The 72089-nt window shown below is 39.9% G+C and overlaps 1 protein-coding gene across 1 annotated transcript; it reads right to left on the reverse strand.

The window, feature by feature from the left end:
• Positions 1-3757: 3757 nt before the first annotated feature.
• Positions 3758-35512, reverse strand: LOC124791272 (probable tRNA (uracil-O(2)-)-methyltransferase). The gene is made up of 6 exons (XM_047257847.1): positions 35294-35512; positions 34328-34420; positions 19274-19875; positions 16828-17147; positions 13060-13311; positions 3758-5466 (listed from the first exon to the last, which is right to left on the reverse strand). Exons 3-6 carry the CDS (start codon positions 19710-19712, stop codon positions 4567-4569), a joined length of 1911 nt encoding a protein of 636 aa, XP_047113803.1. The 5' UTR covers positions 19713-19875; positions 34328-34420; positions 35294-35512; the 3' UTR covers positions 3758-4566.
• Between the last annotated feature and the right edge of the window lie 36577 nt (positions 35513-72089).

The following is a 72089-nucleotide window of genomic DNA, read 5'->3' on the forward strand; positions in this document are numbered from 1 at the left end:
GCCAATGATGGTCAATGGGCGAGAGAGTCCTGCTGGCAGCTGTGGGCCAACCACAGTGATGGTGGTGGTAGCAGGTGGAGACTCGTTGACACCTGTAGCTGATGTCAGTCCAGCCTGACATCTATGCAGTGACATGCACAGGTACAAAAGAGCTGGCAGTGAGTGGCGTGGGATGTGTCAGAGATGAAGGCATCTCTGCAGATGTCTGGGATGAAAATGGCGCAGCAACAGGTTGGCTGCTTAGAAACCGGTGGTGAGCAGTGTTGAGGATGCTGGAGGGGAATTTGCCCCCGCAGGTGCCTGGACTGATACCAGTGTATTGACAGGCAGCAGTACCTGTGTCATTGAATCTGGGGGTGACAGAGAAAGTGGAGGGTCCTGGAGAGAAGACCTGCAAAAGGCAGCATAGTAGGTTGCGAGCTGGTCCTGCAGGTGCACATACAAAACAAGAGAAAGGTTGACCCCAGGGTTAAAAATCTGAAGGATACTATATGCCAAAGCACCAGGCCAGAAGAGGAGAAATGCTCAGTGATGAAAGTCCACATTGATTGCAGATATCATTAAATACTGTACCAGCCACATGACAAAAGCTGACTGTGACTCCACAATGTCCCCAAAGGCTTATAAAGGCAGGCAATGGAGTGGCTATGTCCGCAACGGTATAGTGGCTGAGCAGATGAGCTGCTGCAAGAGAAAGTGGCTGCTGCAAGAGAAAGTGGATGCTGTACTGCATCGACTGCAACAGGAGCAACTACAAAACCAATGTGCATCAAAATTGATAACAAAGCAGTAACAATTGTTTATTACTGAAGTAAGAAACAGCATTAAAAATACTGTTTCCGGGGATAAATATCGATACCACTTAATTACAAACAGAGAAGTCAATCCCTGATGTTACCCGGTATGTACCTACAATGGCAAAGTCCGTAAAGATGTAGTACACAGCAGAGTAGAAGGGTGTTGCACATGATAGGCAACGGGATACCACAGGCAAGATAACTGTCCTCAAAGACTTCCAGGATGTCGACACAAGTGTAGGTCATTCAAAGATAGCTGCTGGGTAGGAATACAGTTTCTCCAGAATGTCAAGCGTTTGTGTTTGTCGGGGGTGTGGCTTTACGATGGTTGCTGCTGGTTGGACAACATGAGATGGTCTGGTAAAACGTGGCACTTCGGAATGGCTGATATAAGTCCAGAGCAGTGTCAATGGTAGATGCTCATGGTGAGTGTGAAAACAATTCCAATTGGTCGGCTGCATACATGGCTGGTGTGAAGCCTACAGTGTGCACTGTCACAGTACAGCCAGGTGGCAGTCTACATATGCTCCAGGGGAGGGATTTTAATGTGGCATTGAGTGGTGTTTGACCTTTCATAGGAAAGTGGTGATCACTGCAGTGCCGTTTATTGTGATAGGCACATCGATTGTCATACAAAGGCACACTGATTGCCTTTCAGTGATGTTGGTGTCATCCAACACTGTGGAGGCTGTGTGAGGCTACAAGGTAAAAAGCCTGTGTCGTGCAAAGCTGTGGCTGTTAGACTACAACACAGTGCCTCACTATTTTACAGTCACTTGGGCCTACAATTTTAAAATCATTTTTTGTAGTTATATGTAGTTATGAGTTTTGTCAGTAATTAGTGTTTATAAAAACTGTATTATGATGCTAGAACAACAACTAAGAACTAATTATGCAAAAGCTTTGTAGTAAACATGCTGGCAATGTCAGGGAAATTCTTATGTGAATGGAGTCCAAAGAATACCTTCCTTAAAAATAACACCATTGAGTGAGTGCACACAACCACAGTAGTTGAGGCAAAGTAGAGAGCTACAAATCATCTGTGGTTGGATAAAGATGTGAAGTGTTGGCACACTAATGACAAATGGAGATTGTTCTGGAGTTGGTTTTGTAATACACTCTAAGGGGGTGGGGGTGGGGGTGGAACGAATGGGGCGGAATTTGTAGATGTGATGCACAAGTGCAGACACTCAAATGATTACAATTTCAGAAAATATGGATGATTTGTTGAAGAGAAAGATCTTCATATTGAACAAGTGAGTAACGCACTGGTCCACCTCTGGCCCTTGTGCAAGCAGTTATTCAGGTTGGCAATGATCAACACAGTTGTTGGATACCCTCCTCATGTTGCAAAATTCTGTCCACTTGGCATATTAGATCATCAAAATCTCAAGCTTGTTGGAGGGCCCTGCCCCTAATGCTCTAAATGTTCTCAATTTGGGAGAGATCTGGTGATCAGGATGGCTTGCCACGAAGGGCAACAAAAAGGGTATGGAATATCATCGACATACCTCTGTACTGTAAGGGAGCTGCAGACGACAATCAAAGGGATCCTGCCATGAGATGAAGTGGCACCACAGACCATCATTCCTGGTTGCTGGGCTGTATGGCTGGTGACAGTAAGGTTGGTATCTCACCACTGTCTGGGGTTTCTCCAGATACATCTTTGCTGGTCATTGGGGTTCAGTTCAACGCAGAACTCACACTGAAGACAGTACTCCTCCAGTCAATGAGATTTCAGGCTGAATGTGCCCAACACCACTGAAAATGGGATTGTTGGTGAACACAGGTCAATAGTAGTCAGCACAGGGGACACTGTGGAGCCTGCAGTCTCCATTCTGTGGGCTGCCTATTAATGGTCCTTGTAGTCATTGAGGCACCAGTTGCATGTCAGATTGATGATAATGATGAATCCAGTGCTGCGAGTACCTCCTCTGATGATTGCTCGGTCCTCACCTTCTGTCACTGAACAAGGTCGAACACTTCCTTCTTGATGCTGTATTCAGCCCTGGTTCACCCCTATGTGCCAACATTGTCAAATGCTGCCATTGCTCGTATTCAAATAGGGGGTGATTCTTCAATTATTCCAACCAGTTCCTTTGAGTCCAGTTACATGTCCTCTCTTAGACATATGCATATATTGTTCGTACATATCTATGAGGCATGGTTACTGTCCAAATGACCACGAAATTTGCAAAGACTTTATGCCATGGAATCAACATATCCTGCTTACAGTCCTTGCCAGCTGCCCAGTGAAATTGCACTGTAGTGTCACACATCCATTTATCAGCCACCAAAGTATACAATTTTGCATTTTCTGTTGATACCTGTAAGAATATCAATTTCTGATCAATTTGCATAGCTTCTTCATTGTGTGTCATTTTTTTGTTTTAGAGTCCATGTGGCCAGGCAAAATATACAAATGTATGGGGACAGTACATGGTTGTTAGCAGATTTGGTAAATGAGGAAGATTACTGTATGGCACAAAGTTATTCAAGATGTCTGCTAACCAAGAAGAGCCTGCTGCCAATAATACCATAAAAAGAATTACACTGTAATGAAGGCAACTCGCCACAAAGTAAGGCCAAGCCATTTATTTTGTAGTTATGTACAAGGCTTGCCAGCACAGTAGTTAATTTTTTTTTGTTATAGTGCTGTTTAATCAAATCATAACTTAGTGAGAAGCTAATTGATCCCAGTCATTAACCATCACCAGGGTCCCGTCCTTTCACCAAACCTTGTGAGAAAGCCACAAGTGAAAGAAATAAGTACAATAAGATAAATCAAATTAAATTTACAGTTAACTTTCATTCAAATAATTACTGGAATCAGAAGTAGCAGTAATACTCAATATTGTGCAATAATGTGTGTGGGCTAAACATTCATAACTACTAACTGGATAAGCAAATGGGGTTATCATCTGGACCACAAAAAAATTTATGAAAATAACATTCGTAAATACAGTGAAAATAATCTGTATTTACCTGAAAATACGTCTGGCACAGACAATACATTCTTTTAATAATCATTATCTTCACAGCCTAGCATACTTTTACAAACCTCACATGACAGAAAGCTGGCATAAACAAGAGTGACATACAACATATAATAAAGGTTTCTTAACTTACATAGTCATTCGATAGGAAAATACAAAAAGAGAAGATTCTAGCAATCATTCAGTGTGAGTCAAGAAATATATGGAAAACAGTAGGAAATAAAAATAAAGATTTTGACAAAATGTAACGAAACTAGCTGACTGATCAAGAAACCAGCCCGCACCCTTAATTTTAGAATTCTATTCTTGGGTTACATTCTTCAGAATATCACATATATTATGAAGCAAAATGACAGATAGTATGTGAACAGATATGTTTTTGCTACATTCAGATTTGAATAATACATGCTATAATTATAGAACATGTATTTTCAAGTGACTTCTGGAATTAACACATTTTTTTTGTTGTTGAGTGAAATGACTCCTAGTAATCTGCCCTGCAAAGTAATTATTTATGATCACATGGAGTCCCCTTTAGCAGTTTTCTCAGGATTTAAATTTTCAGTGAAGTTAAACTTTGTCACCCTAATGCATATTCTCTACAGAGTTACTTCAAAACTCTTCTATTACAGTCTTTACACATATCTTTTCTCTTCATTTAGATTCATAGAGCTTTGCCTCCCATTTATTACCAAAAATGCAGATCCTGAATTCACTTACCACACTTCATTATTCAGTATGAATTTAAAGTCCGTGTTATTATGGAAACACAATTAGTGTTTAAAAGTACATATTTCATCTGGGAGGAAGCATCCATCAGGATGGTTCTCATGAAACCAACATGGCTTAATTTTATGCTTTAACACAGAAGATTCCTTTTTTCTTTTTCTGTGTTTATTTTTTGCAGTTTTGTTGTGCACATTTTCTGGTGTTCTAAATTGTACATTTCCATTGTGCACAAAGAATATATTATGACTGTTTTTTAGTAATGTTTGCAGTCCTCCACATTCATTCTTCAATTGTTGCAATAGACTGGTGGGTATAGCTGCAGCTATTTCACCAATGCTCATAACACCACCAGCATTCCACATCTTTTCTTCACCATTATCTGTCATGACCTTAAGTAAGCGGCGTTTGGCAAGCAGATGCTGTGTTACCATATTGACAATTTGGACTCGCAGTCCGCTGTCCAGCTGAGTACAGTTACGAACTCTCTCAATAGATTCACGTGCTTTAAATCCTGACATCCACTCAGAACTACCATTTTCACCTACATTTTTTCCTTTATCATTTTTACTTTCTAGAAGCTGAAGAATATTTGTGTGAATCATGTCACTTTCTGTTTCAATGTGAGTTCGTTTGGCCCCAATAAGGCAAATCCTTTTCGTGGATGGTATTTTCAGCCGATCTATCTGAATTTTAAAACCACAAACTTCACAAATATATTTTAGATATTCCAAGTAATCTGCATACTGGCTAAGTTCAGTGTTCTGTCTCTGGTATTTGTTGCCAGTGAAGTCATAAAAACAACATGGTAGTAAAAAGAAGCAGCATTTGTAAGAACTTCTGGCAGCTATTACAGGAATCCAGGGTGTTAGTTCATCAGAATGATTGCCAATAATCCAGTCAGTGTCAGGAAACAAGAAGTTATCTGAAGGTGTGATAGTGTCAACCTGCAAATACACACACATCATTAGGCTTGCCAACTAACTGCAAGTTATTTGATACTATAGGGTCAATTATGAAAGTATAAAATGAAAAGTATTACATTAAATGACAATGCTCACCAGACAAAGCAACAATTGTAGTAAGACTGAAGGGCAGGCATGTTAACAAAATACTACAGAATGGCAAATAAAAATCATATGGCACACTCACCAAAGGACAAAAGTAGTGCGTACGATTCAGTAGCAGAAATAATGTTGATAAAGTGTGAAACATGAGGATATATAAGAAAAGAATGATAATAGTATGCATATAGTGCAAAGGTGATATGAACCCAAGGAAATAGAAAGAAGGTGCAGTGTGATGAATGGGTTGAATGATGCAGGACAAAAAGAGGAAATTAGTGATGGAAGGGGTAGGGAATAGCAGTATTAAAAGTTAAAAGAATGACATCACATGTAAAAGGTGGTATAATGACAATACAGCTAGGAAAAGAAACTAAAATATATGATGGGAGGTAAACAAAGACTAGCAAAGAAGTTCAAGGGTTTTTTTGGTGAAGGGGGAGGGGGGAGGGAGAGGGGGTGAGGGGGAGATAGAGAGATAGATAGATAGATAGATAGAGATAGAGATAGAGATAGAGAGAGAGAGAGAGAGAGAGAGAGAGAGCAGAAAATGGGGGAATTATGGGTACCACATTGAAATGCATATGAGATGAATGGATTTCTGAAAACGGTAGTTGCTTCTCTCTATATAGCGGAGATGTTGAGCTGCAGAAAGGCACAACAAAGACTGTTCGAAAGTTAGCATTCGACCAACAAGGCCTTTGTCAAAAATAGATCTCACCCCCCCCCCCCCCCATTTCCCCACACGCGAGACCACCATCTCTGGCAGCTGGAGCCAGACTGTGAGCAACAGCACATTATGGGAGGGGCAATTGGGTGGGAGTAAGGAGGAGGCTTGGGCAGGGAGGGGAGGGATAGCAAGGTAGGCGTGAGGGCACTAGAGTGCTGCTGGAAGCATGCAGGGATGAGGTAGAGAGCAGAGCAGCTATGTTCAGTGGGGCAGTTGGATGGAGTGGGGGGGGGGGGCATTAGTGGAAAAGGAGAGAAGTATAAATACTGTGTGTGTTGGTGGAATAGAGGCTTATGTAGTGCTGGAATGGGAACAGGGAAGGCGTTAGATGGGTAAGGACTATGACTAATGAAGGTTGAGGCCAGGAGGGTTACAGAAATGCAGGATATATTGCAGGGAGAGTTCCCACCTATGAAACTCAGAGAAGCTGACATCAGTGGGACAGGCTGTGAAGCAATCACTGAAATGAAGAATGTCATGTTGGGGGGCATGTTCAACAACAGAGTGGTTCAGTTGTTTCTTGGTCACAGTTTGTTAATGGCCATTCATGTGGAAAGAGAGTTTGTTGGTTGTCAGGCCCATGTAGAATGCACACAGTGGTTGCAGCTTAGCTCGTAGATCACATAGCTGATTTCGCAGGTAACCCTGCCTTTGATGGGAGAGGTGATGTTTGTGAGCAGACTGAAGTAGATAGTGGTGGGACAATGAGTGGGACAGGTCTTGCCTCTAGATCTATTTCAAAGACATGATCCATGAGGCAAGAGGTTGGGAGCACGGATTGTGCAGGAAGGGACGAGGATATTGTGTAGGTTTGGTGGGTGGTGGAACACCACTGTGGGAGGGGTGGGAAGGATAATGAATAGGACATTTCTCATTTCAGGGCACAATGAGAGGTAGTCACATCCTTGGCAGAGAATGTAATTCAGTTGCTCTAGTCCTGGATGGTACTGAGTCATGAGGGGAATGCTCTTCTGAGTTTTTATGTTGTCTATTTTTGACAAAGGCCTCGTTGGCCGATAGCTAACTTTCTGACAGTATTTTTGTTATGCTTTTCTATGCCTCAGCATCTCCACTATATGCTGAGCTGCAACTAGCCCCTTCTTAATATTATGATAGGATTTATTTTACTTTTACTGGTATATTGTTTTTATACGATACCTGCCTGTGATTTACTTGTTAATTTTTGTAATTTTTTGACCATTCATTCGTTCACCTGTAATGTCCCCACAGAAAATACCCTCTACCACGCACCAATTAATCATTGTCAATCAAACCATCCACATTCATTCACTTTTGAAAAGTATCTGATCTGATTTTATCGTAACATATGCGGTGACAGCTCGACGACGCCAAAGTATTTTCTAGTGCGTTTATTCTTTGAAATAACAGAGATACATATATGCATTCTCCATGGTTGTTAGAGTGGTAACTAGGACAGCTTCTGGAGTATCTGTTGAAGGATTGACGTGTTTCTGAGAGATACATATTCTGCTTTTCTTCTCGCTAAAGCGAGCCAATTAACATTTGTGCCGCTAGCGGTTTGTTTGAAGAGAAAGAGACTGTAAACGGAAAATAATTAAGACGTGGAATCACCAGAGCTCTGGACATGTAATGGAGATGGATTTAATACACAATTTCCTTCATAAATAAGGTTTGTGACTTTTTTGTCCTGGAGTGAATGAACGAATGAGTTTTTTCTGAATCATTTGATGATCATGTTGGCCCTGTAATTAGTGGGGAAGTTTCAGCTGTGTCGAAGAGAGCCTGGAATCACTGAGTCTGTGTTAAATCGTCCAAAAAGGCTTCGTACACATCTGGAATTCGCAATATTTCGTAAAAGGAACAAATTGTCCACACGATTGATTCTCCCGACTGAATGCAGTGTTTAACAGTAATAAGAAATGTAAAGATCTCTTACAGCAAGCCAGCCGCTGATTACCAAGATGAAGGACTCCACCAAAGATTCTATTTGGCTGATTTCACGTAATGAAATATTATATTAAAAACTGTACATAGATAAAGGAGAGAAAGAGAGAGAGCGAATGAAAATAGAGATAATACTAATAATCCTCCATTAGCCTAACTTTTTGCCTGTCTTATCACGGATCAGCCAAGAAATGGGAGGCCCTTACTTTACTGTATAGATTTGTGTGTGAAGGTGAAGGGATCTTAAAGGCAACAGATACACGTCTATACAGACAAGACATTACACAGAGTTAGCAGCTAGCTGCATTCATCATCTATTCTTAGATGAAGAGACGGCAACTTGTTATCGTGAACAATTAAGAAAAATGTTAAACACCCTTACCTCCATTTTTTTCAGAGCCATATCACTATATGCAAATCTCTGACATACTGAAAGTCTTAAACAAGGTAAGGGAAGTTCTCATGAAATGTTTTGGATGGTAGTACTGAAACTGTAGTACTGCATTTGAGGCTGAGGCTGGTTTTGAGGCACAAGTTTAGGCAGCAGTTCCCAACATAAGTATGCCAGTCTTACCCTGTCAGTTGAGACAGTAACAGTTTTACCATTTAGTACAGTATTCAGAGTTTGTTCTCCTGTTTTGATTACCTGAGGCCTGTATAAGAAGTTTGCAGAGATGGTTTGAAAATGTCTGTAAGCAAATAACATGCGCATGTCTGCAGATCATGAAGCATGAAGGTAGTTGTTCCAGTCTTTAGGCTCAATGTGTGCAATATGGTTCCTCAGGCAACAAATGAAATCTAATGGGTCATGACCTGGTAGCTGTGCAGATCTTGGATTGATGAACTTTCTGGGCAGTCAAAGTGTTTCACCATATACGAGTATCTGGTTTGAAAGTAGGGTAAGGCCAAGTAAGATCCCAGGTAATTTAGTTGTCCAGCTGGTGGCATGAAACATTCACGGAGCCTTATTGCTTGCCTGGTAGTTACTGGTTGTCCAGTGATAGAGAGCACCATGGGATTTGCTGAACTAGTTCAATAACTCTGACTTGAATTGTCGGCACAGCACATAGTAATGTGCAGCAGACTACTGAAAAGAAAAACTGAGTTTGAAATTAAAATAAAGGCTAGCATCTCTGCCAATATGTTTTCAACTGATATAGCCTGCACCCAATGGATAAAATGATCAATGGCAGTTAATAGATGAAGTGGACCTATAATATCAATGTGCTCATGCTTGAAAGTGCAGTGTTACATTTGGAAATTCACCAATGGGTGCATGCACATGATGGACTATTTTACTGCACTGCCACTAGTGTACTCGTGACAGTTCTGCTGCAAACCAGGCAGTAAAACATTTCGACACCAGATGAGTCAACACTGTAACACCATGGTAGCATAGGTTGTTGAGGCTGTTGAAAGGATGTTTTGCGGAAAGCAGATGGCAGAAACGAGTGAGACCTTCCACTGGAAATGTCACGATACAGTTTGACGTCAAAACCAGGAACAGTGACAAGTTGTAATTGAAGACTGGACAATATGCAGTAGCTTCTGGAGTCCATCATCAGATTCCTGTGCCTTTGTGAGCTGTACAAAATCAATAAAATTTGTCACACTATTAATCTGCGACAGGCAGTAGGTGGCCATGTTGTTTACATCAGAAATGAGGCAAATATCAGTGCTGAGTAGAGAAATAAATGCCAGGTGGTTGTAGTACCATGGTGAACAGTTGTTGTTCCATCCGAAGACATAGATAAGCAGTTTCTGACCAGTAATTATTGTAAATTCTCTTACTTCCAACTGTGGTAGAAAGTACCAGGTTACTTTGTATAAAGACAGAAGCCCACAATCATATGCACCCCATTCCTGTTGAGACATGGAGAACTTGTGAGGAAAAGGCAAGTGGTTGCCAAGCACCACTGACTTGCTGCTGCAACACTGCACACTAGTCGTCTAATTGGTATCAAATGCTAATGCAAGAGGTGCATCCACTGTGGAATGTTGCAGAAGTGCACCATTTTCTAACTTTGCTTTGCTGCATTAAAAGCAGAGTTCATCTCAATTGTCCAGTGGATGGGTGAATTTCCCTTAGTCTTGGGTCCAGTAAATTTGCATTTAGTGTTCTTTCAAGTTGGTTGAGGGGGGGGGGTGGTAGGTGTCACCAATAAAAATTTAGCATCCATGACAAACAATGTAGCTCTTTGATGGTTTCAGGTTGTGGGCTCTTCATGACAGCTTCCACTTTCTCTGGAAGCAGTAATGACCCTGCATGCAAAATTAAATAATCAGAAGAGGTGATCTAAGGTTTACTGAAAACACACTTAACAGTGTTCAAACCCACACCATGCTATTCTAGGCATTTGAAAATCTTACTAGGTGTTGCTGATGTCATTCTGCTGTGACTGAAAATATGAGGATATCATCCAAGTTTGCAAAGCAGAATGACAGCCCCTGCAGCACAGAATCAATGACCCTCTGTCATGATTGAGCAGCATTTGGCAAACCAAATTTCATGTAAAGACTTTCAAATAAGCCGAATAGTGTGATTATAGTAGTCTCTGGAATGTCTCTGCCTGCCACAGGAATTTGCGTAAAGGTCCTTGCACTGTCTAGTATACTAAACACAGCTGCACCAGTGAGAGCACAATTGTATTCCCTTAATAGAGGCACTAAATATTTGCCTGGAATTGTCCTTGCATTCAATGCATGGAAGTCACAACATGGGCACCATGTGCCACCCGTTTTGGTTACCAGATGGAGGAATGAAGACAAAGGATTAGAGAAGGGTGAATAACATCTTCCCTGAGCATTGAGTTAAGCTCCACCTTTGTGATGGGGAGCTAAACATTTAAGATGGCATGGAACTGGTAGGCCACTGGTAATTTGGATAAAACACATAGTGTTATGATGTACCTCCCTCAACATGCCAGGTCACTGAGTTATGGTTGGAAACTGGTCAAGCAACTCAGCATATCTGCTTTCAGCCACCTGCACTACGAATCATGGTACTACGTCAGAAAGCAGCCATAGAAGTTCTGGTGACACTCTTGATGAGCTGTATAGTTGCTACATCAGGTAACAGATGGTAGTATGCCAGGAAATCAGCTCCAATTAGAGGCTATGGGATATCTGTGACACTAAATTCCAGATGGCGGTGTGACACAGCCCCAAGTCCACCTCAACATGTTCTGTTCTGTATGTGACTACTGATGAATGGTTATTGGCAGAAAGGCAGAACATAGATGGCAGCCAGCAATTATACAGAAAATCTGTGGAAACTGCACAAATCTGAGCCTGTTTCCAAAGGAATTTCTGTCCTATTTTTCGGTCACTAATATAGAGATGCTGAGAGACTGTCGAGCAATCAGATGCATGTATGTCTGGCTGCCACTAAGTTTGGGTAAACGTGCAGTTAGGTACAGTTGCACACCTGACCCTCAAATTTCAAGTGATACCAACATGTTGTAAGTGACTGCTCTGTGTCACTTAGAACCAGTGAGTTTGTTCTGGAATGACTGCATGATCTTCTGTGGTAATGACCTCTATCCTTGCTGTAATTGTATCAAGCCAGCAGTTCACTCCTTTGACTAACCATAGTGTCCACTTCATCTGACAGGTAACCATAATCCACGCACCTCACTGGTGATGATGAGTCAGTGTTGTATGCTGATGTTACTTTACTGACTGAAAGTGACATTGATGAATCCTGAATCCTGTCAGCCAGATCTGTGATGGCATCCCAGGGAATTTCTCTCTGAGATATTACAACAGCTTTAACTTTATCTGGAAGACGACTACCTGCAGCATATGCTGCATAATGAAAACTAGCTTTAATATGTACAAACCAGAGTGTCGTCAGACTGTGAGGCCAGAATGACGACAATCGCATAGCAAGTCATGACACTGTCAGGCACTCAGTGCCCTTGGAGTCTGGCATTTCAGTGTTTCGAAAATTCATTGGTCAGTCATGATACATTGTACTACTTCTTCTAGTATCTGTAGACTGATAATGTTGGGGTCACCAATGTCAGAGCAGTTGTGGCGATATCCGTCTTAACTTCATACACCTGTGTTCAGATGCCTCAGCTGTGATAACACGCAAATTGTTGAAATTATTGGCACTCATATAACTCTGAACAACAAAATTTTAACAGATAGATGTACAATATAAACTAAACCTTGAGACTTACAAACTTCAGTAAATTAATGCTAAGTATGGTTCAAATGGCTCTGAGCACTATGGGACTCAACATCTTAGGTCATAAGTCCACTAGAACTTAGAACTACTTAAACCTAACTAACCTAAGGACATCACACACATCCATGCCCGAGGCAGGATTTGAACCTGCGACCGTAGCAGTCCCGCGGTTCCGGACTGCAGCGCCAGAACTGCTAGACCACCGCGACTGGCCAAGAATGCTAAGTATGATATGTATCTATTACACAAGGATTCTCACTGCTTACTCCCATGGACCATTGCTAAATACAACAACCACCAATGTTGAAACAAGAATGGATCTGGTGGCTGGACAGTGAACTCACTGATGCCTATGAAACACAGTAGGTAAGTGTTTTATTTACTGTAAACACCTAGCTAAGGAAATGTATTACACTGCAATCTAGTGATTGCCCCCATGAATTACACTTGCAGGGAAGAAATTACCTTTGGAATGAACTGACAGCTCATGTGGTTAAGAGAAAAGAAAGTGTATTTAAATTAGCAGCTTTTCACCAGGCTGAACTTTTTTCAAAATTTTACATTTTGTTCATAAAGCCATAGTAACATTTAAACAGACTCTCTTCCTGTACAAATTTTAATTCACCTGGAGCTGTGTGGACTCAGGATAAACATCCCATATGGATCTTTTTCTAATGTCTAGGCCTTTACCCACATGGCCTTCACTACTTAATATATACACAAGCAATCCATTTCCACAGCCAAGATCAACAAAACTCTGCATCCATTGTGGTCTCCCAGCTTCCTCCCGTTGTTTTTGCCACAACAGCAATAAATAAGTTGCTATAGCCACATCTTCATAAACAAATTTCTGTGGATCTGTTCTTTCTGGCCAAATCTGAAAACAATAGAAACCACGTATTAAATTAGGAAATGGGCATACACTGTGGTACTTAAAAAGGAGCAGAAAAAAAGAGTTCTTCAAGTTTAATAAGAAGTTTTTATCAAATGTATCTAATGTAATTTTTTTCTAGGTATTGCCCACATTATGTGTTGAGACTACTGGTGTTTCAACTATTGTTGGAGGCAGCTTTCATCAAGATGCCTACTTGTTGCTTGTGCAGTTACTGCTTCATATATATTATCTGAATATGTCTGAGAGTCATCACATACGAATACCTGGGTATGGCACTTTGTAAGGATATTAAATGGAATAATCACATAGATTCAGTCATGGGTAAAGCAGGTGGGATGGACTTTGGTTTATTGGTAGAACTCTGGGGAAGTGTAATCAGCCTACAAAGCAGATTGCTTAAAAATCTAGAATATTGTTCATGTGTATTGGACTCATATCAGAAAGGACTAAAAGGGGATACTAAACGTAAACAGAGGAGGGCAGCACAAATGGTCACAGGTTTGCTTAGTCCATGAGAGGGTGTCACAGAGATACTGAAGGAACTGAACTGGAAGACTCTTGAAGATAGTTTACATCTATCCCGAGAAAGTCTGTTAACAGAGTTTCAAGATCCAGCTTTAAATGATTACTCTATGAATATACTACAACCACCTACATATCACTCACATAGGGATCCTGAAGATAAGATAATTACTGCATGCATAGAGGCATTCAAACAATCATTATTCCTGCACTCCATACATGAATGAAATGGGAAGAAACCCTAATAACTGATACAATGGGATGTACCCTCTGCTATGCACCTCACAGCAGTTTGCAGAGTACAGATGTGGATGTAGATGCAGGCTCTTGGCATATAACATTTCGGTTGGGTTACATGCTGAAGGAAGAAGGACATCACATCCTTATTGCTGGGGCTATTTTATGTTAATTTTTATTTGGTTATGATTAGTAAACCTGGTGGAAAGCTGCCATCATGACACAGTGTGCTTACAAATTAGCTGGTGGCACCTGGTGCCCACAGGGGGGGGGGGGGGTGTTTACGATGGGCAGTGGGGCAGCTCTACAAGAATGAAGGGCCCGCTATGCTGCAATAACTAGCAACCAATGTACCCCTTTTCGCAGTTCACATTTAACATTGCTTTGCTATCTTGATGGTTCCTCTGACATTGTTTTTCTTTTGTTTTGTTTTGCTTAGAGGCAAATGGTTGCCTAGCTAAAACAAGGGCTTGATTTGACTGCATGGATCTGCCACACTTTTCTTGATGTTCATCATCACCAATGTAGTATATTGACCATGCCATAGGTCTTGTAATCATGCCAGAGGTATCAATGGATCTATCAACATAATTACACACACATCCAATGAGGTCCAGCACAGAGGGATACACCTGCCAGCACCAAGCCATAGGGGTGAACACCTGCAGATTGATCCTACTTGTATGAGATTGCTGATGTGTACTGCTTACTCTCTGATGAGCTTATTTATGATGAACTTGCAATACTTGGCTATTTTCTAGATATTGTTCTGTTATTCCTCGATTCTGTTTTCTGGCTGTTGAAGTTTGGCTTGTAAGTGGACATGTCTATTTTCCTAATGCAGTGTAGTCTCTGTTCTCTGTCTGGCTGCATGTTGCGACTACTTTGAGTACATTGATGGCATGTGCATGCAAAAAGGGAGTGGTTTGTATTGGAATGCCTGACAAAGTTAGTGTTACACATCATTAACAGTTAAGTTATTCAGTAAAACTCCAGATTAAATGCCAGGCATATCCGCCTCTAGAAGTCTCTGTCTCTGTTTAGTTCAAGATGAGTTAAGATCTATTATTTTCTTTGACTGATTTGTATTTAATTGGTGTTCAATAAAAACTATGTTATTGAGGAAGAAGCAGACATTCAACAATATGTATCACTTGTGCTCCACAACATTTATGTTGATCGGACAACCTTTTCACCCATAAAGAACAAGTCATATATTCCTGATGTACGGCATACTTAGTGTAACCTAGGAAGTTGCTCGAGTAGACAGGTTTGATCCCCCTCGACACAGAATCTTAGCCATCATATCACTAACATCTTCAACATAAGGTATGAGGGCGATTTGCCATGGTGGTTCTCCCAGGGTACTCTTAATCTTGTACGTTATTGCCATGGGTGTTTTAATAGTGTCTTGTTATAGGAATTTGCCCTGAAAGTGGTTCATACTATGGTCCACTTTTGAGTCTGTAAGTATTGCTGATCTGGTGTGGCCTCATTGTTTATGTGTGCATCAACAGGTCCATACCATTAAACAAGCCGTTGTTTTTGCTAGTCTATCACTTGCCATTAAAAATCAGAGGGGCCATAAAGATAGCAAAGCAGCTGTGCAAAATGAACAGTGTGGGTGGTTACAGGCTCTTGTGTCATGATGACAGCTTCCACTGAATCCACAGATGTCGACAAATTAAAAAAAAAAAAAAAAAAAATATCAAATAGCCATAGGTAACCCTCCTCCTTGACATTATCACACAATCAAAACTATGGCAAAATAATCTATTTAAAAGAGTAACCACAAGAAGCTGCCCTAATAAAAGCTCCCTGCAACAGTAACTGAAATGCTATGATAGAGTCACAGACCCAAACAATTTCTGAAACAAACTTCAATCGTGAAAAAATATGCTCTTATAACTAAAATTAAATTATAAAAATTTAAGTTTTTCCTCTCAACTCCAATGTGGTGATTATTTTTAGGATACTTAGCATATCAGCATTACAAAAGAATTATTCTCCAAATAGTATATTTTGACAAACTGTAACATGTATTTTGTAAAATTTATTTTTATCAGTTGATATCTCTGGGGTGAGTAAAGTATAATCACCTACATTCTTATTTCATTTAATTTCTGCACTAGCTATAAAAGTGTACCAGGCAAGGAATCCTGCATGTGTAACAGTACTTAGCAACAAGTGTTGTTATCTGTGTGCAAATTACAGTTTACAGACACCTTATAGTCTGGTGTTTCATTATTTTTACATTACATTTATGTTGTAAAATTCAATTATGTTTCAGAAGATTTAAAAAATAAAGGGATACAGATTAAATTTTGACTCATTTAAAGGTGTCCTCCAGTAAGTATTAAAAAATAAAAGTTAATATTCACTTCCATACTATTCTCAACTAAAGTATTTTCTTGTTGAACACAATTTCTTAGGAAGAGTGTTTATGATTTACATTATCATTTTACATTAAGTAGAAGTCATGCTGTTGCACTAAAAAAAAGGCAGCAATATTACAACTATCTGGTTAACAATCTAAAAATAATGCAATATTAAATTTATTGTATTAAATTTTGTTTTTATTGGTTTCTCAAAAACCATCTTCATTAAGGAAATTCTTTAATGAGAAAGACTGTCAAATAGCAGGCACAGAAGTATTTTAAGCAAAATGAAATTCCCGATCTCTTTGAAAATCCAACATTTCAAATTGTTAATGCATGGATCAAGAGAGGGGAATATTACCTTAACCATATGAGATCCATATTTCTCCTTGAGAGTGTGATAAAGCTTAACATACTCTTCAATTCCAATCAATGAAAGAGATTTAACTGGTGTCTTTGAAGGTGGCAATGAATGGGCCCACTTTAACAGTTTTGTGAGCAGTGTGTTCTTAAGCCAATAGCTATCACATTCTTTATCATTTTCCACTTTCATCAGTCTTATACAGCAATCTTTATAGCAAATTTTGAACGGGAAAACAGACTGCACTTTTAATTTTGCAGTAGTGGTCTCTTGAGTTGGGCTTTCAAGAAGCACATACATGGCTTCATTATCTTTATGATCTGGAAAGAAGAAACTATTTATAGAACATCCGAGAAATAAAGTCATTAATTTTAATGATAAATGTATGAATGCCATCTTAACAAAACAATTGGCTGACAGGAGTTGTGTCATATTTCACTTGAAATTTCCAAATTTTGTCAAATATTGTATTTCTCCATGTGCATTATATAATCAAAAGCCTACCATCAGCAGGAGTAAATGAAGACCAAACACATAGGTGTCTTCCATGCTAATTTCTCATTTATGCATAATAGGATGGCTATACTTTGAAATAACACGTCATTTCTTTATTGACTGTTTACACAACTATGTACCTTTAGAAAATCAGCTGTTTATTTGAATACCCTACATAGGATCCAGCACAACTATAATACTAGATATTGCAATATATCTATAATCTTTCAATAAATTTGAAGACTATTACAAAAACAATTAGAAACAAAATAAAAAGTAGACAGATAAATGAAATAAAGGAAAATATATGCTGATAAAGCAAATGAGTTTGCGTAGTACCTGTCTGGAAACTGAGAATGGAATACAATAAGTATGTCAACATAGGTGATAACCCACCAAAAACAGGAAGCACTGCAGTTATTCACCATGTAGCAACACTACTCAGTTGCTGTTGGTCATTCTTTACATTTTTTCTGCACCTCTTAGGACATATTCTTAAGTCAATTATCATATTAAACTAATTTGGGATCTTTCTATCAAATGGGTACATAAAATTTGACTGAAAAAAACTTTTTTTTTTTTTAGTGAGAAACAAATCAACATTTTCTGTTGAGAATGAGCATCACATGAAATGTGTCAAGCAGTATTTGTTTGGCCTATTCCCCATCTAAACACTGAAGAAATTAAATTGCAAATATATTCTGAAAATGCAGACAATATGTTCCAAGATCCTTAGGTCACGCATTTAGTACATGTAAAACACAAGACTGCTGCTCCCCAAATACATGAACTACAGAGCAGCAGATAGGCGTGCAGTGCAGCGCCTTCTCCATTTTGGTGGGTAGCATCTACCCTACATACATATGTATTATATTCCATTCAGTTTCCTTTGGAACTGCAACTATGAGAGATAAATGTAATATTGTAGAACAAATTCTGACAACTGTGTTTAAAATACCATTTAATTAACAACCAATGTACATTAGCAAGGAGATCATTGGTGTTGTTACCTACTAAGAGACAGTTCACTGTGATACCATCTGGCAGAAAATATCATTCCACTTACATGCACTTTTTTTTTAGTATTAAAATGAAGTTTCTTCATTAGTAAGCTGATGACAATCAAAGTGTGCTTCAAAATATAGACCAGTGATTGTAGAAAAAGCTATTTAATAAAAGTGAGGAATTTGTCATATGATAATACAAATGAAATTATTTTAAATGAACACATAAGTGCCTTGCATACACTGGCTTTTTGAAACAACAAATCTGTTACAATAATCTACTCGGATCCCTAAAGTAAACAGAAAAAGTGAAAATTAATCATTCAAGAAGTGCTGTTAGTAGTGAGTGGAGGTTTCACTGAAATGCATGATCATTGTTTTCTAATATATTTTGTTTTATTTACAATGCATATAAAAAAGTAACTCCACGATCAGGCCCATAGGACCACGTGATGCTGGCCAGATATCTTGTAATCATTTGCCAAATGACGTAAAATGGGGGGGGGGGGGGGGGGGAGAGGATGCAATCAGCAGACTCCTCTCCCAGTCTCCCAGCTATGGTCAGCTTTTCAGAACTTAGAGTTGCTACTACTCATTCAAGTCGCTTTTCAGCTGACCTCATGAGGCTGAGTGCACTCTGTTCTGGACCTCAGACAAAGGAAAAATCTGTGGCACTACCAGGCATTGAATGCAGGTGTTTTGCAGGACAGTCGCTTACACAGGCCATTCAGCTACAGAGGTAGACTTGCTACATGTACAATTCAACAAAACTGTTTAAATAATTGTCAGCAGTGCATGAGAGAAATGGGGAAGGGGGGGGGGGGAGGCAGAGGGTAGAAACTATGTTGCATTATTGACAGTACCTTTCAAACTATTAGTTTTTCTATTGATTTGTTACTTTTGACGCATTTAATATAGAGAAAATATTATTTGTTGTTTATACTCACCTATAACAGCTAATACCCAAAGATTTGTAGAAACACCTTGAAGATTAAGAATTAACTTCTGCACTGTAACATAACAAACTTCTGCGACATAAATTTCAGTATCTTCTATCATTTCAATATCCATTCCACAGACCTTCAACTGTTCCAGAATATCAACAGCAGTTCCATTTTCTCCAAGATTAAATGATGCAAAACTTTTGAAATTAATAGCTTTTTTATTTAAGGGACTTAGTAACTTGCCAGAAAATGCAAGAACTGAACCAAAAACACGGGGCAGCACAATATGTAAGTTTTTGTTCAAAATTTCAATGGAAGACCAGAACTGATCAACACTCTCAAGCTCTGCAGTCTCTATGACTGTCCACTTCTGATTATTCTCTTCTGAATTGTCTTCAATTTCTTGCATAAGGTTATTGGCAGATGATGTCTCCATCTTCATTCTTTTCTTTACAAACAGCACCAACAGCAGTCTTTGTAAATCTATCTAACTTGTTTTAATACAAAAAGCAATACTGATATACTTATGTCATTGATTCTGTACTACCTCACTGTCAGTAATCAAGCAACATACATTAGCATTAATGCTTTCCTCCGCCAGTGTACTGAAATAAAGAAAATATAACAACTGAATTATCTCAATGAATATAACCACAAATTCATTTTAAATTGCCTTACTGCTCAGTGTTAAAATTTATAAGAAAATGTGAAGCTTTCATTGTCAAATATATGTTCCCTTGTAAATATTTAATCTGAGAGACATCCCAAAACTGCTATCATTGGTGAAAACGTGAAGAAAGTACACAATACTGTACTTGACAATTAGTGATTCACATGTATGAAATTGCAGATCCTTTAAGAACATCAGAAGAAAGAATACCATAAATTTTTATGTGAAGAATTAACCAAATGTACGTTTCACACAAGATGGACACCACATCTATTGAATGCTGTGTAAATGCAATTAAGCAAAATTAAATTCTCTGATATTGCATACAATTTGTTACTCTGAGTGACATATGGGTTCATCACTTCACACCTATATAAATAAAAATGTAAATGTTTGTTTATATAAAATCATAAATTTCCAATAGTTCTTCACTCATAATGAGATTTTCACTCTGCAGCGGAGCGTGCGCTGATATGAAACTTCCTGGAAGATTAAAACTGTGTGCACTGACCGAGACTCGAACTCGGGACCTTTGCCTTTCGCGGGCAAGTGCTCTACCTTCTGAGCTACCGAAGCATGACTCACGCCCGGCCCTCACAGCTTTACTTCTGCCAGTATCTCGTCTCCTACCTTCCAAACTTTACAGAAGCTCTCCTGCGAACCTTGCAGAACTAGCACTCTTGAAAGAAAGGATACTGCAGAGACATGGCTTAGCCACAGCCTGGGTGATGTTTCCAGAATGAGATTTTCACTCTGCAGCGGAGTGTGCACTGATATGAAACTTCCTGGCAGATTAAAACTGTGTGCACCGACTGAGACTCGAACTCGGGACCTTCGCCTTTCGCGGGCAAGTGCTATACCATCTGAGCTACCGAAGCACGACTGATGAAGCTGTGAGGGCCGGGCATGAGTCGTGCTTCGGTAGCTCAGATGGTAGAGCACTTGCCCGCGAAAGGCAAAGGTCTCGAGTTCGAGTCTCGGTCGGTGCGCACAGTTTTAATCTGTCAGGAAGTTTCATATCAGTGCACACTCCGCTGCAGAGTTAAAATCTCATTCTGGAAACATCCCCCAGGCTGTGGTTAAGCCATGTCTCCGCAGTATCCTTTCTTTCAGGAGTGCTAGTTCTGCAAGATTCGCAGGAGAGCTTCTGTCAAGTTTGGAAGGTAGGAGATGAGATACTGGCAGAAGTAAAGCTGTGAGGGCCGGGCGTGAGTCGTGCTTCGGTAGCTCAGATGGTAGAGCACTTGCCCGCGAAAGGCAAAGGTCCCGAGTTTGAGTCTTGGTCGGTGCACACAGTTTTAATCTGCCAGGAAGTTTCAGTTCTTCACCCATGCTTTGCAACACATTGTTGCATGTGAATATGCGTGCGTCTTCATATACCTTCTGGAATGCCATATGGCATAAAAATAATAAATAAAATATATGTATTTATATACCATATGGCTCTCTAGTGGGTCTACAAAAACATGCATATCTGAATGCAACATTGTGCCAAAATTTCAACAGACAGGAAAGGACATACAGGCAAGAGATACATTAATAAAACACTACCCTGAGACTTAAATTTTCTTTTACTGCTGAGTACTGAGTATTTGCTACAATGACTACAAGGGATAGCTTAAAACATTATGTCAGACCAGGATTTGAACCTGGATTTTAATCTGGTGTGGGGTCTTAGCTTAACAAATACAGTCAAAATAGTACCCTGTTGCACATATTACATAGTCACAGATTAATCTGACATATGGGACAGCATCAGGGAAATGCTGATAAATGTGAAATGTCAGACACTTTTAGATGGATGTCCATCATCTCCAGAAAGTTGCTTACAAAAATTTCAGATAGTAAGTAAGGAATCTAGAAATATTCTACAACTTCCAAGGTATCACACCTGTAGAGACCATGAAGACTCAGACTAATTATGGTACACAAAGAGGTATGTAAACAGTCATTACTTTGGTGTTCCATAACTGACTGTAACTGGGAAGAAACTCTAATGAGTGGTACCCTCTGCTGTGCATTTTTTGGTAACAGTTTGTACACTCCCACCACAAGTACGACAGAATGCAGCAGGTCATAACTTGTATGAAAGCAAACACTTCTCTTTCAACATTTCTTTCCAAATTTCAGATTTTATAGATCTTATAATTAAAGTTCTCCCTGAGACATTTAAGTCTCATCTTTATGTGTGATAATGATGGAAGCAGAAGAAGCAAATTAAAATTTTTGCTATAGCTAGGACTCAAACCCTGGTCTTCTTACTTATTAACAGAAATGCTAACCATTACACCACCACAGCACTATGGTCAACATTGCTGCACAAACTACCCAAGTTGATGCCCTCCACAACACAAACTTCAATTCAGATCAGATGCACTCTGCCTGCTTTGGTTATCCCTCAACATCCATCACAATAGAAGAGTTACTTATTTAACCATATCCTCTTATTGTTTCACTGTTTTATATTTAGATTCTTTACTGCTGTGATTTCCTTTAATATGATAGACAGAAATTAGACATGACAACTTTTTTTTCATTAAAATCATTGCAATGTGGTCACTTACTTGGTCTGAATCAAATTTCCCTATCATAAAATTTTGGTTTCATTTTTTCTGTCTTTAAACCTTCTGCATACATGTATATGTGTGTGTGTGTGTGGGGGGGGGAGGGGGGGGGGAGGGGGGGGGAGGGGGAAGGGATGGAGGTGGCACACTCTTTATGATGTCCCTTTTCCTTCTTGGATTTGATTACTTGATTTACTTGCTATATAGCAAAGCAACTAACAACCAACAGCAACATGCATAACAATGAATTGTGAGCACTGACAAAATACCTTCACCTGAAATAACTTATGATACAGCAAATCAGTTATAAAATGATCAGACTTACAAGTGATGATGCTGTATATAGTATAACCAAGCAAGGTTGTGAATATTTATGCCAAAATAGAAACTTGGAAGGATGCACTCTGCCTGCTTTGTTTATCCCTCAACATCTCTACACCTGTTATTTATTTATTTATTTACATGTCAAGTTCCGTAGGACCAAACTGAGGAGCAAATATCCAAGGTCATGGAACGTGTCAGTACATGAAGTTACACCATAAAAGTAATAACAGATAAATATAAATGTTCTTGAACCCAAAAAAAGTCAGCCAATAAGTTTAAGTAAACACAATCAACAATACAATAAGAATCAGCTTAATTTTTCAAGGAACTCCTCAAAAGAACAGAAGGAGTACCCATGAGAAAACTCTTCAGTTTTGATTTGAAAGTGCATGGATTACTGCTAAGATTTTTGAATTCAACTGGTAGCTTACTGAAAATGGATGCAGCAGTATGCTACAGACCTTTTTGCACAAGAGTTAAGGAACTCCAATCCAAATGCAGGTTTGATTTATGCCAAGTATCAACTGAGTGAAAGCTGCTTATTCTAGGGAATAAGCTAAATTTATTAGCAAGAAATGACAGTAAGGAATATATATTAAGAAGCCAATGTCAAAATATCCAGACTCATGAACAGGGGTCGACAAGAGGTTTGTGAACTCACACCACTTATTATGTCACTCCTTTTCATCCATATCCCCCACCCTAGTTGTAGTGGGGAATCTTACTCCCATAATATTTTTATAAAAGTAATAAGCCATGTACCTAATAAATATTTGAAATTGCTTCAGATGTTCCTGAGTTATGGTACAATGTCATCCACTTTTCATTCCCACCCCTGTAGTCCTCCTTTCCAGGCAGTAAGTACCCAGTAAACACTCCCCTGTATAAAACAGTTTCAAAATTCTGATTACTTTACAAATAAGTTAATGCATTAAATATCTGACATTAAGCACGTAAGCAAGAAAAAAAATTAGAAAAGGTTCAAAATTATGTTTAAAGTTTGTTGGAAGTCACTAAGTGCTCTCATTACCATACACTGGATGAGTATACTCTGTGTAATTTGTGCTCTGTTTTAAGAAAACCTAGTTTTTGAAGCTAGTCAGTACTGACGACGTCATACCTCCTCGACTGTGTGTTGTACAATGATACAATTTTGCAGGTAGGTTCAGTAATATATGTGGATACTGTTGTGAGAGTTAGTGGTAAAGAAATAATAAATTAGAAGATCATGCCAGATGTGGCAGTTTTAGTGCATGAAAATGTAATAAGTGATAATTTTTTTTCCTTTCATCGTTTTGTGGAGCAAGAAAAAGCTTTATAAAGGTTTGAAATTACATGTGAAGTTTGCTGCAAGTCACTAAGTGCTCTCATTATCAAATATGGATGAATATAGCCTGTATATTTGCACACGATGTGTTATGCTTATTTTCAGCCTCCACCATTCTGAGGAATAGGCGATTCTTGCCACCACAGCACTTCCTTCCGGATAGCAAGAGATTTGTGTATCGAGTTTGATTGAAACTGATTCAGTAGTTTAGGAGGATACATTGAACATACGTATGTACATATATACATTTTTATAATATATGGAGATACACGTATTCCCTACTGGGATTCATGCTTAATAAGAAGAATGAATTTTGGAATGAACTGCACAATTCACAACCATAATACTAGAAGTAAAAATAGTTTCCATGTAGGCTACACATCTCTATGTTGTGTTTGCAATGGAGTTTTTTTATTCTGATGAAAAATCTTCCTAGAGGACATGAATACATACCCTAAATGCACATAGATACTATGCAAGCCACCGTCTAGTGCATGGCGCAGAGTACCCTGCACCACAACTGGTCATTTGATTTCCTGTTCAACTCGGAAATATAGCGAGGGGGGTAAAAAAACTGTCTATATGCCTCCATATAAGCCCTAATTTCTTGTATCATATCTTCATGGATCTTACACACAACGTATGTTGGTGACAGTAGAATAATTCAGCAGTTAGCTTCAAATGTTGGTTGTCTAAATTCTCTCAATAGTGTTTCTCAAAAAGAACGTCACTTTCCCTCCAGGGATTCACATTTGAGTTCCTGAAGCACCTCCATAACACATACATGTTGTTCAAACCTAACACTAACAAATCTAGCAGCCCATCTCTGAATTGCTTCAATGTGTTCCTTCAATCTGACTTGGTACGGATCCTAAACACCTGAGTGGTAATCAAGAATAGGTCACACCAGCATCCTATACGTGGTCTCATTTACAGGTGAACCGCTCTTTCCTAAAATTCTCCCCATAAACTGAAGTTGACCATTCACCTTCCCTACCACAGTTTTCACAAGCTTGTTCCACCTCATATCGCTTTGCAATGTTATGCCCAGATACTTAAACAACTTGACTGTGTCAAGGACGACACTAGTAATACTGTATCCAAACATTACAGGTTTGATCTTCCTACTCATCCACATTAATTTACATTTTTTCACATTTAGGGATAGCTGCCACTCGTCACACCAACTGGAAATTTTTTCTACGTTGTCTTGTGTGTTCCTACAGTCACTCAGCTTTGGCACCTTACCATACACCACGGCATCATCAGCAAAAAACCGCAGATTGCTTTTCACCCTGTCTGCCCTCTCATTTATGTACATATAGAACAACAGCAGACCTATCGCACTTCCCTGGGGCACTCCTGATGATACCCTTGTCTCTGATGAACACTAGCAATTGAGGACAATATAGTAGGTTCTATTACTTAAGAAGTCTTTGGGCCACTTACATATCTGTGGAGTTATTCTATATGCTTGTACCTTTATTAATAGCCTGTAATGAAGCACCATGCAAATGCTTTCTGGAAATCTAGAGATACTGAATTTGCCTGTTGCCCTTCATCCATAGTTCCCTGTATATCATGTGAGAAAAGGGCAAGCTGAGTTTCGCATGAGCGATGCTTTCTAAAACCATGCTGATTTTTCAGTCTCGAGAGAGTTTATTACATTTGAACTGAGGATATGTTCAAGGACTCAACAGAAGTTAGAGATATTGGTCTGTAGTTCTTTTACCCTTCTTATATACTGGAGTCACCAGCGCTTTTTTCCAGTCACTTGGGACTTTGTGCTGGGTGAGAGATTCACAATAAAAATGCAAAAGGTAAGGGACCAATGACGTAGAGTACTCTTTGTAAAATCGAACTGGGATGCCATGAAGACCTGGTGATTTACTTGCTTTCAAATCTTTCAGCTGTTCCTCTATACCAGGTATGCCTCTTATTATGTTATCTATATGGGAGTCTGTCCGATGGTCAAATAATGGTATGTTTGGACAATTATCCTGTGTGAACGATTTCTTGAACATGAAATTTAAAAGTTTGGCTTTTGTTTTGCTATCTTCAACTGCATCACCAGACTGGCCAACAAGGGACTGAATGGAAGCCTTAAACCTGCTTAGTGATTTTACACACAACCAGAATTTTCTCGGGTTCTCTGCCAGATCTTTTGCTAAGGTGTGATGATGGCAGTTGTATGCACCGTGCCAAGATATATTCATAGACGCATGAATCTCTACTAACCTTTGCTTGTTATCATTTATGCATTCCCTTCTGAACCAGAATTCAGCAGCCTATGATTCCTCAGCATCCACCGAATTTCGTTATTAAATCATGGTGGGCCTTTCCCATCCTTTATCCACTTACTGGGCACACAACTCTCAAGGCCCATCTTACTAGAACTAAGTGATGCCAATTCACTGTATACATGAGATGTTAATAACTGCTCATCTGTTCTATCTAGCAGAAACATTCTCCTAATCTTCTTTACTGATTTATTACCTTTCATAATCATAGCTGGTATAATGACATCATGATCGCTAATCCCAGTTTCTATGCTGACATTGTTGATAAGGTTCTGCCTATTTGTAGCTACCAGGTTGATTCCCAACTAAACTGGCAACCCCATATTAAGCATGTCTGCAGAAAGATATCAAGGGTGTCCTATCTCATACAGAAATTATCTGACATAGTGAGAAATGAAGGTAAAATTTATTTATAATAATATACAATATTGTTTGGTACAATGGTGATACTGTTAAAGATGTTGCTGGACTTGAAACATTCAATAGCAGAAATGTGATTTATTTTTGTACATTTCAAGTGTTTGAGAACTATAATCGTAATCTTGCAAAGTCATACTTCAATGGAAATATGCCATTTGTACTCAGGACAAGGAATCAAGAAAATAAATGAGAAAGAATCTGGATGTGTTTGGGTCAAAGGATCTGGAAATGCTCATAAAATAAAATTTGTCGCTGATATTGTATATTATTATAAATAAATTGTACCTTACCTTTTCCTATATTAAAAAAATAATAATAAAAACTGATCTCAGGGTAGTTTGCTTTGGACTTTTTCAGTTTCAAATATCCTATGGGCTGTTGTTATGGGATAACTCTTGTCATATCAATGATGTATTACGGATTCAAAAGAAGGTGCTAAGAATAATGTGTAAAGCTAATCCAAGGGAACACTGCCACCCTTTATTCATTAAGAACAAAATAATGATCCAGAATGAGATTTTCACTCTGCAGCGGAGTGTGCACTGATATGAAACTTCCTGGAAGATTAAAACTGTGCGCCAGGAAGTTTCAAAATAATGATAATTCTTTATATCTATGGAAAAAGCAACATAACAGAGTTTAACAACAGTGAGAACATATACTGGCATGACACCAGAAATAACATAAATATTGATATTCTTAGACACTGGCTGACAGAAATAGGCAACTCATACAATGTGAACTGTTTGAAATTTTTTTTAATAAATTGCCACAGTCTGCAATGAATACAACTTTCAATAATTTTAAAAGTAAGGGCAGAAATTGAGTTTTAGGATTACGATTACAATTCTGTGCAACAGGTTAAGTAAAATAAATTATTTGTACATGCAATGTTAACAGTAATTAATGTAGTGATTGTTATTGCAGATTAATGGAGAGAAAATTCCGCTCCATGTGGTCAAAGGCTAATAAAGAATCTGAATGTAACAGATTGCCAGTAGACATCAAGGAAAAACTTTAAAAATCCCCACATGTTCAAAAACTTTTCTTACATGTTACTGGAATATTTGGGCTCCCCTGTAACTCTGTAGTCAGTAATCAGTTAAAAGTCTAGCACCTGAGTAACAAAAGAGGAGGAACAGTGGTCTTCTTCTAAGTAGCTGTTTCTTTCTCGTAATATACATTTATAAAGTAATCTAGAAGCTATGCTGCACATAAGTGCCAGTGTGAGTTGATTAGCATTAATCGTAAGTTGCCGTTAATATAATTCACTTGCATGCATGAACTTCTTCTGTATGTTTATGCACAATTTTATTCATACACATCCCAAGGCTCTCCTTTATGATGGGACTTACGGAACACAATATGTGGATGAAGGAATGAAAGAAAGAAAGAGTGTTTACACTGTGCAACTGAATGATAACATACATGTTCCAACTCTTGCCACTCTGACAAAATAAAACATGTTGCTGCAAACGTAAACTTCTTGTCTATGTCCATTCATTTTTACTAGAGCAGCAGCATATTTTATATTGGTACCTTTAACAAGTAGCACCTTTAATCTAATTCCCATAAGTACATTGGAGACATTTAGCCAAAGTCCGCATGATGGTGGTGTTTCTCTACTCCTAATAAGTTAGTAATTTGTCAGTTTTCTGTAGCCATTGGAATGACACTTTCACAAACCAACAAACCAATGAGAGGCAAGAAAAGAGGCAGTGACTTTCTAGCACCAAAACTGAAACCACGCTCTTCTTTCCTGTATCAGAAATATTTCACTGTTTTTTCTAAATATGTCACAAATTACAATGTTGTGATTACATTGGAACCTAACAGCATAGCTTAAATAGTTGTGAGTGAAATGAGCAGCAATTAAATTCATAATCTTGGTTGTCACAAATATTTCACTGCTTTTTTTTTTTGGATATGACATGAGTTACAAGACTGTGGTTATGTAGGAATGTGACAATTTGGTTGTGAGTTGGCAAAGCCAATGAGTGTGAAAGCTTAAATGCCTGGTTGTGGTGACAGACTGATCTGTAGTTTAGCCCAAGTCTTAGGTTGAAATGTGACCACTACAATTGTAAAAATTAAGTTAATAATCTTTGTTATCACATATATTCAACTTTTTTCTAAATATGTCACAAATTATGTGGTTGTTGTTAGGTTAGGACCTAATAGCAAAGCTTAAATGTTTATGAGTGAAACAAGCAACACTTACATTTATAACCTTGATTGTCACAAATATCTAATTGGGTTTTTCCCAACACGTAATGAATTACAGGGTTCCGGTAAGGTTGAGATCTAACAGCACATATTAAATTACATTGATAATCTTAGTCATAATGGGTTGTGTCAGGTTGGTACCTAACAGCACACATTAAAGTAATTGACGATCTTGGTTGTAATAGGTTCACTTGTCCGTCCCCGGTGGCTGAAAGGTCAGCCTCTGGGCCCGGGTTCGATTCCCAGCTGGGTCGCGGAATTTTCTCTGCCCAGGGACTGGGTGCTGTGCTGTCCTCATCATCATCCTATCATCCTCATCGACTGCAGGTCACTGAAGTGGCATCAAATTGAAAGACCAGCACCCGGCGAACGGTCTGCCCGACGGGGGGCCCTAGCCGTACGATTAAATAAAAATAAAATGGATTCATTACTATTAATACCAATCATGTAAATGTATCTGTTAACTGAATGTCATTCTGATAAAAGAATCATTCAATTGATCTTTCTATGCAACACATAATTGACTAACTTATAATTTTGCTGGTTGTGGTATACTGATATAAGAATGTGACAATATTCCATCATCTTTTAATCTGAAGCACATCTCTTCACTGGTCACTCATTGGCTGTGTAGAACAAGCAGATAACACACCTTCCTTCCTTCTAATCATATCTCACAGCCAGTGCTGACAACATTGTTGCACAAATCACCTAAGTATGCCACTGCTCCTGATCCACATTTTTACCAAGACAGATTCAGGCTGCATTATATATTGTATGTTAATGACTTGGCAGACAATATTAACACTAACCCCATAGCTTTTGCAGATGTTGCAGTGATCTACAAGGAAGTACTAAAATATGTGGAAATGCAGAACAAATATTCAGTCAGATCTTGATAAGATTTAAAACATCCAGAAATGTAAAACTGTGCTCATCACAAAATACAGAATATCAGTATCTTTTGATTACAGTATGAGTGAGTAGCAATTAGAATCAGTCAGTTCATCAAGATGAAACTATTTGTAGGAATTTGAAATAGAACGAAGACATAGTCTCGGTCTTAGGTAAGGCAGGTGGTAGGCTTTCATTCATTAGTAGGATACTGGAATAATGCAGTCTGTTTACACAGGAGACTACTTACAAAATATTTGTGCACTTTATTTTAGGATACTGCTTAAATGTGTAAGAGCCATACAAAGTAAGTCCGACAGGGGATACAGAACGTATTCAAAGAAGGGCAGTGTAAAATGTCATACATTTTTTGTTTGACGCACAGGAGAGTATCAAGGAAATGCTGAAAAACGTGAGTGACATGGCAAACTCTTGACGACACGATTGGGCTCATTACAGCATGCACAAAGGAATTCACGCGGTCATTCTTTCAACACTCCATGTGGAATTGGAATGGAACGAAATCATAAAATGAGGTACAATGTTAAGTATACTTTGCCCTGTGCTAATCTGTGAGTTGTGGAATTTGTACACAAATGATGAACAATCTAATAATCTGCTACCAACTGTCTATAAACCTATTGGTTACCATCATTAGCAAATAGGTTCAAGGTCAACTCTGAATAACCACCTGTCAGTTTTCAGTATTGGAGAGCTATGGAAGGAGTTCTCCTCAGCTGCATAATTGATTTTCTTGTCATTGAAATGCTGTTAAATCACACCGTTTGCATCTGATTGTAAGCTGGATGACATGATGAGAGTTCAACATGGCTACACATTTATTCAGTAGTCTACCAGAGAACATTAATGTACTGAAGTTTAATAGTGAATTAAATAACTCTCTCTTGTACAACTTCTACCCCACTGGAGAGTACCTCCATGAAAACTTAAAAAAATTATTGTTTTAAGTTAACTCATAATTAGAACTAGCCCTGTAATATGCTAATGTAATTTCATTTCATTATGTTTCACTTAAATTAAACTGAATGCACTTTTCTGATTTCTTTCAGCATCCCAGAGACCACTCTCTGTGGGGTCCGTGCAATATAACTAATGTAAGGTAACATAAAAAATAAAAACGTGTCATCACTGTAGTGTGTCAGTGACGTTTGTGAGTCTTAAAAATATCTTACATCACTGATTCTTTACTTATTTCAGTTGACTTTATATTACTCATTAGATTTTGGGTAAAAATTATGTACTGGAATCTGCTTGCATTTTTCAACATGGCACAAACATATACATGGGGCAACTGTGGGAAGTAGGGGGTTTAGGATGGGGACACGCTAAATAAAGAACAATACACAAATCTGCACCATTCCAAAACAAATATTATCCACAAAATAAAAAAGACCCCAACATAATGCCATAACCGCAAAACCCACAGGAATGACACCAAAAAATCAACATGCGAAACTCTGAAAAGTGTATTCGGACATTTTCCTTGACTGATATAACTCAAAAGAAGCCCTAAATACCAAAAAAATGACACACACAACCATATAATGATGAATCAGAAAAATCCTTTGACCTATACAGCTCAAACATAGCCCTCGATACCTGCTACTTACCACGATTAAAAAACTAGAGCCACAATCTTCACACACCTACATAGCTCACAGACAACCACTGATACTAAAATTCCAACAACTCCAAAAACACAAGATCCCCAATATTCACTATGTCACTGAAAATATAACTGAAATATAACAAATATAAAACATAAAAATTACCTTAAAATAAAACCAAAAGAAAAATTACTTACCAGCAAAAAAGCTTCCAGCAAAATCATCTTGGTTGTCCCCCTGCCCCACAAAAACACCCCACACGCAATAAAACAAAGAAAATACTAAATTCTCTGAAACCAGCACAGCCGCCACAACCTCTCAGCCATAAACCAACCCCAACCCACCCAATACCACTCTGGAGTACAAAACCAACAATGAAAGGAACAAACAAAAACCAAAATCAATCACACCTTACAGAAAAGAACCACCACACCAATTCTCTCTAAAGATAATGAAATAACTTCTAACCCCCCCCCCCCCCCACCACCACCACAACCATCGACCTCACAAACAATACCAACAATATCAGCCCCCCCCCCCCCCAAACCCATCCTCTCAGTTCATCACCTTCAGCCTATACATCCTCCCCACAATCCTCAATGCACCTCCCTCCTCCCCCCCCCCCCCCCTCCCAAAAAAGTCAAGGATGCTCTACCACATGCAATGCTCATTAGAATGGGACTGAACATTGGAAAAGCACCTCTTCTCCCTCCCTATAAGAGATTTAATTGACCCTCAAACCCCTCTTTCGGTTTCAGTGCATGCCCCAGTGCCATAATCTTGAAACTGAGTACTATAGCTAACAACTAAGTGTTCATAACCTGCCTTCCCCAAAGCCCATAATGTGAAAAACGTCTGACATAACAGTACTTCCCTCCTTAATATATTCCTTATTAGTAAGCTCCACAAGTTCCTTCTTACGATGACTCCCCAAACTCCAGCATAAACCCCCCCCCCCCCCCCCCCCAAATAACAATCCCCTAAACTCACAAACAAACCAAGGATCACTCCACTACTAGTTACTGAAATTTGACTCTTCAATTTCAACGATGACTCCTGGCCCACCCAATTTCCCCCTAGATGTAACATACACTGAAAAAATCTCATGACAAAAAGAAAACCAATCTAAAATAGCTGTAACAGTCACACCTGTCTCATACACACAAAAGCTTAAAAAGGACCTGTAACAAAAGTAATATGTAAGCAACACAATCTCCCTCATGGCTACCCTAGACTTTTGGAGCCACATACCAGGCTCTATTAATTGCCAAATGTTGTGACAACACCAGCACCTGTATAGGTCTCTGGTCAGAGACACTGAAACTCTCATCGACTTCATGCACTGCCCACAAACATGGCACCTTACATACTCTGCTGTTAATTTAAAACACTGCAGAAACTTTATGGTCAACAACATATTGTTGCTCAAAGAACATAATGAAAAGCTGGTAAACTTATCAGTCATATCCATCCCCCCCTGCCCCCCCCCCAAAAAAAACATAGAAATATCAAATTTCATTGTGCATGACAAACATCAGCTAATCAAACCTAACAAATACGCCAAATGCTTAAACCACAAAATCTCACTGAAAACAAGGTACACACCTCCAAATCCAATGTTGCAGCACTGACTACCCAGACTCAAATATATCCAGGTTACCACATTGATAACCAAGACTCAAGTGAACACAATACCATAGGTTACACAAACAACTGCACATGCCAACATCTACCCTAGGCCGGGCCACCAAATACGGCCACATGACACATACTAACATGAACCAGCTAAAAAACACCATGCCACAGTGACATCAAATACCACAACATCATTACATCACAGATCAAAGCAGATGGGTGAAATCAGATGCTTCCAGTGACTGGCTATTCTACCGGTCAATTTGTTACCACAACCAGATTTTTTGCTTTCACATTTGTTGGCTTTGCCAACTCCCAACCATATTGTTACCTTCCAACCAAACCTTTACCTCAGGCTGCACTACGGATAATTCTGTCACCACAAAGATATTATTATTTTTTTGGGCGGGGGTGGCGGTGGCATAACTTTAGCCAGATTTTGTCATTCTATGAGTTCCAGTAATCATTTAACAAAACTCTAACTGAACCTTTGTGCGACTTGCCAAAACTGAGTTAACTTTGGATCAATATTCTCCCCAATCAGCATGACAACTGGGGGAGGGGTGGGGTAATAATATATTACTGATTTCATGAGCCTATGCTGAAAGTAAACTGCAGTTAGCATGTTTGGGGTTTGTATTAAGCTATGCTTTAACTGTTTCAATGACTAGCAGATTACAGAAGCTAACCTTAGACACATATAAATGAAATAATGAGAGTTAGGGTGTTTACATGGAGTAAATGAAACAGCTTTTTTAATTTTGCTGTTTAGCAGTTTACAATGAAACAACTGGGCACTTCAAGGTCTTGAATGTTGATGAAAGTGAGTTTGTTGTAATTGTAGTACTGAGGCAACACCAAGGACTATATATGCACATTAATGGCAAACATTACTTCATACAACTAGGACAACATAAAAATAGTCACCTGTCTACACTGATAAAAGAGAATATGTCTTCCATAAATGAAAAATATTGAGTCAATTAAATAAATATGGTGAAATTGGTAATGCAGCCTTTACATTATTGTCAGGAGAGTCATTACTGGCAACATGTAAAAAACAAAATACCTTCTTCATAACCCATTGTGCATCTTCTAATGCCCGACTTATTATTTGTTGGATTCTTTCTGGGTCTGTTTCATACACATGTTGTTTATAGCTCTGGAACAAAGTATTACACATTACTGTAATTTTTTGTACGATGAACACTTGTGTCACATTGCTCACAATATATACAAATGTAACAACAGCCATACTAATTGCATTTTTTAAAACACTGTAGGTTGAGACTATGCTACTACACCAACAATAGAAATCATTTTTAATGTTTAGACATTATTTAACACTTATTACAGAGCGACAGAAACAGATAAACTGACAATCAGGGTTTTTGTACCGTTTAATCACTTGGCTCTAAGTTAAAGTGCTGCCAGCCACATAATGGGAAAACAACCATAGCAACTAATTGACATATTCATTTTCCAAACGGTGGTATAACAGAAGGTATTAAATTTACGCAGTAATGTAAAAAGTGAAATGGCTGATAACAGAGAAGTTATTAAAAAACCAATGTCAGAAAAATTTATTGCGTGCAAGGCATGTTAACTGTTTCAACCCCTTTTACTCATATCACTTGCTTATACTGTTCATCTGAACGACTCATAACGGCAATTATTGGAATACTACATGGAAAACACATAATTTACAATTTGTAGGACATTTGAACATAATGCAGGAAAAAAAACTAGAACACAGTTAGACGTAAGTGATCAGATAATTAATACGTATGAAATGTACGGACAAAAGATAAATGCAATTACATAAAACGAAATATGTTGTCAGTTTCCATTACCGTGGCAGAGAGAAGTTAGATGGTAGCTTGTAACAACATACATTGGGCGAAAGGGAATCTACCACAATTCCAAGTGACAACATGTCACAACGACAGCCTAAAGGTTCAGTTCGCAGTACAATGCTCCTTCATAACATTCTTTACCGTGCAATTGACAAAATTAGTCAAACTGATTAGCATACCTGCTTAATGGAATGCTTGTAAAATTGTGATGCGTCTTTCGGCAGTTTATTGCATTCCCGTATCAGATATTTATACAGTTGACGAGCAGAGTTTATTTCCAATTTATTTAAGACGCCAGAAACAAATACCATAATTAATTCTGTTGATGTAAATATTATTTTCCGCAACACGCAATTATTGTAAACAGCAAGCAGACGACACACGCAAATGTCAAAGATACGCAGCATGCATCTCAGATACTATATCACAATCGATATATATGCCAAGTAGAAGGAAATAGGATAGGACTTAAAAACTCCTTGTAATATATATTTTTAAGCTACCCATTGATAGCATTGCAACTACCTCATAAACAAAAACGTCATTTCATGTGTTGTCATGCATCTTGTGGAATACACACGTGAGGTACTGAAGGATCCCTTTAGATAAGGTTTTACCTCAAAATTACAGATCCATTGGAACAGTACCTATAATATATAAAATTATTGAAACATTAATGAAAGACCGATTAAACTGTTTTTTTAGTCTTAAAACCTCCTAAATATGGCCCAATATGGATTCTGCAGTGGGCTATCAACAGCAAAGGCAGTTCAGAAAATTGTATTATCAATATTAAGTGGTTTTGAAAATAAGGAACACACCTATGCAACTTAAGTAGATTTAACCAAGGCATCTGACGCTGTCCCAAATAGTATTTTAGTTAAAAAAAACTTGAAAAATATGGAATAACTGATGTAGAACTATTATTGCTGAAAACATATGTGACAAACAGAAACCAAATGGTAGTTTTAAATTCAAATAACAAATCTGACTTCCTCAAGGTGAAATATGGAGTCCCACAAGAAGGTATACTGGGACCTTTCTTATTTATTGTGTATGTGAATGACCTGCCCAACTTATTACCATATAACTCTGTAATGTAAGCTGACAAGACAACTTCTATCGCATCATATAGTGATGGGAATGTTGCCAAACAATTGAACAACTCAATGACAGAAAAGGCAGCTCAGTGGTTCCATGAAAATAGACCATTATTGCATAAAAACAAAACTGAACACATCCTCTTTTCCCTTAGAGGTATTAATAATGGATCAAATAAACTTAGAGATTTAGTAAAATTGTTAGGCATACATCTTTGTTCCAAATTATACTGGAAAACCCCAAAAGGAGAGCTGTGCAGTAAGTTGATAAGTGTTTTTATATCTGTTCAAATATGTGTGAAATCTTATGGGACTTAACTGCTAAGGTCATCATTCCCTAAGCTTGCACACTACTTAACCTAAATTATACTAAGGACAAACACACACACACAAGCCCGAGGGAGGACTCAAACCTCTGCTGGGACCAGCCACACAGTCCATGACTGCAGCGCCTTAGACCGCGTCTTATATCTCCTTAGGAAACTTAAGGATTGTGTCACTAAGGAGCGCATGCTTGTGGCATGCCTTTTTCCATACACAATTGTGTTGTGGAATACTTCTTTGGGGAAACTCTGCTGGGGCAACAAAAGATGTCTTCCTTTGGCAGAAGATAGCTGTTATATGTATTTTTGGTGTGAGCAAATTAACTTCTTGCAGACAGTACTTTATTGAGCACAAACACATACAGTCCCCAGTCTACACATACTCAAAGCACTTACGCAAGCCAAACAGAATGCACGCATGTATGAAACCAGGTGAGATGTGAACTCATATGAGACCAGAAACAGTAATTTATTAGACAATCCTTGGATGCACTTGAGTAAAATACAAAATAATGTTGTACATGTAGGCAAAACATTTTTAATGCTATATCAAATGGCACAAGGACATTGAATGAGAATAAATTTAAAATGGTAGTAGGGACATGGTTGAAGGAGAAAGCATTCTACAGTACAAGTGAATTCAAACATAATCAGAAAATATGATGCTCTTTTATATAATGAAAAATATGATACTCTTTTGTATAATGAAAAATATGATGCTCTATTAGATAACGAAAAATGATGCTCTTTTATTACAAACATGTTTGTGAACTACTAAAATTGTAACTTACGACATACAACACAATTTGTCTGTGCAACCAGTGTACAAAAACTACTTATGGATAAGTGTAAGATATGCAATATTTATGTAATAGTATCTATATGTTAACATTTTGTATAATCATTTGTAAAGCCATCTGTAGAATTATATGTCTACCTTTTGTATAATTTTTAAAACCAACTGTATAACTATGTAGCAAATGATGATGCCTTATACAACTCAACAATTATCTACAGGCAAATAAATCCAATGCAATCCAATACTAAAGCATGTTGTCATGTAGACGCAGATGCACTTTTCTTTGTCTACAAAGATGTGCCTTTATCTGCATGTACATTACGAGAGGTACCGTGGATGCACACCTCTCAGACATATGCTTGTAATGGGTGTATTTTATATTATAACAGTATTATAACTTAAGTTCTGTAGACAAAAGCTGTTCCAAAACATGAGTACATTGAGAATATCTCGAAAAAGTACAATTTATTGATATTAAATGTCATATAACGAGTTATTGGCGTTTTAGGAGTTGTATGAAACACGACGAAATGCTGAATTGCAGTTGATCATTCTGTTGTAGAGGTTAACCTCACTAATTGCCGGGAAGGCCGCCGAATTGCAAGTTGGGTTCTTTTGGTTCTAGTCCTGCCATCTCCAAAAATTTTCTTATTCACCTTAACGGTTCTGAGAGCTTCTGGGACTTGTCAATAAGTTACAAATTAAGCTTGAAACACAGAAATGCGACAGAATATTCAAAACACGTTGATATCTGGTAAAAAGAAACTACCTTTCATCACCAAAATAAAAATATAAAAAAGACTGGCACACCTGAGAAAGAATTAAAAGGTGATTTAGTCTCACCTCCAATCACCTATGAAGTGTAATAGAAAATTTATAAGCTAATCATTTTAGAGCCCTCTCAGGGACACCACATTATCGTGGACTCCTTCAGTGCCAGATGGAAGAATTTGTGTGCTGTGATGAAGTCGAGAGGTGTGCTGACGGTAGTGTAGCTACTGGCAATATCATCTGAACCAGAGTGGTCTCGACTGAGGAGCCAGACGAAGTGTGTCTCACATCACTGGGTAGGGGAGACTCTATAGGCTAGGTCGTCGACCCCTCTAGGGGAGCTAACCCTGAAATGAAAGCCCAGTCCACCAGGTTGGGGATTCAGTGCAGGATTGATACCCCTGCCTTGTAAAAAATCTATTATTACGAATAACTCAACAAGGAATGTCGTACTGTCCCTACAAAGACAAACTGTGCTAGCAAACAGGAATATGGATTAATTGATGTTTAAATTTGGAACATGGACTGTACAAATGCTGTGTGCAAACAGGAGCGATGAAGAGTGTTGCAGAAGAGGTGCTAAGGTATGAAATGGTAGTTTCTGGACAGCAGGAAATCAGGTAGAAGGGAAGAGGAGAGATTTATAAGCAGAAATTCTCTCTGTGCTATTCAGGAAAAGACGAAACACAACGGGAGTATGGAGTTGGGTTTTTAGTCTCCAAGGATATGCGTAGATCTGTTATTGCTTTCACCACACATGAAGAAAGAACATGTACTCTGCAAATGAAAGGAAAATTTCACAACGTGATCTTTGTGAATATACATACACCTATGGAAGAATCAAATGAAGGTACTGTGCATATCTTCTATGATCAACTACGAGAGGTTTGTGACAGAATACCCAGCTATGATTCTAAAAGAGTTCTTGGCGACTATAATCCAAAACTGGGAAAGAAAGAGGTGTGCAGACGTGTATTTGGTAAGGAATGTCTGCATGATGAAACTAATAATAATGATATGAGGGTTGCCCAGTTTGCTTCTGCAAACAAGCTGAAGGCAGTAAGTACCTATTTTCCAAGGAAAAATATCTAAAAAAGGACATGGAAAACACGAGGAACGAATGAAGTAAACCAAACTGACCGTATATCGATATCAAGGAAGTGGGCATTCGATATAGAAAATAAGCATACTTTCTGAGGAGTTAATCCTCATTCTGGCCATTACCTAGTAGGAGCTGTAATGAGACAGAAACTTGCCATGGCTGCCAAAGGAAGTAGCATCCTAGCATCCGAATAAAGAAATGGAATATAGAACAGCTGAAGGATAGGGCTACTGTTCAGGAGTACTGGAACAGATTGAGACATGAGCTACAAACAAAAGACAGTGGAGATGATATAGACAAAGAATGGAATGCTATTAAAGATGCCATTAGGACAACAGCACATGAACTACTCAGGGAAACAAGGAGACTTATGAATGAAGATTGGTATGATGATGAATGCAGACAAAGTGTGGAACAGAAAAACGAAGCAAAGTTGAAATGCTTGCAGTGGAATACTAGATCAAATCAGGTATTAAATAACGAAAAGAGAATAGTGGCAGCAAGGTTATGAAGGGGGGGGGGGGGGAGTGAAGCCATGAAGAGAAAGATAGAGGAGATGGAAAAGAACTACCAAAGGAATGAAAGCAGATAATTCTACAAGAGGTGGAGAGAATACTTCAAGGTAATATTGGAGGTCCATCCTAACAGGTATGATCAGCCACTCTATTATACCATAGATCCAGAAATAGGGGAACCAACATTAGAGGAAATATGGAAGGTAGTGTTTTGCCTACAGAATTACAAAGCAACATGAACTGATGAAATAACCGCAGAATTGCTAAAAGATAGGGGAACTGATCTTCATAAGCGGATCTACAAACTTATTAAGCTGATATGGTATCAGGAAAGAATCCCCGAAGAATGGACCTTAAGTGTAATTCAACCAATACACAAGAAAAGAGACAAGACCTCAAATTACTGAGGAATTATCCTGCTGAATGTAACCTATAACATCATCTCTAGTATTATTTACAACAGGTTAGCACCATGTGCAGAAGAGATTCTGGGGGAGTATCAGTGTGGATTTCAGCCTTATAAGTCAACAACAGACCAGATATTTATGTTGAGGCAAAAACATGAAAAGGCATATGAATATAAGATTGGGCTTCATAAATCTACATAGACTTCAAGCAGGCCTTTGATAGTCTCAATAGAACACAAATGCTAAATGACTTGCTTCTGCTTGGTATACCATCGAAGTATGTCTCACTTATTCAAGCAACACTGGAAGGCTGCAGTGTGAGTGGATGGAGAACTGAGCGAGTCATTTAGCATTAATAAATCAGTCAGACAAGGGGACACACCCTCTACAGTGCTTTTCAATCTGACTATTGAAGCAGCCATGTGGAAGCTACAGATATCTGGTTACATAGGCACAAAGTCGATTCAGATATGCGCATGTGCTGGTGATGTAGCAAATTATTAGTAGAAGAAGGGTATCATTAAAGAGGACAATATGTGAGCTGAAAGTAACCACAGAACCTAGAGGCCTTTGTACAAATGAAAAAAAGCCTAAATACATGAATTCCACCAGGAAGGAAAATAATAACTTGGACAGACTTTCAGCAAGTGGTTTCAGTTTTGAACATGTGCAGAACTTTGACTATTTGGGCTCTAACCTTAACAGCACAAGTTTCATGTCAACGGAAATAAAACTGCGTTTCCTGACACGTAAGAAATTGCTAGCCTCTAGGTTATTAAATAGGCAGCTGAAGCTGCAACGATATAAGGTCATGATCAGGCCAGTTGTAACCTACAGATGCGAAACATGGAAGCTAATGAGTGTTGATGAGTAGCAGCTCAGGATATTTGAACGTAGAGTGCTACACAAGATCAGTGGGGTAGTTCAGGATTATAATGGTTTCTGGAGATCTAGGACTAATGCTGAGCTGGACTGCCTCATACAAGAAGCTGACATCATAAGAATTATAAAAAGTAGAAAATACCCTGACTTGGCTATGTCCTCATGATGGATACTGGAACAACAACTAAAAAGATTTTTGAATGGATGCCAGCTGGAAGAAGACAGAGAGGAAAGCCATGAAAACGGTAGCTAGATGATGTGGAAGAAGATATAAAATCTCTCAGAGTCTGAGGATGGCAGAGAACTGCACTGGAGAGGGTAGAATGGAGGAAACTTGTTGATGAGGCTAAATCCCACATGGGGTTGTAGTGCCATGAGAAGAGAATTATTTTAGAGACTTCTTTTCCACCGGCCGAGGTGGCCGAGTGGTTCTAGGCGCTACAGTCTGGAACCGCGCGACCGCTACTGTCGCAGTTTCGAATCCTGCCTTGGGCATGGATGTGTGTGATGTCCTTAGGTTAGTTAGGTTTAAGTAGTTCTTAGTTCTAGGGGACTGATGACCTCAGAAGTTAAGTCCCATAGTGCTCAGAGCCATTTGAACTTCTTTTCCAAACAAGAAAGTCTTCCAATTAAGGACATATGCAGACGAAAAATTTTCTGGTACTGGTGGAGGCATATTTCCGCTGGTGTTTCAGTTACTTTCAAGAGCAAAGGAAGAAATTTACTTTCCTGGCAATGAATTGTAATATTTCGCACAATCTAGAACATATTTCACACAGCTTGCACATTTTTTAGCAATGGGGGAGCTTCTCTTTAAGTACTTTTTGTAATGCATACCACCTTGTAAATAACTAATATGTAGCTGAAGGTTCTCGCATAAAAGAATGAAAATAACGCAATAGTTTTATTTTTTCGCAGTAATTAGAACAAACTTCATACAAGCAGCACACTTAAGTAGCTTTAGGGGAGCTTATTAAGTAGTTTTCGTACTATATACTGCAATGCAAATAACAAGAATAAAATGGGCAGGTTGACACTCTCAAAGAAAGAAAAGACAGTAATACTTTCCAAACTTTCAGTGAATGAACCAGCCGGACATATAAATAGTTTCTGCTTTAATTTGTCTGCTAGAATATCTACCACAGTCACGACGACACTACAGTCAAACAGTCTAACAGTCGCGACACTCACTGCTGTAAAAATTGTTACTGTTTGACATCTGGAGGGACACTAGCGCTCCAAGCGGCGAGAAAGGAGAACTTCAGATGTGTCGTAAGCATAATGTTTGTTTTACATCCCTTTCCTACGTAATTTGCGAAATATTTGCATTATTTTTTTGCCTCCAAGTTTGTGTAATATCAGATGACATAGATGATTCTAAAAATGATTCTAAAATACGCACAAGTAGAGACAAAAATCATTAATCCAGTGGCAAGTTACAACACATTCGCGAAGAAACACTTGTGACGTTGGACAGAAGTGCAGCTTACGATGTTGATATCAACGAAATATAAACACGTAGATTCACACATAAGAAGCACAGACATGTACGTCTACATGCAAAAGGGATCGACGCCACATTTGTCGTTCCGTAGGCCTACTGTGTGTTAGTCATTGTCACCTGTGGCCACGAGTACGATTTTCATCTTTATATTATTCTACCTGGTACAAGCAACTGCCAAATAGTAGGAGAAATATACCGTGAGTGTAATCTCCAAGTCCTTAAAGCCAATAACACTGTCAGAAGTGGTGTCATAAGATAAATTTGCTATTAGAGACTTTTCGTCCAATGACATAGGCACTAGTTTATCAGTATCGGAGAAATGCTGTACCTTATGCTTTAATAGGTGGAACATATTGTCACTTAACCCACATATTATTTGTATGCCTTCCACATACCTCTGTAGTGTACGCACTGATGGAAAAATAAAACTTTTGGCAAAACCTGTATCCCTGATGCTGTAATATAACAAATTTAGAGCAGACAACTTATTTTCGTCTTTTCAATTTGCAGGTGGCATGCTAATCTGGCTTAACAACATGTCAAGGGCATCTTTTTTTAACTTTCAGGATTCTATAGTCTTAAAAATTGGTTTGTCCTTCTTCAATTGATCCTTCTGATACAGTTTCTGTTGCTGTCTGTGACTGGCACTTTCCTTTTCCCATAACAGCTTTGCACGAAGTCTAGCGATTTGCTTTTCTAGACACAAATAACTACACTTAATTTTAACACTTCATCGTCAAAGCAGGTCAGTGTTGACGATTCAGATAAATCTGGCACTGATATAAGGAGAGTTGAACTGACCGCATCTGTGCCCTACAGTGTGTTACATCTTTAGATGGATTGTCGAAACTTTTTGGCAGTTTCCTCTTCATCTTCAGTTGAGATGGGTTATTTGGAGTGTCAAATAATGTGGTTACCTGCATTCCACACGAGTTTATTATTGTCTGCATTCATAAACTGGTTTTGTTCTACATGTAGTGGACAAACATTAACATAAAGATAAACAGGGTCGTTTTTCATAAGATCTTCTTTTCTGCTAGTCACTAACCGTTTCCTGCTCCTAATACGAAACATTAATCATCAATATACATTATGTGATCAAAAGTATCCGGACACCCACAAAAACGTACGTTTTTTTTATAGGTGCATAGTGCTGCCACCTACTTCCAGGTACTCCACACCAGTGACGGCAGTAGTCATTACACATCGTGAAAGAGCAGAATGGGGCGCTCCACGGAACTCATGGACTTCGAACGTGGTCAGGTGGTTGGATGTCACTTGTGTCATACGTCTGTACGCGAGATTTCCACACTCCTAAACATCTCTAGTTCCACTGTTTTCGGTGTGATAGTGAAGTGGAAATGTGAAGGGACAAGTACAGCAGAAAAGCATACAGGTCGACCTCGTCTGTTGACTGTCAGAGGCTGACGACAGTTGAAGAGGGTCGTAAAGTGTAATAGGCAGACATCTACCCAGACCTTCACACAGGAATTCCAATCTGCATCAACATCCACTGCAAGTACTATGACAGTTAGGCGGGAGATGAGAAAACTTGGATTTCATGGTCGAGCGGCTGCTCATAAGCCACACATCACGCTGGTAAATACCAAACGACGCCCCACTTGGTGTAAGGAGCATAAACATTGGACGATTGAACAGTGGTAAAACGTTGTGTGGAGTGACGAATCATGGTACGCAATTCGGCGATCCGATGGCAGTGTGTGGGTATGGCGAATGCCTGGTGAACGTCATCTGTCAGCATGTGTAGTGCAGCAGTAAAATTCGGAGTTGTTAATGGTATGGAGGTGTTTTTTTATGAAGGGCGCTTGCACCCCTTGTCGTTTTGCATGGTACTATCACAGCACAGACCTACATTGATGTTTTATGCACCTTCTTGCTTCACACTGTAGAAGAGCAATTTGGAGATGGCGATTCCATCTTTCAAAACGATCGAAACCTGTTCATAATGCACGGCCTGTGCCGGTGTGGTTACACGACAATAACATTCCTGTAATGGACTGGTCTGCACAGAGTCCTGACCTGAATCCTGTAGAACACCTTTGCGATGTTTTGGAAAGCCGACTTCGTGGCAGGTCTCACCGACCGACATCGATACCTCTTCTCAGTGCAGTACTCCGTGAAGAATGGGCTGCCATTCCTCAATAAACCTTCCAGCAGCTGATTGAACGTATACATGCGAGAGTGGAAGCTGTCATCAAGCCAAGGTTGGGCCAACACCATATTGAATTTCAGCATTACCGACGGAGGGCGGCACGAACTTGTAAGTCATTTTCGGCCAGGTGTCCAGATACTTTTGATCACATAGTGTACATGTAGTTTGCAATGAATCCTGACGATACAGATTAGTAACATGATAGTATATACCTCTTAGGGTCCTTAGGAAACCTAAAAAAAACAGATGTGGTATCTTCTTGTTGTTGTTGCTACAATTTGTGGTGCTACACTATGCTCCCATTTGTAAAAACCATTGTACAAACCAAAATAAACAACTACTATTCGCCTTCGGTTTCACAATCGCACCGATCTCAACAGTTTAACTTACTGACCGCAGGCAATAAAATCGAGGCGAAGTGTCGCGACTGTTATGTTAGACTGTGACGATACCTTGACAGCAGATGTCTATCGATGCCTTCAACAAAGTCAAAGTGTATCTTTGAAAGGAGTGCAGCCACAGTACATCTCGTGAGGTATTACAAACAAATGCAGTCCTACAAAGTCAAATAATTTGTCTGGTTTAAATGAAGAAAATTCTTCAAATCTCAAACTGTAGCTCTCACATGTACAGAGATTCAAATTTAAAAAGTACATTTATTGAGTAAACGACAAGTTATAATGAGTTAGTCTCGATGTCTTAAACATTTTGTGGCTGTGAGCTCAGCAAATGTGTATGCAGTTGCACACAGCCAACCGCTTGCACAAAATTTTTTTGAAAAATACATTAACCATGTTTCGATAGTTCTAAGATTATCTTCATCAGAATAGTAAAATTTACCTAGAAAAACATACGAGATATAAATATTATAAATAAAACAGATAGATATACGAAAATTCTCAATTAAAACCAAAAAACTATACTTACATGAAATCACATAACAATTTTTAAATTTCAGCAACAGTGCTCTCATCAAATGACACGTTTGTGTTCCATGACACAAGAATAAAAATCGTAATAAAAAAGACACATGGTTATTATAGAATGATAAAACCATAGTTGCAAGTGGTGGCACAAGTTAACTGCCATAGCCGACTAAGATCGGCATGCACACAGCACAAGAGGCATCAGATTAAATGGCATGTAAAGCGACACTTCCATAAGATGAACACGAGGATTAGTACTTTCATCTACTAACAAAACAGCAAACTTATAAACATCTGCATTAAGAGCAAAATTACATGGCTGTAGGCATACACTATTAACCTATAATACCCAGATGATAGGCAATATGAAAGTTTGCAAAAATAGTAAATCAGTCTTTTTACAGGTAGTTTTAAATAAAGTAAGCAACTAACAATGGCAGGTGGATAAGGGAAACCGACATTCCCGACGCTACTGTGGAGAAAAATTCGAAAATCAGTCAATTCTAAGTAACGGCTCTAAACCCTGAAACAAGTTTTTACTACACAACTGTAACTGTTTGTTAAACGTCTTTATGCGAGAGGTATTTGAAAATTTACAATTCTTCAAGGATATCGAGTCTGAGACCTTTTTTATTCGGAGTGTAGAGTACTGACATCTTGCACTTCTTTGGGTTTATGACCTGTGTGATTAAGAAGTGGTTGGCAAAGGATGAATTATGAATATTAGTACTCTTTTTTCATAGATGTTCTCTAAATCTCACAGATATAGCTCGTCCTGTTTGTCCTATATAATAGGCGAGACAAGAGTCACAGACGATTTTATAAGCTCCTGACTTTTGTAAATGAGACTGTGTTGAATCCAGATTGTGAATAAGATTATTTTTTTAGAGAATTATTGGTGGCAAAAGCTACCTTGTAGAAGACGCTGTATTCTGTAAGAGACAGGTCCAAGAAATAGCATAGAAATAAAATTTTTCTTATCATTTCAGTCATTATTGGCAACACCCAAAGTGGTGGTTCTATTCTTTGTTTTATTGTTGAAAATGTTAGTTACTATGTTGCATTCATAGCCATTATTAACTGCAACAGTTTTGATCAAATTTATTTCTGCTTCAAGACTTTCATCGGATAATCGAACAGAAATAGCTCTATGGACAGCTGAATGAAAGAAGACTTTTTTATGAGACTGGAGGTGTGTTGGAGCCAAAGGTACAATTTGATCAGTGCAAGTGTCCTTATGGAAGATATTAAAGGAAAATTTGTCATCTACTATCGTCGGAATAAGGTCTAAGTAGTGTTACTGCCGGAATTCGTTTTCAAGCTCACAGGTGAAATTAATTTTTCGTGAAGTTCGTTGAAAATTTTGGATAGGTGATCAATCCCATTATTTGGTCCTCTAGAAATTATCAAAATATCGTCAACTTATGTAGAGTATGAAATAACGCCGAAGGCAGCAGGTAAAAAATTAAAAAAAATTCTTCTGGGGAATTTATAAAAATGTCTGCTAAGATTCCTGCTAATGGGTTTCCCATTACAAGACCATCAGTTTGTTGACATAACTGTCCATTGAACTCGAAATAATTATATTTAACTACGATTTGAGGCAAATTCATTAAATCAGTAATTCCTTAGTCAGAAATGTCTTTTTTAAAGAACCGTAAATTTTTTCTACTACATCCAATGCTGTTTTGACTAGCTCATTCGTGTAGAGATTTTCAATGTCAAAAGAAATTAACATAGTATCTTGATCACAATGTACGTTTTTAAGTTTATTGACTAAGTTTTGACTGTTGGAGATAGAAAAATTATTTTGGAAAACAAAAGATTTTTTCAGTTTGTGACACAGAATCCTAGCTAGGTCATGGTAGGCAGTATCTATACTATTCGAAATGAGATGTACAAGATATCCTAATTTATGAACTTTAAATTGTACACATAACTTCGGAGTTTGAGGGTTCATGTTAATTAAAGGCCTTTTTTGGTAAGATTTAAGTAAAAATTTAGTATCGACAACTGCAGATCTGATTTCTTGTTGCAGAACAGAAGATAGATCCTCATGTAGTTCAGGAATACCGTTTTCCTCAAAAATAACCAAGGTTTTCGTAACATATTCTTGCTTTTTAGCAATGACGTTGGCATTCCCTTTATCAGACGTCGTTATTAAACCATCATTTACTTATAGTTTATTATTAATGGCTTTAATTATTTTTATATCATTACTAACAGAATTATGGGTAACAGTTAAGCTTTTGCTAACAATATTGCACACATCATGTGTTATCTGCTCTAACGAGAGCTGTCTGTTTTAGCACTGTCAAAGCCAGTTTTCAAGTCTACAACCATATTTTCTATTACATTTTTGTTTGACAATTGTGACATATAATTATATTTTAAACCTTTTTCAAGCAAAGAGCTTCGCCTTTTGTAATATTTAAATCACTCATGTTTAAAATTCTATTGCACTATTTTTGATCACTTTTTCTAAATTAGTATTACTACAAGCCTTTTTTGCAGGTAAGAGACAGGGCAGTTTACTTAATTTCTTTTTATGCCTATTAGCAATAGTCTGCTTACATTTATCTAGGCTGTCATTAATAAGAACCCAAGAATCATCGATTTGAGCATAGTAATGAACACGGAAAATTTTAGTTAGTTCCAAATACAGGTAGTAAGTCTCTTTATTTAGGGCAACCTTCTTAGTATAAAGCATACTTATTTTGTCTGACATTATTTTTTGCACTAAGCATTGGAAAGTGCGTGGTTTATTCTTGGACTGCTTAACATTTAGGTAAGCTTTAGCATAATTAGGTACAAGACCTATTTATTGACAATGTTTTCTAAAATTAATAGCCATGCCTATATTGAGAATTTTCATTTTAACATCTTTATATTTAGTGACAGCCTTGGCTATCTGGATAGGTAATCTGATATTAGCCTATGCGTCCATTGTTACTGACTGTCAGCCAGTGGCAATGGACACATAGGCTAAGATCAACAAGGATGCTTGTTGCCCACTGTATACTTTGCTGTGCTTTTTGGCACCGTATTGTACGAACAATTATGGTTAATAGCAAGGTGATTGGTTTGAAAATGGGTGTGTCAGTCTGAAACCAGCAAGCACCACACCTAAATTTTATATCAATGCAACTGAGACTGACGATATTAAAAAAAGTAAATTATCCTATTTCCTCAGTAATGAAAGTTGTGCATCTATCCTCCCGTGGCAACATGTCTCGAATAAACAAGTGAAATGTAAATAGTTTTGGACCACTATACAAGATTAGTACCGTTTTAGGGTCTTTAAATGATCATCTTGGTTTACATATCTCTTCCAATTGTGGCATATCACCGGTGGTCAGTCCAGCAGAACTGCACAGGCTCCACATATTGAGCATAACGTTACACAGGCTTACAACAGCCAAGGAAATCTGCTATTGCAGAACATTTCTGTGACACCCCCCGGAACATAACAACAATGAGATTCTGGCATGTACTTATAAGCCGCAAGGATTGTATACCAGTCAGGTTCCTTTCAGAGCATGCTGATACAATAGCTCCATATTTAGCAATTATATACAACCGCTTGCTCACAGAAAGATCCACACCTAAAGACTGGAAAATTGCTCAAGTCATACCAATACCAAAAAAGGGAAATAGTAGTAATCCGCTGAATTACAGGTCCATACCACTAACGTCAATTTGCAGTAGGGTTTTGGAACAAATACAGGGTGTTCCACTCAAACCTCCCTGATTTCAAAGACCCACGAATAAAAACCACAGTAGATACGATAGTGAAAAATGCACCACATTGTAGATCATCTCAAAGAATTTATTTATTTATCATCAATATTCCTCTACATGTGAATCATTTGTAGCACGAAGAATATCGAGTCTAAATTCAGTTTCTTGCCAAGTTCTTTGTAACTTTTCCTCTGTTATTGTTGCAGTCGCATTAGTGGTACGATGTCGCAATGTAGGAATATTGTCCACTTTGGTCGCATGCACGCGGTCCGTCATGAATTCCCACATGAAGAAATCAAGCGGTATAATGTTGGGTGAAAGTGGTGGCCAGGCAATGGGTCCTCCGCATCCAATGCAGCGATTGGGAAATTTCCTATCCAGGAACTTGTGAACAGCTGTAGACTAATGCGGTGGAGCTCCATCTCATTGAAAAATTGTGTTGGTTTGCAAGTCTTGTGTCTGAGGGCACATAAACTGCTTCAACATGCCCAGATACACTGACGCATTAGTGTTGGAAGAACCCCACTACGAACCCAAAGTACCATTATCTAAGATGATGGTGATGACGTCATCCAAGATGGCGGCCGTGACGTCAATCAAGATGGTGGATTTTGGCGGGAAATTTGAATTTTGACTGGAAGATAGGTCACTTGGCTTACCTCCACTAACCTTACCCCCTCCGCAAGCAAAATGGCAGGAAGTTCAAATTCCAACATGATAATGTGTCACACCACACTTATCTCTACTAAGCAAAGAAAATGGCGGGAAAAAAGGACTTGTCTTTATTATTTAACCAATTACAAGCAGATGTGTTCGCCACTGTGTCTGGACCCCAACTGGCTTAATTCATATCGGTGCCACCAGAGGGCGCTCTCCTGATGTCAGGTGATGACGCAAGTACCGTTATTCAAGATGGTAGCACCCAGTGTGTCCACCACGAGCTCCAGTGCCCAACTGGCTTAGTTAATATCGGTGCCACCAGAGGGCGCTCTCCTGACATCAGATCATGACGCAAGTACCGGTATTCAAGATGACGGCACCCACTGTGTTCACCGTGAGCTCCAGAGCCCAACTGACGTAGTTCATAGCGTGGCCACCAGAGGGCACTACCGTGAAGTCAGGTGATGACACAAGATCGTCTGCTCTCTCGCGTGGGCCGAAGTGGCCGTGCGGTTCTAGGCGCTGCAGTCTGGAACCGCGGGACCGCTACGGTCGCAGGTTCGAATCCTGCCTCGGACATGGAAGTGTGTGATGTCCTTAGGTTAGTTAGGTTTAACTAGTTCTAAGTTCTAGGGGATTAATGACCTCAGAAGTTGAGTCCCATAGTGCTCAGAGCCATCTCTCGCGTGCGCGCGTTATAACCGGACACGCGCCGCGTCAGTGGCCTGCGAGCGACCGCTTACATCACAGCCTCAAGCCCGCACATCTATACTCGCGCCAGACGTAGTCTTCTGTAAATATACTAACTAAAGTAACACCCATATCGCGCATCTAACTTATCAGTTACCTATGTACTTAATTCCATTTCAATTTTATTCATATTCAATAAGTCAATTTACAAGTTCAATATTCAATGATCAAATGAGAAGTTCCACATTTTTCCACTATCAGCGCGGTGTTCATTCATGACCTAGCACCCCCCACACCTAAATGCTGCACTTCTATTGGCTACTGCATTAGTCACGTGATTCGACTTTATAGAACCTAGGACTTGGAATCAATTTTCACCAATGCCACTCCCAACTGGACTTGGAATCAAATAGTTAAATTCTCAATCACGATCTTCAACCCAGCACCACGCCCCCTTACCGACCCATGTTGGCAGGCTAATGTGCACTAACCTGTACTAACGTGTACTAACGTGCACAGCGCATGATGCAATCTAAGATGGTGGGAAGAAATGGCAGGAAAACAGATCTGAACACAAGTCTTTATTTTGCAGGCTGTGTCTCCACCATGAGGTTTACTGTCCAACTGACATAGCACTCACTACTGCCATCAGATCGTACTGTCATCCCCCTATGACCTAATCCCAAATGGTGGTCTGTAGGTGCGAGAATTATACTAAAATTATTCGGGCTGCGCTAGGCTGCTGGGGAGAGTAAGGAAGGAGTCCACTCTATTTACTTTCGAACATTTTATTTAGAGATCGATTATATTTGTCACACTGAGGCAAAACACTCCCCATGTTATGCTTGCGCTCACAATACACAGTCTGCAGACACACAAACAACTCCTAATTTGGTCAAATAATTTAATTACAGACATTCAGACTCCTCCTAAATAATGCTTCACACTCATGTGTAGACACGCTCAGTACTTGTAAACTGTCCAAATAGCGCATAGCACGGTCTACAGACCTGCTCGCAAAATAATTCAATCAACTCATGCAAGCACAATCTACATACCCCCTGCAGTAGAGCGCACAGACAGCGCAACGACGTGACGCAGCCGTCAGATGTCAAACCATGCACAGACCCCCTGACCGGGTCCCACAAGCATGAGGCGGCGAGATCTCTTTCATACTTCATTTCTGAGAAATTCCTACGCAAATACGTGATCACCTAGACAGACGTGCTGACGTGATCGGGCGAGAGCGCAGCCGAGAGCTGCAGCCGAATGCAGGTGAAAGTTGTATGTAAGCGCCTTTGATGATGCGACCGGACAGGGGTGGGTGCTTATTTACAGAGTGTGCACTCCAAGCAGAGCCGCGCGCGTGGGGCGGTCCTCGCTACCCTCACTCTAACCGCGGTCCGGCGAAGACGCTGCAGAACTCCATTCCACAATAGCAGAACCTGCTTTCTCCTTAGCGATTATAACGGACCATACGTCACGTTTGACTGACACTTCACCGTGTGTAGCTACATACCATCGCAAACGCATCTAGCAATATTATCAATCTTATACTCAATTCACATTGCTATTTAAAATGATAAAGTCTAACTCTAGTAAATTTTATACCCCCCCCCCCCCCCCAGAAATACTTAATGTGTGATTTTGTACTAGTTTTCGTCTTCTCTCAGATTTTATGCACGGAAATTCTTGCCCTAACAGAATCTCTTTACGAAAATAACGCACAATAACGTCCAATGCAGTCTTCATCGCGGGCCTAACGTGATACCCATCCTGCTCTCAACATATGCAAATGTTCGCAAAGGTATGTAGAGGCTCCCATATCACAGCACAAAGCATGTTAATGAATACAACTTTATAATTTGTTCTTATCGAATTTACTCGCCGAATTACTGATGCCGCCTGTATCGAAGCACCATCCACCTCTTCTTTCTCCGACTTCCAGAGGTTATTTTACACAGATCGCTAAATTACATTACAATTAAACACCTAAACTTGTCTATAGATCATCAAATACATACCATACTCACAAGAATATTGGGAGCCAGGAACATATTTACCAGTGTAACTACAATTAAATATTACCATTGCAGGTGCACTCTGGCACCAATCAATGTACACCAATCTCTCCTCTTGACGACTGTGTTTCAGTATCTATAGCGCATATAATTTTCTACTTAAAAACTCTCTCTCTTACCCTCAACGTTGTCAATCTGCTCAAGCTATACGTCCCTCACGATAGGACACACAGTCATCCTCTCTAGTCATGCCATAACATAAACCATAGTAACTTCACAATACAATATACAGGGATATTACAAATGATTGAAGCGATTTCATAAATTCACTGTAGCTCCATTCGTTGACATATGGTCACGACACACTACAGATACGTAGAAAAACTCATAAAGTTTTGTTCGGCTGAAGCCGCACTTCAGGTTTCTGCCGCCAGAGCGCTCGAGAGCGCAGTGAGACAAAATGGCGACAGGAGCCGAGAAAGCGTATGTCGTGCTTGAAATGCACTCACATCAGTCAGTCATAACAGTGCAGCGACACTTCAGGACGAAGTTCAACAAAGATCCACCAACTGCTAACTCAATCGGCGATGGTATGCGCAGTTTAAAGCTTCTGGATGCCTCTGTAGGGGGAAATCAACGGGTCGGCCTGCAGTGAGCGAAGAAACGGTTGAACGCGTGCGGGCAAGTTTCAAGCGTAGCCCGCGGAAGTCGACGAATAAAGCAAGCAGGGAGCTAAACGTACCACAGCCGACGATTTGGAAAATCTTACGGAAAAGGCTAAAGCAGAAGCCTTACCGTTTACAATTGCTACAAGCCCTGACACCCGATGACAAAGTCAAACGCTTTGAATTTTCGGCGCGGTTGCAACAGATCATGGAAGAGGATGCGTTCAGTGCGAAACTTGTTTTCAGTGATGAAGCAACATTTTTTCTTAATGGTGAAGTGAACAGACGCAATGTGCGAATCTGGGCGGTAGAGAATCCTCACGCATTCGTGCAGCAAATTCGCAATTCAGCAAAAGTTAACGTGTTTTGTGCTATCTCACGGTTTAAAGTTTACAGCCCCTTTTTCTTCTGCGAAAAAAACGTTACAGGACACGTGTATCTGGACATGCTGGAAAATTGGCTCATGCCACAACTGGAGACCGACAGCGCCGACTTCATCTTTCAACAAGATGGTGCTCCACCGCACTTCCATCATGATGTTCGGCATTTCTTAAACAGGAGATTGGAAAACCGATGGATCGGTCGTGGTAGAGGTCATGATCAGCAATTCATGTCATGGCCTCCACGCTCTCCCGACTTAACCCCATGCGATTTCTTTCTGTGGGGTTATGTGAAAGATTCAGTGTTTTAACCTCCTCTACCAAGAAACGTGCCAGAACTGCGAACTCGCATCAACGATGCTTTCGATCTCATTGATGGGGACATGCTGCGCCGAGTGTGGGAGGAACTTGATTATCGGCTTGATGTCTGCCGAATCACTAAAGGGGCACATATCGAACATTTGTGAATGCCTAAAAAAACTTTTTGAGTTTTTGTATGTGTGTGCAAAGCATTGTGAAAATATCTCAAATAATAAAGGTATTGTAGAGCTGTGAAATCGCTTCAATCATTTGTAATAACCCTGTATACACATTTTACACAAACGGTGCAATTTATATCTGTACAGCACCCGAAAAAATTATCCTATGCCTACACGCACACAGGCGATATGTCACGATGCTCCCCAGTCCTAGGAAAGCACCATCCACCTTTCCTTTGTTTCTACAGACGTGCCAGTCAGCCGCAATAAACTATTTTACACTGATCACCATTTCGCACTGACAACTAAACCTGGCAAAATTGTCTACGGATCATCAAATACATACGAGACTCGCAAGAATATTGGAGCGTGAAACCAATCACCATCCTAGCAATATATCACCGAGTACCTTGTCGATTTAGTTTACATACAGTTCACATCCTCCATCATACAAAATTACCCCTTTTACATCAGCGAACGGTTCTACAAATTCGCGATCGTTTACCCTAGACACAAACGCGTTACTGTCTCTGCTTCCTCGCCTGCTCGCTTTTCTATGCACAGCTCCAGACTCAGGGATTACAAGAACACACGTATTTTCGCCATAATATTACACCATTTTCGCTATACTTCTCGATATGGAGTACACAGCAGTAGCCTCCCAATAGCTAACGCAACATAATTCCCGACATATAGACTCGAAATCATTTCTCTACAAACACGAAACTTTAGCTATGTGGAGAGTCCTCTAGACCACTGAGTAACTAGAAACAGACATATGAAAAATCATATTTCCAACTGCGAATACCAAACTCGGTGATCTAACATACACCAAATCATCCATATAATTTACAAGCCAACTAAGGTCCTTCCCATGTCTAGAGAACAGGCAAACGTATCTTCCACACACCACATTCGATCTTCTCTCAACTAAATAAAGACGCGAAATGTGCACCAACAGTCAACCGAACAATTTACATGGGCGGGACTAACACTCCATCGCAATCATACCATCTTCTCAAAGTTCCACTTCATCACGAAAGCCGCCCAACGCATACTAAGTATTAGTTCGCTATTTGGCCGTCCAGACAAGGGCAAAGTTAACTCATATACATTCCTACAATCCAACAGGCCTCTACATTCGCACGGATACTGCTGTTAACAGGAAATGTGAATCATTACCACCACGGACTTTTCATACACGGATTCATTCCGGAAAACCGGTCGCATAGATGTTTATCATTATACTTAAATGTTACTTAAATGTTACGATCGCGCTCTCAATTGAAGAGCGTTTGAGAATAAGCAAAGTATAGGAAATACACCCTCGTGTCGGCAGTGGCTCTGGAAATAGCTGTAAAATGGTTCAAATGGCTCTGAGCACTATGGGACTTAACATCTGAGGTCATCAGTCCCCTAGAACTTAGAACTACTTTAACCTAACTAACCCAAGGACATCACAAACAGCCATCCCCGAGGCAGGATTCGAATCTGCTACCGCAGCAGTCGCGCAGCTCCGGACTTAAGCGCCTAGAACCGCTCTGCCACCGCGGCAGGCGAAATAGCTGTACCTCCATTACAACTAGACATACTCTCCCCATTGCCATCATAGTACTCCAAGTCAAATCCTTACCTTCCCTACAACAGGGGACAGTCATCTCCTTTCCACGAACACACATACTTTATAAACATGATTCTCAATTGCGAACATATCACGCACCCACCAATATTACTAAGTATATTACTTCGTCAATAACTGATTGCCTACCATACCAAATAATACTGATAGAAGATCAGCGATGGGCATGTATGTCTCTTAAGTTCTTCTTTCGAGTCCTGCCACTGTGTCCTAGAAAGAGACACATAATCGGCTATATGTTAAAGAAAAAACCGATCCCAGCAACTAGCGCATGTTACTGTCACAATCAGTCATCGTTCTACAGGTGCATACAAGTATCCACGTTAAAATCTATACCCGCTTTACGAATCGAGGTACAACATTACCTCTGAATGAGGTGTAATTTTTTTTTCTGGACAAATACCGCGACGGTGATCGTAGGAATGCATATTATCAGCCAACGATGCAGCCTAGTGATAAAATCACTGATCTTTGAAAGTGGTTCGGCTACGGAACGTGGTATGTACGCGGTATTTGCGACTCCCTCATCCACCGCTTCCCCCAACTAGATAATTCTTTAGTAGTTGTAACGCACTCTGTCTCGACATCATATCAGAGGTTCCGTGATATATCCACCGAGTCATAGGCAATGACTGATTGAGAAGGAACGCAAACAGTAGAAGTAGACGTAGCTGACTGAGGTCATAAGAAGAAAAATGTACACTAGCTTCTCAGATCTCTAGTGTTACGCTGTATGTTCGAAATGATGTCAATCATTTGGAATCACCTCTCTCCATTCAAACGTATATCCGCATCAAATTACAAGCACTACTCTTTCATATCTGTCGCACTCTCATATCTCGAAACGAGTCACCTTTCCCGAACCTAGCTTCTACAATAAAATTTCAACTTGTTTTTAGTAACCCCCTACACGTCATGCAACTGATCCCATTTCTACAGCTTCGCGCATGTGATCGGTCCAATTTAAGTCTGAACTGAGCAGAAGTCGCAGAAAGACATATCCACCACCTTCAGCAACCTCTGTAGAAACAGAACGACCTGAATTACTGCAACAGGACCGTGTTTTCATGCACGCAATGTGGTGCGTCCCCAAGCTAGATACAAGTACTACAGATCCACGTCCATTCAAATCAATCAGCTTAACAGATAAAAATTGCAAACTATAAAAGCTCATACGAATTAGAAGACACCAAGTCACCGATGCGGGCGCAGTGATGCATAGCTGCGGTAAGCCTGCAGTGCGGGTAAACAGATTTCATAGTTTGTTGTTGTTGTTGTGGTCTTCAGTCCTGAGACTGGTTTGATGCAGCTCTCCATGCTACTCTATCCTGTGCAAGCTTTTTCATCTCCCAGTACCTACTGCAACCTAATCCTTCTGAATCTGCTTAGTGTATTCATCTCTTGGTCTCCCCCTACGATTTTTACCCTCCACGCTGCCCTCCAATACTAAATTGGTGATCCCTTGATGCCTCAGAACATGTCTTACCAACCGATCCCTTCTTCTAGTCAAGTTGTGCCACAAACTTCTCTTCTCCCCAATCCTATTCAATACTTCCTCATTAGTTATGTGATCTACCCATCTAATCTTCAGCATTCTTCTGTAGCACCACATTTCGAAAGCTTCTATTCTCTTCTTGTCCAAACTATTTATCGTCCATGTTTCACTTCCATACATGGCTACACTCCATACAAATACTTTCAGAAATGACTTCCTGACACTTAAATCAATACTGGATGTTAACAAATTTCTCTTCTTCAGAAACGCTTTCCTTGCCATTGCCAGCCTACATTTTATATCCTCTCTACTTCGACCATCATCAGTTATTTTGCTCCCCAAATAGCAAAACTCCTTTACTACTTTAAGTGCCTCATTTCCTAATCTAATTCCCTCAGCATCACCCGACTTGATTAGACTACATTCCATTATCCTTGTTTTGCTTTTGTTGATGTTCATCTTATATCCTCCTTTCAAGACACTGTCCATTCCATTCAACTGCTCTTCCAAGTCCTTTGCTGTCTCTGACAGAATTACAATGTCATCGGCGAACCTCAAAGTTTTTATTTCTTCTCAATGAATTTTAATACCTACTCCGAATTTTTCTTTTGTTTCCTTTACTGCTTGCTCAATATACAGATTGAACAACATCGGGGAGAGGCTACAACCCTGTCTTACTCCCTTCCCAACCACTGCTTCCCTTTCATGTCCCTCGACTCTTATAACTGCCATCTGGTTTCTGTACAAATTGTAAATAGCCTTTCGCTCCCTGTATTTTACCCCTGTCACCTTTAGAATTTGAAAGAGAGTATTCCAGTCAACATTGTCAAAAGCTTTCTCTAAGTCTACAAATGCTAGAAACGTAGGTTTGCCTTTCCTTAATCTTTCTTCTAAGATAAGTCGTAAGGTCAGTATTGCCTCACGTGTTCCATTGTTTCTACGGAATCCAAACTGATCTTCCCCGAGGTTGGCTTCTACTAGTTTTTCCATTCGTCTGTAAAGAATTCGTGTTAGTATTTTGCAGCTGTGACTTATTAATCTGATAGTTCGGTAATTTTCACATCTGTCAACACCTGCTTTCTTTGGGACTGGAATTATATTCATAGTATTTCCCACAATAGCGTAGCGTGCAGCCATCCAAGCATTCCTAGCCGTATAACCCCTTCGTCACCGGCTCTCACCTCAGACTGCTTCTCCTACGACTGCTGTATGTATGACACGATTCTATTAAATGTACAGACACCGCCGACGCCACTTTTAAGTTTGATCACCTATACTCTAGGCGAATTATCGTATAACACGCTCCCTCTGGTTCTGTTTGGTTGTCTCAAACTCTGTTTTTTAACACGCTTTTGTACAACGCCAAAATTTCATTTTTTTGCCACGAGTTCAATGCCTGTCTCATGTTCTAAACTAACATTAAGACGCCCTGATACACGGCCTCTCACAGAAAACTAGACATCGCACGGTATAAATCATTTTGTTATTGCAACTACCGTAACACGCCACACATCTGCTTATTTTAAATAAAAACCCACTTACAATATAACGAAAGTAGAAGACTTTTAAAGCGTTGGCGTAGGTCTCCAAACTGATGTCCGAAAGTGAATGACGACCTACACATTTAGACTCGTCTCTTACACAGACGCAATAGCTGACGACTATGCGTCCCCTTTCGACTCAATCCTCATATTGCACTCATGTACGCGATCACTGTTACGCTGCTAGCAACCCCCGGAAGTTGCCGTTCATCCACGAAAACTTTTTCCCCAACTCAAACAAGCCTTATCAGTCAATCACTATCTGCTAACCAATGCAAGGATGTGATGGAAAAGACACCATCGATGTACTCTAATAATAAACAAGAAACTTGATAGCGCAAACAATTTTACACTAACTTCAACACCGGCCAATCATGTGACAGCATGTTTCCTCAATTCCAGTACCATAGCTAAACCATCCGTTCTCTACTTTGCGAGTATCATTGCGAACATGGATAAATGACTACTCAGTACGCCCATTCACAGTTAGTTCTCGAACACTTAAATCATCAAAGTATACCAGACAGCGCTCTACATATTTCTAAGACCTCGAGCATAGTACTTAATTTACTATCCATCAGCCGGCCGGAGTGGCCGAGCGGTTCTAGGCGCTGCAGTCTGGAACCGCGTGACCGCTACGGTCGCAGGTTCGAGTCCTGCCTCGGGCATGGATGTGTGTGACGTCCTTGGGTTAGTTAGGTTTAAGTAGTTCTAAGTTCTAGGGGACTGATGACCTCAGAAGTTAAGTCCCATAGTGCTCAGAGCCATTTTGAACTATCCATCTCTATGCGTATGGGAGTCACAGAGCATTCCCCCCGTCTTAGGGTAAAAGACCATCCTCACACAGTCATTGGACAACCCACCCTGCATCACTGTTAGAGAATTAATCTCCAAACGATCAGAAGAAGACCGCTACACTTCATGTCTCGTGAATGAATAGAGCTTTGCGAGTCTTAACCCGTCCAAGTGCACGAGATTTCTCGAGATGTGACCATGTGTAGGAGCTTAGCACTCCTTATCGATGTATAGTAACAGATTTCAAAGTGCTGTAATGTAATAGCATACAGTTAAGATGAACAAGAAAAGACTTATTTTTATACGCGATGGAGTTCGAGATGAATTGAGTTGGACACATTTTTACCTAAATGAACGATGCTATAAACTCTAAATTATTATTCTAGAGACTAGGATGTCTACATGGAAGGCATGGGTAAGAGAGAGAACATAAACACACGCACTCCTAAGGCTACAACGTTCTGCACTTAAAAACGGGTTATAATGTTAGATCGAATACCTTTCCGGCCTATCAGACATACATCCTTCTTTACAGTTTCTCTACGCTGAATTATCTTATCGAATCGTAAAACGAAAAAACTACTTCTGTAAAACATTTACTTTGCATCATACGAGCACAATATAGCTTTGCGGAGACGTATAGTGTCCACTTGTCGCATCCGATCACAGTTCAGAAATTATACCATGCCTGCGTCAGGCCTATATAAAATGATAGTAACGGAGGATACATCCTACAGGGAAACAGATTAACGCGTAAGCAGCCTCCGACATGTGAAAATTACGTCATTCCGCCACTAACTCTGTAGACACAACATCTGTCGGGCAAATGTGTACGCGGGGATTGTAGCGCGTCACAAGCTCATACCGCTAACTTAGTTATGACGCTGAAGTCTCGATTTTACCCACAAGATGCGACAGGGGCGATCGCATAAATCAAAGCTCGTTTAGAGGAGTGTGTCAAGTTTCTTCATACATGAGGTGGAAGTCCTCTGATGACCGACAGGTTTACCGTTAACGATCGCAAGTAGACAGTGCTTTAAAGCACATACGGAACACGTAGCTGTATACGAGTAGAATGCAGGCTATGTCACGTGACTGATGCACCCAAACAGAACACTGGGAAAAAAAATTGACCTCCATCAATTTACCCTTCTCTAGAATGAATCTGTCAGCCATTAAATCGTATCTCGTTGCAACTCCATCTCAATCGATCACCTGGTCCACTCTCTGTTATCCTTTAACGCAGATGGAACTAAGTTTAGAAATGAATCGTTCTCTGTCGTCCCAAAAAGCATCAACTCGCGTGTATCACTGGTACCTCAATAGACATGCTGTATAATGTTGCCTCAATGGGAAAAAATTGACTGCCTCCCTTGTTCCCTTCATTTCGATGTCCACTTTTTCCCAGATTCCTCCTGTTGCCGCATACTTGGTCCCATATACAAATTGTTCGGCGCGAACCAAAAGATGGCAAAGTACTTACTCAATTTCACCGCATTTGAGTCTATATTCGGTCAATTTATACCTATTAGCTCCTCATTTTTTGCAATTCAATCGATATTAGATCCGATCTACGCATGCGATCATGACGTAACATCTAGTTCTGTGTTCGAAAATTGCTTGTAAATGTAGCACAGCTGCCATCATCTACCCCAAATGAATTGATCGGGGAGGGGGGGGGGGGATTGTAATATAGCACTGTACTCGAATGTATCCAGTCACCTCCACATGCGGAGTGTGTTTGCTCTATTTTGTGTATGTCTGTGTATATGCACGCATCACGGATGGCTCACAGGACCCGCAGTACACCCGAGTTAGCATTCGCATGTGGATCTGCCGCATGTTATATCCGGATCGGTGCTGAGATGCGCATCCACAATATGCCGTGCATGGATTAGGGTTTGGAGGTGGATCCGTCACACGCAATGTACGAAGTGGTGTTGGGATGCGTATCCGCAATATACGACATCCGAGTTAGCGTTCAGGTGTGGATCTGCCATGGACTGTATATACGGAGCTATGTTCGGAGATGGACCCACCACGCATAACATCTGCGGTAGGGTTCACGGGTGGACCAACCACGCGTTACGTCCGCACACGTATTCTATGTCCGAAGTTTGGTCCACCAGCGGATGGGACTGAGTCCTGAGAGCCATCCGTGATGTGAATTTTTTTAAAGTACTCGTTTTTCCAGCGCGCCGTTCGAGAGTGGAACGGTAGAGAGACAGCTTGAAGGTGGTTCGTTGAACCCTCTGCCAGACTCTTTATTGTGAATAGCAGAGTAATCACGTAGATGTAGATGTAGATATTGTTTTCATCAATGCTTAATTTGGAGAAACACTACATGCACCATTTATAGTCAATATCTGTTCCTCTTGTTTTAACAACGTCAGGCCTCCAATTTTCGTATTCTGGGTGCTTTATCTTTAACGACCACACAAAGGCGTACATATATTTTTACTGATTCTTTTCATTCTCTTTTTTGTTCGTCCTAGATTTATTTCGCAGGAACTCATTTTCTAATACTTCCACACACAGTAGATTCTCAACTAAAAAGTATAATCTTTGAAAGTATTGCATGTTAATAATCCATAAGCCAGAATGGTATTTTGCCACAGCATTGTGATACTATCTACTGAAGAGGGTAATAAGCACATGAGTTGCTGACATACTTAGTTTCTGCAGTTATCACAATTTTGTATGAGTCCATATCAATAGTACATAGTGGTGGATTAGTGTGATATCTGTACATCGTACATATGTGTACATTGTATGTTCATCCCATACAAGGCCGTAAATGACTTAAAACCGTTAAGACAAATCTTGATTTATACAGTTTATAATTATCATTTCAGTTCTATTTGTACCTCTTGTTCTAACAACGTCAGGCCTCCAATTTTCATATTCTGGGTGCTTTATCTTTAACGACCACACAAAGGCGTACATATACGCAACGCTCTGCCACTGCGCTAATGTCCAGTGCCGATGGTCACGTTCCCACTTCAGTCAGAGTTGCCAATGTTGTGGTGTTAAAATGGCACATGTGTGGGTTATCAGCTGCGGAGGCCCATCATCAGGAGGGTTTGGTTCACTGTTTGTTAGCCGGCCGAAGTGGCCGTGCGGTTCTAGGCGCTGCAGTCTGGACCCGCAAGACCGCTCCGGTCGCAGGTTCGAATCCTGCCTCGGGCATGGATGTGTGTGATGTCCTTAGGTTAGTTAGGTTTAACTAGTTCTAAGTTCTAGGGGACTAATGACCTCAGAAGTTGAGTCCCATAGTGCTCAGAGCCATTTGAACCATTTCACTGTTTGTTCATTCACACTTGCACTGTGCTCAACATTGAAGCCTGATATTAGTTTGGCCATAGTTTGCCATCTGGCTTATTTTATCAGTCTGTGTAATCTACACGTCCGACATCTGTAATGAGGGGTGGCCGCTAAACCTCACGACTTGTGAACTTGGCTTCACCTCGGTTTCGCCACGTGTGGAAGATACTTGTCATAGTACTCCTCAAACCACCTGACAAGTCGTGCAGTTTCCGAAGTGCTCGTGCCCATCGTCCAGACCATCACAGTCTGCCCCCGGTAAAACTCAGATAGATCTGCGCCTTGCTCTTTCTACACATGGACAACACTCTCACTGATACTACATGCACAGCACGTGTGTCTGCCTAGCAGGTACTCATCGCCATGTCACCCTGCTAACGCCGCATGGGTTTACATTGATAGTGGGTCGGTGCTCATGATGTACTGGCTGATCAATGTATTTATATCTGGTGTTAGGACTGTAGTGGTGCTGCAACACCATCGTCATCGCCCATTCGATCTTCTGATTATCTGACAGAAAAATTATGCCTGTATCCTTATAAATTAAATAAGATGTGGAGTTCATATAAAGGATAATGTTTAACGTGTTCCATCATGAATGTTAACACTGTTCATAAATAATTTACTTCAAACTAACTTTTATTTAAGGCATGTTTTAGCATCTAGGGACATACATATTGAACTGTATAGTTGCCACAAAATAATTGTGGGCTATTTTTCAATAAAAATTTACTATTTAACACTTCATACTGATTCTACATTATCTAAGTTGACTAGTCTATTGCAAATATCTTATTTCACAGCAAATCTGAAATATCAGTTAGTAGGAAGTTTATTCTGTGAGACAGTAAACAGGGAACATAGTATGATGATGTATGATTCTCTCTTGGGCCAACCATTCCCATCTGGAGCACCACCTGTCGGTACATGTCTTTTACAAGTAGACCATGCGAATAATTCAACAAATATTAAGAAAAGTCTCTGTTTCAGATGATGATTTGTTAGAAATGATGGAAATCGTATAAATAAACTGTTTCCTTTTCTTGTATCACAATTACCAACACTTTAAATACAGTAATATTGCAGACTTACAATGCCTTTATGCCCTACAGCGACTCACCACACATGATCTCCAAGTTGAATTCATTGCAAAATGTATTACTTATGAATTCCAAGCTGTCTTTGGTAAAAGTTGGGCAGACCCAGTAACTACTACTACACTATCATTATTCAGTTCTTTTACTGTTATTAGCCGGCCGCGGTGGTCTAGCGGTTCTAGGCGCGCAGTCCGGAACCACGCGGCTGCTACGGTCGCAGGTTCGAATCCTGCCTCGGGCATGGATGTGTGTGATGTCCTTAGGTTAGTTAGGTATATGTAGTTCTAAGTTCTAGGGGACTGATGACCACAGATGTTAAGTCCCATGGTGCTCAGAGCCATTTTTTTTACTGTTATTATTTGTTGTTTGATGGCTTATGCCAAATCCTGATATAATTTTTCTCTAACTGAAGTAACTGCTTCGATGAAATTCTTCCAATATGGACTTTTTAATTCCTTTCTCACATTACTTCAACTGAAAATATGCTAACTTTATCTATCCAGCTGAACACCAGTGTCCACAGATTTTTCAACGCTAATTAATGTCCTTTTGATGCTCATTTTAATCCAGCTGACACGTTGCTTTTAGCATTTTAGCAGCGGCTTGGCCCACGGACGCAACTGTCAGCCACACAATTCCGTTACAAACTCTTGCTTGACTGTCCACTATAGAGAGTGTATTCTTAATTCTTATACAAGCTCTCATAACAAAGCTATCCTACGGTCTAATATATGAATTTGCAATTTATTAAGAACAATAGCACTAGTAACTAAAAATCATATACTGAAATATATCTACATTTACATCTATGCTCCGCCTGTCGTCTTACGTATGTTACTGGAACCTTAACAGTAGGACATATTGTGATGAACACTACTGACCATTAAAATTGCTACACCACGAAGATGGCGTGCTACAGACGCGAAATTTAACCGACAGGAAGAAGATGCTGTGATATGCAAATGATTAGCTTTTCAGAGCATTCACACACAGTTGGCGCCGGTGGCGACACCTACAACGTGCTGACATGAGGAAAGTATCCAACCGATTACTCATACACAAACAGCAGTTGACCGGCGTTGCCTGATGAAAGGGGTACCATCACGTTTCCGACTTTGATAAAGGTCGGATTGTAGCCTATCGCGATTGCGGTTTATCGTATCGTGACATTGCTGCTCGCGTTGGTCGAGATCTAATGACTGTTAGCAGAATATGGAATCAGTGGGTTCAGGAGGGAAATATGGAACGCCGTGCTGGATCCCAACAGCCTCGGATCACTAGCAGTCGAGATGACAGGCACCTTATCCGGATGGGTGTAATGGATCGTGCAGCCACCTCTCGATCCCAGAGTCAACATTTGGGGACGTTTGAAAGACAACAACCATCCGCACGAACAGTTCGATGACGTTTGCAGCAGCATGGGCTATCAGCTCGGAGACCATGGCTGCGGTTACCCTTGACGCTGCATCACAGACAGGAGCGCCTGCGATGGTGTACTCAACGACGAACCTGGGTGCACGAATGGCAAAACGTAATTTATCGGATGAATCCAGGTTCTGTTTACAGCATAATGATGGTCGCATCCGTGTTTGGCGACATCACGGTGAACGCACATTGAAAGCGTGTATTCATCATTGCCATACTGGCGTATCACCCGGCGTGATGGTATGCGGTCGCCATTGGTTACACGTCTCGGTCACCTCTTGTTCGCATTGATGGCACTTTGAACAGTGGACGTTTCATTTCAGATGTGTTACGCCCCGTGGCTCTACCCTTCATTCGATCCCTGTGAAACCCTACATTTCAGCAGGATAATGCACGACCACATGTTGCAGGTCCTGTATAGGCCTTTCTGGATACAGAAAATGTTCGACTGCTGCCCTGGCCAGCACATTCTCCAGATCTCTCACCAACTGAAAACGTCTGGTCAATGGTGGCCGAGCAACTGGCTCGTTACAATACGCCAGTCACTGCTCTTGATGAACTGTGGTATCGTGTTGAGGCTGCATGGGCAGCTGTACCTGTACACGCCAACCAAGCTCTGTTTGACTCAATGCCCAGGCCATTATTACTGCCAGAAGTGGTTGTTCTGGGTCTGATTTCTCAAGATATATGCACCCAAATTACGTGAAAATGGAATCACATGTCAGTTCTAGTATAATACATTTGTCCAATTGATACACGTTTATCACCTGCATTTCTTTTTGTGTAGCAACTTTAATGGCCAGTAGTGTAGAACGTCTCTACTTCTACATCTACATGGATATTCTGCAAGTCACACTTAAGTGCCTGGCAGACGGTTCATCGAACGACATTTACAATAGTTTTCTATTACTCCAATCTCGAACAGAGCGTAGAAAAAAGTCGAACATCTCTATATTTCTGCGTGAGCTCTGATTTCCCTTATTTTATTATGATGACCACTTCTCCTTATGTTGATAGACATCAACAAAACATTTCTCATTCGGAGGAGAAAACTGGTGATTGAAATTTCGTGAGAAGATTTCGCCACAACGAAAAACGCCTCTGTTTTAATTAATCCCCCCCCCCACACTACCCCCACCCCCATCAAATCCTCTCTTGCAACGTCTGCCACTGCAGCTGGCTGTTCAGTGATTTATTTTTTCTACCAGTCCTATCTGATACGGATTACATACTGAGGAGCAGTATTTAAGTTTCAGTCGAACGAGTGTTTTATAGGCTACTTCCTTTGTTGATGCATTCATTTCCTGAGGATTCTTCCAACGAATCTCAGTCTGGCTTCGGACGTTTTAAGTGCTCAATTCACTTCAGATTGCACTGTATACGTACATTCTCCTAGATATAAAAGAAAAAAAATATGTACGTAGACTCTGCATAGCTGTATCATGATATTTTATTAATTTTCACGTTATCTTGGGGCTTGAATTCTGTATCGTAGTCACATTTGAATTAAAGGATAGTGCTTGTTTCATAATATCTGTTACTACAATCTAATAAAGTTAGTTGTTTGTGACAGGTGTTCAAATTTATTTAGCTGATCAGTAAGCTGATTAAGAATAACGTATTTTAGCAGAAAGTGTTTCTAGAATGTAATTGTTTGGGATGGATCAGATAACGCTTCTCCCCATTTGGAGAGAGCAATGCTATTCCCACAAAAAGTATATTTCAAGCCTGGCATTATGGTTTCAGCAGTGTTCTTGGTCATGCAAGTGCTCAGACTATCTATACTGCTAAGTGACTATTTTAGAACCCAGAAACCATTCCAAGTGACGGATTGTCTATCTAACGACTTCCAGGGACAATAAAAATTTGATTTTCAATATTAAATGATCGAATTTAAAAGTTTAAAACGCTAATATAACCTACTCCTTAAGAGGTATAATCTTATGTCAGAAGTTTAACTCAATAAGGCAAGTGTTACAGTTAGAAATTTCGTGTCTGTCCTAAGGCAGCTTAACTGACGGTATGTAAATAATCGAACTTCATTCATCTAGTATTTGACAATGACACTTAGCGACTTCCAACATTTTGTAAACATTTTTTCGCTTACATGCTTAACGTCAAATATTTAAGACGTTATCTCATTTGTAAAGTAATCTTAAGTTTGAAGAAGTTTTGTACGTGGAAGTTCGATTCCTTAAAGAATCGGTGGCTTATGGGCAATTTCCTATCATTTCAGAAGAAATAACTACAGCTGTTACAGTAAGATATCTGATGGCTCTGGATTAGACCACCTTCCGTTGTTCAAAGTTCCATGAAGTCACGGCAAGAGAAACTGCTAATGATAGTCATTGGAATGGACGAAAATGGCAAGTCAAGTGGTCAAGTCAAGTGGTTGTTACTATGACTGGGATCACATTTACACTAGGTTTCCAAACTGTAACGCCCCAACGACCACCTTAAAGTCAATTAAGAAAGAACATGAAGTAGGGAAAGTTATCTTATGAGCTGACACGAAAGAGTTTTGTCAACAACTTCATTGTACATCACTGAGCATATTTGTTAGCTAAAGATAAAGAAGAAACATCGAATTTCAGCAATGTACAAATATCCATGTGACGAATGTGAAATTAGTATCTCAAAAGTTAAGTCCAAAGTAATGTCATCAGGGATAACTTTTAGGTGGAAGAGAGTTGTAAGCGCAACGAAGAAATTCAATGCGCCTACAATACTCCTCCACAGAAGAAGTCGCTTGCTAGAACTCATCCAGTGCAGACATACGAGAGCAGTTCTGATCTGAATTATTGAGATTGAGAATCGTGACGAGATTGTTTTCGAGTTTAGAAGTATTTGTTGCGTGACGGGATTCACGGCTTAAGAAACTAATTTTATGAACTGAGACAGGAACAGATAGACTCATTTAACTGTGCACTACGGTTTAATTGAAATCTAATAACGGAACTAGTGAACATTGGACTTGACTTTAAACTAGTTGGACCTTAAGGAGAAGTGAACATTCTATGAAAGAATACACGCAATTAGTCTTGAGTAGGACCCAAGTACACGACATCATGAAGATAAAACAATTACGCTAAAGTGTTGAGTTGTGGTAATTGCCAAGAAACTATAACTCAATCGTACTGACTTAACTAAACTATTCCGTGTGCGTGTGGTGCGGGAGTTATAAATATTTAGTGACAAAATAACAATAAACTATTCGTTACCAGTTAAATACCCGGTGTGGACTACATCATTAAATAGTTTGATAAATGACTAAATCAACGACTACTCATGAAAGACTATTTCATTGATGCGCAAATATTTACGTCATTAGTTGAGAAGTGAACTTTAAAATATTTTCTTATTACGACGCAACCTTCCAAAGACTGAATCAAAGAGTATCTCTGGATCTCGCTGCATACCAGCACAACAATTCCATAGCAACGAGACAACAGCGTAAGAAAAAACTGTTAACTAAAATATTTCCTCGCAATCAGATGTGTGTGCTACGCGAACGTTAGAAGAATTAATAACTACTGCAAATCCGGGCAGTTAACAACACAATATTAATAATAAAAAGCATCAAATATACGAGTTCGCAAAAGCGGAAACGCTGCGGACTTGTAATTGAGATACAACGGCTACACGAGGAACGCCTTTTCAGAAGTTTTTCAGGTTTTTTTTTCTCCCGTTAATCTGCGGGGACTGATGATATATCGCATCGTGTCTACTCTGCCGCGAGAACTGTGGCAGTAGCAGCTCTACGGCGTCGACTACATCAGCACGCGGTTGGAGTCCGGGGGCACGCGCCACAAAACTTATCCACAGCGATGCAACACAACATTACGTTTATGTCGGTGCATTGATAGGATTGACACATACATAGTAATTTTTTTGGATGAAATAAAAAAAGTATCTCAACATATTCCCATTAAGTTAATGCATTTGGCTCAGTAAGATTCTGTCGACTACTTTTAAATTTATTTATACATCAAGAAACGGTCTTGAGTTCTGATTGCAATGTTCCTATGAACTTCGTTTGTCTCAGTTTGAGTCTGTGTCACACAGTCAACCTGATAAAATAAAGACTCTTTGTCGATGTGTGATACGCAACAAATGGCTTACGAATAACCCGATGAGTCAAAATTCAGGTGAAATATAGAAAATGTGCCAACAAAAAATAGATATTTAAGATTTTAGAGATATATCATAAATGTAGGCCCCCTAGCAGGGACGCTAGTATGGAGAAGGAAGAGGAGATTAGTGTTTAACGTCCCGTCAACAACGAGGTCGTTAGAGACGGAGCAGACGGAGCACAAGCACGGATTACGGAAGGATGGGGAAGGAAATCGGCTTTGCCCTTTCGAAGGAACCATCCCCGCATTTGCCTGAAGCAATTTAAGGAAATCACGGAAAACCTAAGTCAGGATGGCCGAATAGGGGTTTGAACCGTCGTCCTCCCGAATGCGAGTCCAATGTGTTAACAACTGCGCCACCTCGCTCGGTGGACGCTAGTACAGTCATGGTGCTCTAAGGAATGCGCATAGATGGGGCACTCTCCCTCTCCGAATGCCTATCCTCACTCCACCCCATTCCCAACCCAGCAAAATGTTACCCACACTTCGTCTTTCGGTCAGGCCACCTCCTTGCCCACAGACACTGGGTGATTCAGGAGGAATGTCACATAATTTGTGAGGTGATTCAACATGTGAAAACAAATCGAAAAAGTCCTATGAATATGTGTCCGATTTTCAATCGTCACGGAACTTGAGCGGGTTGAAGACTACACACATCCATGAATGATTATGTAGACAAGTGTGAATATTACTTACCAAAATGCTGTTTAACTTGTCAACGTATTGGATGAAGTGTTGTGTTGCACATCAAACATCATCTCGGCTTTCTTTAATGTGGGCAACAGCATGGGTGATGCGAGCGACAAATTCTTCACGTGTATCCGTGTATACGCATTCCTCTTTAACCATACACAGAATTCTAATGGGATAGGTCGGGTGATCTGGCAGGCCACCGTTGAGGAATTGTGTTATTCAGGTACAAGTATACTTATTTGGTACTGTGACATGGTGATCCATCATGTTGCTCTAATGTCATGTCTTCCAAAAACGCAGGCAGGTCTTCAATGAGGAAATGTGTGTACGCTGCGGCTGTCATGCGATTTGGCAGGAACTCAGGCCCTATCACTAAGTTATCAGTCGTGCTACTCCAGACATTCACTGAGAACTCTAACTTAGAATCTTGTTTCCCTTGTGTTATGTGGTTTCTCCACCGCCCCTGTGTGAGAACTCCAGGCGTTCATGGTCCATTGCGTGTAAATGTAGTGTCACCTGTAAATAAAGTGTATTGCACGACATTTCTGTGTACAGCCAACCATTCGTAGAATTTTGCTTAATGAGTCACGTGAATGCAGATGTTGCGCAAGCTGCACATAGAATGGGTACAAGTCTTTGCAGCGTAACAGACACCACACTAGGGTTTGTGGAATACCAAGCTGATGGCTAATATGCTGTGTATACTGGTGGGAGGACTCTGTTGTACTAATGCAATAATGTCGTATCTTTCCTCAACTGACTAGACTGCCTCATGTTCTGATGTTACATGACAATGGGTAGTGTTCCGGATTCAGTGTTTGAAAAATCTTGGGAAATACCCTGACAAGGAGGTTAATCGATCAGAGGAATGTCTCTGGTATTCTGTCACAGCCCCACAGGCACTGCCATTACAGCACCCGTACACAAACAACATGTTTACGTATCCTGCGTGGGTGAACGTATGCGATGTCTTGGTATTCACGGACACAGTGCACTTGCTGAAAGCCCGCATCTCGTGGTCGTGCGGTAGCGTTCTCGCTTCCCACGCCCGGGTTCCCGGGTTCGATTCCCGGCGGGGTCAGGAATTTTCTCTGCCTCGTGATGGCTGGGTGTTGTGTGATGTCCTTCGGTTAGTTAGGTTTAAGTAGTTCTAAGTTCTAGGGGACTGATGATCATAGATGTTAAGTCCCATAGTGCTCAGAGCCATTTGAACCATTTGAACTTGCTGAAATAAACAACACTCAAGCCCGACATGCAGAAGGCCTCACGACCGCTCACTGATCCAATTCACGATTGCACACTGGGTACGCGTGCAGCGGTAGCCTCGGTGCTACAGCACAGTGCTGCGTCTGTTGCAGAACCCCCATACCTCCTGTAGGATGAATCAGTCATGTGTCCCACCATTATTCTGTCCACCACAGTGCCTACACGGCATTTTGGTTAGTAATATTTACACTTGTCTACATATCCATCCATGCATGTGTGTCATCTTCTACCCATTACAGTTCCGTAACTATCGAAAATCAGACACATGTTCACAGGACTTTTTCGGTTTATTTATGTAGAAATACCACACAAATTATGTGACACTCCCCCTGAATCACCTTTTACGCACACTAAATTACACCAGGGCCCGTATAAGGTTACCGCAAGAACCGTAGTCTGACGGGTGTGGGGGAGGGGGAGAAGAAGGGG

The sequence above is a fragment of the Schistocerca piceifrons genome, chromosome 1 (genome assembly GCF_021461385.2).
Source record: "Schistocerca piceifrons isolate TAMUIC-IGC-003096 chromosome 1, iqSchPice1.1, whole genome shotgun sequence".
Lineage (NCBI taxonomy): Eukaryota > Metazoa > Arthropoda > Insecta > Orthoptera > Acrididae > Schistocerca > Schistocerca piceifrons.

Excerpts from the sequence above, each read along its gene's own strand:
- LOC124791272 (XM_047257847.1), bottom strand. The coding sequence starts at position 19,712 with ATGAAGATGGAGACATCATCTGCCAATAACCTTATGCAAGAAATTGAA. Across the intron at positions 13,312-16,827 it reads ATGGATCTCATATGGTTAAG|ATTTGGCCAGAAAGAACAGA; the intron begins GTAATATTCCCC and ends TATTGTTTTCAG. Across the intron at positions 5,467-13,059 it reads CTGAGTCCACACAGCTCCAG|GTTGACACTATCACACCTTC; the intron begins GTGAATTAAAAT and ends GTGTATTTGCAG.